At 35.8% G+C, this 72,089-nt stretch overlaps 1 protein-coding gene across 2 annotated transcripts; it reads right to left on the bottom strand.

The window, feature by feature from the left end:
• Positions 1 to 7,716: 7,716 nt before the first annotated feature.
• Positions 7,717 to 54,262, bottom strand: LOC138334664 (fibroblast growth factor 17-like). 2 transcript variants are annotated; one of them, XM_069283309.1, is made up of 5 exons: positions 53,760 to 54,262; positions 25,437 to 25,497; positions 16,760 to 16,937; positions 14,837 to 14,943; positions 7,717 to 10,582 (listed from the first exon to the last, which is right to left on the bottom strand). In XM_069283309.1, the coding sequence occupies exons 1-5, from the start codon at positions 53,783 to 53,785 to the stop codon at positions 10,175 to 10,177; spliced, it is 780 nt and encodes a 259-aa protein (XP_069139410.1). In that variant the 5' UTR covers positions 53,786 to 54,262; the 3' UTR covers positions 7,717 to 10,174. The 2 variants fall into 2 exon arrangements, with proteins under 2 accessions (XP_069139410.1, XP_069139409.1); XM_069283308.1 differs by lacking the exon at positions 53,760 to 54,262 and adding an exon at positions 41,028 to 41,956.
• Between the last annotated feature and the right edge of the window lie 17,827 nt (positions 54,263 to 72,089).

Raw genomic sequence — 72,089 nt, forward strand, 5'->3', positions numbered from 1 at the left:
TTAAATTGTGAATAACAATTTACTCCAGTAGATTTAAGCACCATTTGTTTTATCACTCGTGGCGGTTACACGGCGATCTGTGTAAATTGTAACATGGATATATGTTTTAAACCCAAACATGATACTTTCACAGGTGGATAAACTTCCGGTTGCCTACGCTCACTGCCTATATTGCCATACCATTAATGTTATTTTGTTGCGGGTCATTGTGATATTTAAAACGAGACCGTTGACGAATTAAGAAGAATTTCGATCAATGATAATACCAAGACCTTATGTATATCTAGTTAACTGGATCTCCGCACGGTAACGATAGTCGTTTCATACATCAGATAAAAAAACTTTTACTTGTGGGTCTCATATGTTGTTAAGGCAACATGATAACTGAACAGAAATGATAGAAAATTGCAGTAAATTGAGAATAATATGAGTAGGCACACTGTCTGTAGTTCACATGCATTTCAACTAGGCCCAGGTAAACGCTATCTGTTCATTAGTCTAGGTTCCGTTACAAGACACTAATGGTTTCAGCAACTGTTACAAACATTACATATTACAACTGCAAATTAAAAAGCACAAAGTTGGTCCATGAACAAATTTGTCTCATTCTGCCTTCGTACAAAACGAGCTATTCTTGTAGATTTTGGCAAGGGAAATTCTAGTTAGTTTTGTGAAGGGCTGTGTTCCAAAACAAGAAAGGTTAATATAGCAATCATCAACAGAATATTTTGGAACAATTAATGTGGTTTTGAGCTGAAAGAGTCTGATTCCAATGAAGGATGGGGTCGACAAAGACGCAGTGAGGACAACTGAGTTAAATATAGTACTTTTATTACCCCTCGTAGACAAACGAAACAGAGGTTTAAAGGCGGACTGATGCCTAAATAGAGCTCACTGTTCCTAAATGAAAGGAATTCGAATGGAAAGGATGGCATGCTCAGCCAAAATCGACCGTTACTTCTGGAAAACCGACGAAGGGAAAACGAAAACCAACAGATGTGGCCATTATTTAATCTACTTGGTTTAAACAAAAAAAATGTCCTGCTCTTATATATACAACTTTATGTAACCTTTAGGAAAACATCAATCATATAAAATATAATGAAGTTACTATCAATGAGAATTATGTCAGGATTTCATAAGGAATCATTATTATACATAAATGAATACAAACTATCTTTTTTTTTGCACAAACTATGTACAGTGTATATACATTTCAAAAGCAATGGCAATAGTTTTGAAGTCTGATTTTATAATTGAGACTATCGGGGTATATGATTATCAGAGTTTTTTATTAAATTTAAAATGAGCTATATCTGAGGTGAACATAGACGCTTTGCTTCTCGTAACTATATCTGATTGTTTCACATGTGTCGTCTTTGATATAGCTTGGACATTATTAGGACATTCATAAAATAAAACAATTCTTGGAAATAATTCACCATGCTATACTGGTTCTTGTGAAAGTATGCTAGCATTCCTATGTATATTACGGACATTAAGCGATTTAGTGACACCCTATTACGGGGAAGGTTGCATGTGTTGTACAGCAGCATTATCATTTGAAAGCGTTGAAACATATTTGCATTACTACCATAGTCATAGTGAATAAGGACAATATTAAACTACCTATGGCCTGTTTGGAGACTACAAGCTGTCACATAGTTTCCACGTGTGTTTTTATGTCAAGTGTTTGGTCTACACTATACATGCTGTTCATCTTGAGATAATTAACTGACCCTGAATCCAACGTTTCGACACCGGTCTACAGTTTGATGATCTTATATACGTTATAAAAAGTCTATCTTTGTATCATCATGTACAGAAAATTGTTTTCAAGCATTTTAATGTTATGTACTTGAACATTAAGCTGAAAATATTAAACATTAGACAGTTTTTTTATATGATTAAATCAACAGAACTGCATCGTTTATGTCTGAAAGAACAGGGAATATTTCATTAATGACACTGTATTTTTCTGTTTATGATGATAATTATATACCTTTTTTTTTCTTCATCATGTACTCTGGAATATTTCCTGCGCGACCAACCATTTTAGGTAACTTATATAGGCTATACTTGTTGTTCAATTCTACTTCAGATACATATTAGAAATAATAAAATGCTGAAATTGAAATTGAACCATTCTTTTAACATATGTACTGGGACAGAAATTTGACAAGAGACGTTGGATATAATACAACGACAAAAGTAGAACTTTTATCGATATGATAAAGGATGTCTTACAGATTGGATCCAACTGAGTACAAAAGGGCTTATCAGAAGGTGCATATCTGATCAATTCGCTCATAGTTTAGAGGTAGCTGTGGTTCATTAACGGAATATTGTGGAAGGTCATTTCTTTTTATTTACATTTTCACAGCAGTCCCACTATGTCACCTTACCAATAGCAGTTTGCATTCATATAGTTTATGAACCAAAGTCGCTTATTATGACGTCATAATCATTGTGCCGTCACATTTGATTTGTAGTACCAGCGATCTCGAAAAAATAGCTGTTCAAATGGATGTTCCATGATTGACGATTACGAAAGAGTTATTCAATATAGATGCTAAATCCTATGGGATTTGATTATAAAATTGTAACCAAATGTATATATAAGCATTGAACGTTTTTTGGTTAGCATTCATAACCCATATGAATGACAACTGAACAGAGGCAAATTCAACATGAAGCGCTAGCGATATTCATAGATTTTGCCTCTGTCCAGTTGGCTTTCATATGGGCTATTTTTTATTAATTTAGTTTTAGTATTGTATTGGACTATATATTCATAAACATGTTGTAAGTACTTTTGAGTTAATGTTTGAATAATCATTTTTTCTTTGTTTTCATACTAAATTCGACTGTTTGATTGACCGATTCTTTTTCTTCATAGTATCGTTGCGTCACAATAGAAACATCGACGTTGTATGCCGATTTTGGAAATGATCCCTCGAAAATCAATATAATCGTACATTTAACCCATTTCGGTGTATCAATTAGTCTGAAAATTGTTGTTAAATGCATTGGAGTCCCTATTTTTCTCATTTCATCAGGATATGAACGAAAATTTGTTTTCAGACTATGAGAATTCGCAAAAAATATTAAAATACTTATTTTCATAGAAGTTTTTTTATCTACAGAGTCACAGTAGAAAGCATTCTTGCATACTTCATAATTGTTTATAGGTTCGGAATTACTTTGACGATCATTTACAAATTTTAAAAGCTTTCCGTTTCTAAATGATGTCTGAAGAAAGCTCGATGGCATACGATAATCCTTCACTTTAAATATATTTTATTTACCAAAAGGGCAAAAGGATCTGGCACAAGATATGACAACTTATGAAGCCATCTCATTACAAAGTTACATAGACAACAGATGACAGCATACACTAGTAACATACACTGACATCAAAAACGATAACTTACATTAACATACATATTTATATATACATATATGAAGTAAACATGTTAAAATCTTCCGCTGAATCTTATGAAATATGCATTTTACTAAAACATCACAATTTACTTCCAAAGACATATGTTCATTTCCAAGCAATAATAAATCAAGAGATAATGGTACATGTAAATCTAAATTATGTAAAGATTCACTTAGATCCGTGCGAGCAGTTAACTATGTATGACACTCAAAACAATAGTGATAGGCATTCTCACAATAGTAACCGCAACTTAAACAGTCTGGGGCCAGGTTCGTGTGGTAGAGGTCGTGCTTAAGAGAAATGCATTTATGTCTTAATCTGAAAGCCTAGTCTATTTACACCAACAGAAGTCACTGTGGGTACCCGTACACGGGATATTGGTATCGACGAGGCGGTGGCCTGTCACAGCGAGGGGAAGTTTTGCAATATTTTTACAGTTTTCATGTTATTAATGTATCTGAAACTATTGGTCAGTTCAAGCTAAGTATATATCGCGTCCGTATGCGATCTGTCAACCCCCAGCGTCATATAGTTATTGAGGAATAGACAGGAATCCAGAGTCACATGCAGGGGGGTACCGCAATGAAAACGACTGTGAACTATTCTTCGTGATATTGAATTACTAGATTGTTCCAGGTTATCATTTTAGGGTTGTATAGACGGGTTATGATATGGAAGTGTATGTTTAGGCCAATTTCATATTGTCGTGGCCATGGATGTTTCAACAAGAAGACTGAAAATTTAGCTTTTGTACGGGGGCCTGCTAAACTGGTGTACGGGGACTTGGTTTATGTGATAAAAATGGTGTACGGGGGCTTGGCATAATTAAAAATGACAAACTTCACAATATATTTAAAACAAATAGCGTCTAGTCGTCCAAAAGACAGATGTAAAGTTTTCTTCCGACGTCTATGTCTTCTTAGATCTCATGTAAAGATGTCAATGGAATAGTAGGCCTTCCAGACGAAGATGGTGAATGCAAGATCAGTTTGTTTGTTTGCTGGCAATTTTGTTAAATTCTTTAACGGAGGGGATCATTTTGAGAAAGGAATTCTCGTACTTGTATTACACAACCATATAGCGCCGATTTCGATAAGAAATATATCTTCATCTGGTGGGATTCGAGTAATTTTACTTTTGAATTGTAAATCATGGCTACGAATACATATTTGTCATAGCGTTGTTTTGACATCGCGTTTGTACAAGAAAAACTCCAATCAGGTATTTTCCACAATGCTCCAACACAACGAAGGTGAGTAGTATATTTTAGCATAATTAATTGTAATATGTAATGATATTTACGGTGCGATATTTGACGGAAAGTCTGTGACTCTCAGCAGCTGCAAAACTCGTAATTGTGTACAGTTTTAAATATTGACGATGTATCATGCCAATGGACTCTATAATTCGAGAATACAACACGGAACTTCAGTTTAATGCACACTTGTCCAGATGTCACCCTTTACTGATATGGTTCCGTTTCTTACATTTTCCGTTTTAATTTTGCATCCTATCCTTATATGTCAGATTTATTGTTTATCATTTGCTGTTATTTATTTTTATCTGAAGATAATGTTTTAATACGTTAATACTTTTAGTTGCCCAGACTTTAAAATTAATTGAAAAGAACAGTTTTTGCCTGAATTGATCAAAATAAAAATGATTAATCATTCTACATAGCGTATCGTTTCAATCAGTAATTTGATAATCATATAGAACGCTATATATTGATATCTAGAAAGGAATATTTGGCTTAAAAAGCTGCGTTTCTCAACTCATCAACCAATTCGCCGTACAATCTTCAACCATGCTGCCGTACAATCAACATCCAAGCCACCGTACACTTGATTTTTAACAAGAAGCAAGCCCCCGTACACAACGTGATTTTCACTGATTTATTTCGCAATCTTCATGACCTCAAAATTTGTCATCGGGGCGTGAGTTGCTTTCCTATGTTGTGAATTAGCCATAGAAAATGAATTCCGTTTTCAGAAAAGCATTAAATATTCATATCAGTGATTTATTTTGAACCGTCTTTTTCACTGCGGTACCCCCCTGCATGTGACTCTGGATTCCTGTCTATTCCTCAATAACTATATATATGACGCTGGGGGTTGACAGATCGCATACGGACGCGATAAATACTTAGCTTGAGCTGACCAATAGTTACAGATACATTAATTACATAAAAACTGTGAAAATATTGCAAAACTTCCCCTTGCTGTGACAGGTCACCGCCTCTTCGATACCAATATCCCGTGTACGGGTACCCACAGTGGAAGTAGAAAGTAAGTTAGTTAGAAAATTTGAAGTTGGTGTCTACTCATTTTATGAGTAAACTGTAATTTACGTCATTCTATTCTAGATGAAAGAAATTCAAGACCTGTTTCGTTTTTATATATTATGGATCGTTCCTGGCATATGATGGTATACCTGTAATTATTCTAGATGTCCCACAACAAAAGTAACTTACTTTACACCATCACCACAACTGGAAAGTTTGAGCTTCTATTTTACTTCATGTTAAAATTACCAAATATAAATAATCGCATCCCGAAAACATTCCGTGGTACTATATCCTATATGGAATGAAGTACTAATTGCGCATGCACCAAAAGAAAGATAAATTATTTTATATAATTTTTTGTGCTAATTAGACATTTATATACACGATTAAACACCAATTTTTTGTTCAAGTGATGAATATCATTTATACTCTGTCGGCACTGGAACATCTTTAATAGGGTTAACGCACTACAGTAAAACACGTCTACAACGAACACACTTACAGCGACTTCATATTATAACGTAATAATCTTATTTCATATGTTACACTTATTTTTATTGGTTAAATCTTTGAGATTATTTTTCCACAAAAGACTTGTACGTCGCGTATTATGACGTCATAATATAGAACGTTTTCGCGAGGAATTTTAAAAGCGGAACAGTCATTGGCCAAACTGAATTATTTATCTATTATCATGTACTAATGGATAAGATATCAATGCGCCAAAACTCAATTTGATTTTAAGTAAGTAAAATTACGGAAATTGATGACTAATTAGTGCCTGATTGAGTTATCAGAATTAAATTATAAGCATTATTCTTACTATCTTTCTGGGTTTTGAAGTCATAGACAAAACACGGACGGACGGACTTTAGAATGTCCTTCCGTTTTTTGTCTATGACATCATAACCCCAAAAGATATGAAGGATAATGCTTAATGTTTATACTTAAAATGAAAAGAAATCCGAATTATTAATTGTTGATAAAGATGTTTGTATCAATAAAATATGCAAACTCGCCTGTACCTTTTGATTAATAAAGATACTGTTTATCGGCTGTATAGCCCCTTAAGCTATGGTCATATCTTTGAGCGTTTTATGGAATTGTATTTGTATTGAATGTAGCAACAAATTAAAATTAATTCTTATCTGTCTCTTTAGTTGATGCGTTTGCTTTCAGATATATGTAAATGAAGTCTATAGAATTCTATATATGTCGCTGCATGATCTCGGATGCAATATGCATGACGTGCATAGTGTGTGAGGATGGCAGGCGGATAAACATTGAGTGATATATGGAATCCGGAGTGGACCAAATATATCTGTCTTATATCATGACACCTTTACGTAAATACTCGTAACTTGTAACATCCAAAACCAAACCGGTGACAAAATCCGGCCGGTTGGTTATTGTCATCGTTAAACTGTCATGGTTTTATAATTAATTTTGAAAAGCAGTGAATCATGCGTCAGTCTTAACAAATTCTACTTCAGTAAATCATATATTATATGTGTTTACTCCTTCTTAACCGTAAAGTAAACTTTGATTTACACAGTCATATCCTGGCTTCAGTCAATCCATTATATATATATATAAAAAATAATTTGGATTTTGTTTTAACGAAATATATCATTTCGGAAAACATATATATATTATCAATCATTTTTACTAAATAAAATGTAGTTATGTAGATATTAATAGTATACCACTAGTAGTTGAATAATATATTTCACACATAAATGTATCGACCGAAGTTTCATTAATATTTTTGTCATCAAGTTTCTTGATATGAAATTATGAAGTAGAATAAGTCGATTTTGACGCACTACAACCAATATTATAGGTTGTTCAATTTTGTTCATTGCTGATAAATCCGATGATATGATTGCTGAAACCGAGGCCGCAGTTGATGAATTCGAGGCCATCATTAAAGAAACCGATGTGTAATGACTATTGAGAGAAAAATAAAACAGACACATATAAGTACATTGTTTCTATTGGCTTTAATGCGTTCCTCTTGTGTATCAAACAGTTGTCAATACACAATATTTGACGGGACAAAGTAACATATGTACATAAACAGATATTTCATATGTACATGATTTCTTTAATAAATATGTCTTTGGCGTATGTAACAATTACATTACAACTAGTATTTACATAAAACAACTGTCTGTTAGGCCTGGACTGACAGGCGGATCCCCGCTATAGGGGGGCCCTTACAACACAAAGCATATATAGAGAGCTATACACACCAACTATACACTCATTGGTAATAACGTACTACATTCGTTCGTCATGTAATTATTCCATTAATGTTTATGACTTGACTCAAAAATGTGTGTTTAATTTGAAAAGAAACATTGGTACGTCATAAATATTCTAATAAAATGCATACAATGTTTTGAATAATTACCATAACGAAGACCCCCCATTTAATGTATTATGACAAAACTTTAATTGCATACGTCATTAACTTATACCTGATGACGTCATTCATCACGTGACTACCACTATTACAATGTTAAATAACGATACTGGCCGGAGTATACTTCTCTCGCACAGACATAAGTAACCGATAAAAATGGGGGGAAACAAACTTGAAGAGGGAAGAAGAAAAGAGATTATTCCTCATTTGATCCAATATAACATACTCAATTTCAATCAATCAAAACAAGATCGATTATTTGATAATAATTTGATTAAGTGTAATTTAAATTACATTAATACAATAAATAAGATTTAATAAGTACAGTTTAAGAATTGGAAACATTTTTTGCATTAAATCAGAAACAATTAAAACTTTTAAACATAATATTTTTCTACATAGATACCTGCTTTGTCTTCTACACTTATAGCCCATGGCAGTGAGGTGGCCATGGAAGTGTTACAGTGGGGCGATGGCGGCTTGGGGTGTCCCTGAACAATCGAGATATTACACACAGTGTCTAATGCTTATGAGGATTATTGATATTAGGGCTACTTTCATTTAAGCCTATAGACTAGACGATATACGGTGGGATGAGATGACCATTTTTACACACTTACATGCATCTTTCTTACAGTGTAATATCATTGCATACCTAATGAATCTGATGTACCCCTATAAATATCCTGATCATCGATACAGTATATGTTCAGGACAGACTAAACTGTGAACAGCGTTACAGGAATCTGAGGAAACTTAACAGAATACCGTGGTTAAAGCTATAGGTATATGCATCCGTCCAATTGACTGTTATCGTAAAAAAGAGGTTCAATCATATTCATAACTGCTGTTATATTAAGTAATATTATAACAGATATTCCTATATAGAAAGGTTTTCCGAACACATTTTTATCAGATTTCCGAAACTTTAACTTACTTGCTTCAGACTGGCTACCTATGCACGGTCAGTGAAACAGATAAGGTTATAGTTGATACTGGCATTTGATTAGCTATGTAACAAACATATAGCATGTTTACAATCACTGTAATACAAGGATGGCAAAACCCAGAGAAATGATACAGATGCACGATTGCATATGGAAATGCATTTAAATACCCGTTTAACCGACTTTTTATCAATATTGAAGATAACTAAAAAAGTCAGTGTTCCGCCATCGATGGTCACTCGAACCTCGGGCAGTCGACACTGTGACGCCTTTCCTTCCTCATATGTGCTAGTTAAAGAGACGCAAGTCTGAAATAGGATCAAAAATTCAAAGGTCAATTTAGCCGTTTTCCAAACAATGACGTCATCATCACCGGCACCCGAGGTAGCATTGACTTGAGCGTCTCAAGGATTTGCATTTAAGATGAAAGTTGCCATTGTCGCCGACACAAAGACCTATCCAGTACTGACAAAGACTGGAAGATATATAGATACATATATAGCATTTAAAGTGAATGGTAGATGAATATGTGTTACTGGCATGAATGAAAATGGTATAAAATATCCAATACGAATTGCCATTCACAATATACAATGGAGATGCCAGTCCTGTCTGGTTTGTGACTGGATCAGTCACTACTTCATATCACATGGGTGATAAACACCCCAATTCGTCTGTTTGTTTTCGAAAGACAATACTTTTGTCGCACTGAACTGCTCATTTTACGGCCCTCTTTCGGGCCATTTTTGTTGAGATTTTTTTCAATCACGTGGTCAATATCCTGATGCCATGGTCTGGAACACATTCCTCCATTACTATTGGATTACTTGACCAGAGTGGAAGTCCAAACGATGCAAAACTTGCGTATCATCGCAACGAAACGATAAATGTTATGCGATATTGCCGAAAGATCCCTTTCTCTGTACTGGCCATGCCGCGTGGGCTTAGGATTGCTAAGAACAAGCATACAAAAACAGCGCATGCACATGCGGAATGTTTTCAGCTTTGGTCTAGCTCGCAGTAAGTTACTGGAAATTGGTTAAATCCTAAAGAGAAATAAATAATTTTCATCTATTCACTTTATTCCGATGTTTTCGTCGCCGTCCATTCTTTTTTAAACCATGACCATGGCGGTGTCTATGTTGTTTCCGAATCCTAGACTTATGTTTTTTCGTCCATCGAATGAACGGTCCCTCAGGATCGTAATTAATTAAGTCTGCATCGTCCCAATCAACGGGTGGCTTAGGTTGTTGTGGCCGCGGGTCTAGAGGCGTCACAAGGAATTGATAACACTTTCTCATTTTTACGTTTTGGTAGAGATATCCTAGAAGTGGCTTGCCAAAACCTTTTCGTGAGTTCCTTCTCCTTTTCTTAAAACCAATGTACCAGTTACTATTCACATTCAGCCGGAACTCGTCATGTCGAGTGTTGTCGTTGACGACCCAGTTAAAGGTGCAGTATTCTGAATGCCGTGACTAAAACAAAAGAAAGTAAGACAATTAGATTGATAATGCGTTGATTGAGCAATGCAGCTCAATTTACAACTGTCTGTTATCACCATCTAGGAGAAAATACGAATGGAGCGTATGAAAGTCGTAGTTATACATCGGTACTTCATACTCTAACTGTTTGTCTGAGAGATGTGATGTCACAAAAATTTGTCGTCCTACTTGACTGGTTCAATGTTCCCTAAAGATCTTATCATGTACGAATGTATCAGGTCCGTCCGGGTCATTCCTTCTGTTTGACAGATTTAGATAAAGATATATTTAGTACTTATATACAGTTCCATGACTAAGTCACACCTGCATATGAGCATGATCAATGAAACGTTTGCACCTATTGTTGTCAGAGTGACCTAGACGCTTATCACATTTCAGGTTCGACCACGAATCTTCACATTATTACCAGGAATGCATTGATAGCTGTCCAACGTTCCATAAATCGGTAATTGACAACGACATATTGAATTGTGCTTAAAATATCCTTGATTTATCTTGATTTATTGCTCCAAATATGATCCTAAAATGTACGAGACCACTAACAAAAAGTATTAGACCTATTCATGTTCTTTTAAAATGTCCAACAAGCGAGTATTCCTTGGTTTACCGCTTAATACCTTCAGGTGATCAAAACATAAAAATCAGCGATTGGTCATGAAACGACTGTTTATCCGACCCAGTCCCCCAGAAGGGGATGATAGGGGATTTAGTGCAATATATGAAGGTCCTTGCTATAAAGGGGTTGTGCTATATTCTGTCTCAGTGGTATGGTCTGTTGACTTGGCTACTCGATTGAGACAAGTGGGACGGGATCACTTTAGAGTCAGGCTTGTCTATTATTACAGCGTGTATACAGAACTGTAATTAACAAGGGCGACAGACTCCATTTAGTACTCCAAAGCCACATAACATGTGACAATGTCAGGAGGATAAAAGGTCCTAATGCCTAGCAGCCATTACATAATAAAACAGCTTTAATAACGGTAACAAACCCTTTTAGAAGACAGCGAGATGATACCTATTTGATATTCTTTGAGAAATTATCAAGTTTCAAATGTCTTATTTGATCCATTTTAGCATTTTATTATTTTAGCAAATCGGATGACAAGAGAACTTAGATTGCCCATGTTCCTTAAGTATGAAACTAAGGACAAACAGTTAAATGTGTAGATCACTCTAAATATCTTATGCTTTCGATTTTTTTACATTGAAATTTAATACCGGAATTAATTTGTGTCAAATTAAACATAAATTTATGCCTTCCGATTAATATGATCTACTACCATCCAAAAAATTACCTATATTTATAATATACTTATGTGTGTCCTGCGTGTATCTGTCGTTTTACCACGTCATGATTAATGTTTTTTATCAATTTGGCATTCAGATATGTAATCTACGTGGGGGTATTTTACCAAAGGAAGCTTGCAGTCCTTACGGATATGTCAGTTGTCGCCTTCCGAGTACTATACTGGCAGATGTGCGTTGTCATATTTTAGTTAGAGATCATCGTCCTTTTTGTAAACGTTATTGTAGGTTTTTTTTACTCTCGTGCGCTTCAATTCGCTTCTTGATGAAATTTGTAATGACATGGTTTCTGATTTTTTGTCATTGCTTTACTTAGTTTTGACAGCCTGGTAGGTAGATGACTTTTTAGACTAGAACAAAAACGCACGAAATTAGAGGTGTACATAGGTGATGATTCTTTTGCTTGACTCCTTATTCCTTTAGAATCGAATGACACATTTTCTTGCTTGGTCGAGCAGTTGTACAATTTACGCATACCACTCCATGCCAAGATTGGGCCTGACAGGCGATGTCTGTTTTATCACATTTATGTATAGCACTAAGTCGTGGACAAAACATCCTATCTCATGACTAATTTTGAATGGCTATTGGGTCTGAACTGATCGACACTGTGAAAAAAGCCCAATCAATCTGGGCGCTATAGTATCATCAGGCCATTGTTAACAGTGACACCTATATCAGGATATCACCCGTAATGTTTTGACACACTTCTAACACAGCACTCCAATGTCCCCCAAGACGGACTAGCATTCCTTGACGCTGAGCATATAAGACTTTAAACAACACCACAACGTTGAAAATCTTACCCTTAATATGGATAAATATTGGAATCAAAGTAAAATTATACAATAAATCATATTAAGATGACAAAGATAAGGCTAATGATTTTACACTCAATTTGATCTTTTTTTCGTGTTCTTTTTTTAACACAAAATTCACTATACGGTATAATGAATTTGACTTCTGTTGTCTTGCCTAGCTTTGTCTATGTATTAGTTACAATTCTCGTATCCGCTAACGTAAAGGCGACAGGGGTAAAGACCACGAAACATCATGTAATTACTGTTTATCTCGAGTTGTCGGTACAGTAAATTTGGCAAGGACATGTCTGAAGGAGCGCATATAATTGGCAGTTGGCACATCAGCGATGCACGTTTTTGTTTCATATTTGACCTCAGTGACATCTAGATTGCACTCTTAAGATAACCGAAAGCGCGTGCTGTCGGCACCCTGGGAACGCTGGCAGGTCGCGTGAGGGCGATGTGGCCCTCATCAACGCTACCTAGGCTAAGATGGCGTCTTAAACCATTCAGGGATCAGTAGAGCTTTTTAAACGTTCACTTAATTATTTACATCAATGCTTTCAGGAAATAATTACTTCTTCGCTAACATTTTCAACGCGGTATGTGTTTACCATAATATAATGATTTCAAAAATAAGTTAGAAGTCTATTTTTGACGATCTTCATGATTGTGGTTTTAAATGTTTCACCAGTTCTTTTTTGTTTAACATTAAACGATTGAGCATGCTGCGTTTCGTGTAAGTTTGGCAGTTCTAAAGTTTCTAACGACTCGGTACTGTACTATTTATATACATTTAATGTGAGTTTCGCTTGTTCTTGGTATTTGAGAAAAGACATGGCGATATTAATTCTGCTTTAATTGCCCGAGGTGTTACATAGTAAACCCTCATTGTAAAAAAATTGCCAACGTACGGTGATATAAGCTAAAAAGGTGCACGTACGTTTCAAAATCTATAAATCAGGTGTATAATTAAACATATATAATTTTTGTAGACACATTTTCCCTTTTTTCCGTCATCAGTCAGAATTAGAAAACACAGGTGTTCTCAACATATACCAGCCCAGGTGTAAGGTCTACTTCCAAAAGGAAACAAATATATGAATGTACGATAAATAAGGCCCTGACTACTGTGACTACAACAGTGCTCGGCGTGGAATCCTGAACCACGGCAATAGAGATTTATTACGTAGGCCGGTCAGCCTTCATGTTTCTGAAATTCTTTAGGACATATCAAAGCTAGCTGTCACGGCGTTGATTTTTATTACAGTTTTGATCGTAACTGTCCTCGGTGTTGAAATAAGGCCTGGGAGCCTGGAGTGACTTACGTGCTGTCTTTATAACGATCCCCGGGGTTTGGGGTCCGTCTATCAAACACATCCTATGGATTCATTCATTCAAAAAATTCAAAATGTTAATGTTCCAGGTATGTAGCCTGATTATGCATCTCGAATATGATTAGAATTTAATCAGGTACAGGTATGTGTATATCAGTATAGGCCCCCACATACTAACGATTAACTATTTAATCAAGTTGGACTATAGCACGAACTCGACAGCCATGAAATAAAATTCACAACTATTTAAATAATACGATGCTCTCTTCATTATTTTAAATTCAATGTAGTTCATTAATAATATCTCTGTATTAAAATATCATAAAAATGATGGATGGTACATAAATACATCAGAAAGGAGATCCTAGAGAATGTGCGGTATTGGCGGTCACATCCCGTGTACTGATAGTCATTTGTTTAAAGGAAATAAACAGTCAACGTTTGATGAGTATTTGTCCTGGTAAATAGACACATTAATTAACAGCTGTTCCGTCAAATGTCGGGAGTAGTATTTACAGTCTAATTGTTTACGCATGAACTGAAGAAATTCCAGGTTATTATAAAGATTCGATATTTCCCATTTTGAAATAAAAGAAAAAAGTAAAAGAGACATTCATTATTTAAGTGTTTCCTTCTTTAGTTATTATTTCAAAAATGTCTTTCAATGAAAGACTTCTTTATCATTTAAACTGTTCATGTTTTATATACGTTATTTTTTAGTTTGCTCCTATAATTCCCATTCTTCTGAATACGTTGTAATTATTTTGTATAGCAGTACTTACTTTAGCGCGGAGCTTGCCCCGCCTAGAATAGCACAGGTACAATCCACTGGTATCTCCCTTTATTCTCACCAGACCCGCTTGTCCTATCGACTCAATGATGATAGAGGCTGCAGAATAAAATAAAATATGTTTAAATTTAATTTTTGTTTATATTTTAAATTGATATAGCAATGATGTTCACAATGCGAGGGAACTTAAGATATGACAAGACATGTTAGAGTATACAATGTAGATGCTACAGTGGATTTTTTTTTTACATTTCTCAGTAGTTTATGTGCCATTCTACTTTCAAATTCAAAACGGTATATACAATCATTTAATAAATGTCATTATGATTTTATTACAATGAAATGTTTCTGAAGTATGAGATGGGACGTTGCCATACCATCCACGAGAATACCTCCTAGACAACGAGGAGATACACTGATGGTATTTAGTTATAACTAAACTATGACCATAACAATGGACACGTAATGATACAAGAATAATTTGTAATTGATATACCGTAAAAACATCCCTAGATCTGCTATTCCATAGATTGTTTGACGTATCGGCTTGAGGTATCGCGTGTTTCCTGACGAATATCATCATTTCTGGAATCCCTGCTATGCTCCCCACCCTTGTACGTATCAAATACTGTCTATCTGACCTATCCAGCAGATGCTCTGAGCCTTATTTATAAGTATAATATCAAAACAGTACAGGGGGTTTGTGTCTTTGTGACGGGAATACATCTACGCCATGCCTTATATAGTATTATGACAGTTTATGTAGTTTGCTCACGTGTAGCAATGAAAGGGAAATACGAGAGGTCCGTCAGACACAGACAACAGGTCTTGTGTGAATACAACACAAAGTTTCATGTATATCTAATATCAGTCTTCCTTAAACGAACAGCAAAGAGCCTCTGTCAAACGTAGTGTTAATCCTGATGATATAGACATACCAGCCTATACAAAACAAGCTCATTATATTGAAATATCTTAAATGGTTTTAATACATCACATTTATAGTTCCGAGACACGATTTCACAATGAGTTTCCTCAATTAAGCTAAAGTTGACAAACATTCTGTATATTTTATTCTTTTTTATCTATAATTGGAAGCCTAAGCGCTTATTACGTCGGAAGGGGCAATGTAAATATTGGGTCAGAAGTTAAAGATTTGTGTAATATAAAATCGTGTGTTACAGTGATAGCGTTATATCCTTGATCCTGATCTAAACACTTCGTCCCTTGTCTGATGGAAGACTAGAAATTCTTTACAGGATTTGATTTAATCCGGCCATGATTATAACGACTGTATACCCTCTTTCGAATGAAATTCTATTTAGTTCAAAATCAAATTTAATTGACAATGGTTCGAAATAAGCTGAACGTTTACGTATTGGTATGGGATCATCACTGTGATAAGACATTCCGGCTGGGGCTTTGCAGTATTAAGACCGTAACCACCTATACTCTAGCCTAGAATTCGTGTGCTTCAGATAGACACACATAATATACACATATACATTATCTAGTCTTAATGCAAGTTGGCACATTTCGTACAAAGTCCTCTTATATTTTGTTTCATTCCACAACAGCATACAATGAACCAAATTATCGTTCTATAACATGGTCGGATAGTCTGTATGAATCGGGAAAACAGTTGTATTTATTTGGACAATTGAATTTAAACAATTTCGAGTGTTTTCTTGTAACTCTTTTAAAACATAAAGATGCAATTTCGGCCCAGCGATGCAATATTCATAATGGCTTCTGACATAGTATGTTTACGATATTGTCATCGTCTTTCATACTTCGAAGAGACACGCGATATCTTTAGCAATCAACTTTTGTCAATATCTCTGAAAACGATATCTTATATATATATATGTCATAAACGATATGTGATGCATATAAAATAGCATAGACTACTCACTGTAGTTGCCGAATTTGTCTCCTTTCGCATCGACACCGTTCCTGCCGGGCTTCCGTATACGGAGGTAGCGCCGCGTACACCTATTCCATACACTGTAGCGGTACGAAAGGGAGGTAATTACGTCACCGGGATTGGTTTCTTCGGTATCTAACACTTCAAAATCCTTAAATTGGAAAAACTGTAAACAAAAACAGAAACGTTAGTTAAATTATATATTTGATAGCAGTAATTGGAACGCTGTATTGGAAAAATAAACAGCGGTAAGTGAATCTAGTTGTATCAAACAAACGATGCACAATATCAAGCAGTGAACATGTTACGGGATGTTACAATAAATGGCGTATGGGCACTAGTATCATATTTCTATTTTAAGTTCATATTTTCACAGCATTATGACTGGGTTTGCATTATTACAGTATTTGTTTGTGATTAGTTTACTAAACCTGTAGATAGAACGGTTAGAAGTGTTGCATGTCCAGAATAATGTGTTCATCGATACGGAATGACTGACGTTTGGGAATTATGAATGATGGATGGCATTTATACACGGATCCAACTTCAACTCTTAACCCGGTCGGGTCAGCTGGTTATTTTGAACCGCGATAAAAAACGTGAGTAAAGGAAAGTCACTGAACTGCTACGGGTACTAGCCCGGGTAGACTACTCATGGCGGAAAACTAGGCACGAGGAATGCTACTATCGCTTCGATCTCACAGGTTTTAACCACTAAATGGGCTAGAATGACCCTCGGTGGAGAATAGATTTATTGATGGACCCAGAAAAATGCCAACATTTAATTTCCAACTAAAATTGTAAAGTTCAAATGAGTGTCATAGTAGTCCTTAGGGGTTTCTGTTTAAACGCATTTAAATAAAATAATTCAGAGTAAATGTGTTGAACAAAACCAAGTTAAATAGATTAATGGTTCGTCAGATAGGTTTTAATGTGTTATGCCTCTATGGACATATCAAGTGATATGAACTAGTTTCACTTTATAAAGCAGTGCGATAAAGACGTTTTATAATTCTGTTTGAATATAGTTATGAAATACCTTCGCGAACATGAATGAGGGTAACACAAACATTAATTCGGACAAAGAGTATGTAAAAGACATATAAAACACACAGAAGCCTGACTTATAATTTCGTACATTATACGAAATAAATGGTTACCCCAGCAAGGTAGACGCGATGATGTATTATGCAAAATTCCAGCTTTTCCATCATTTAAGTTGCAGGTAACAATACGACGCTCCATATTGCCGTGTTACCAACATGTATACCGATAAAAGGAAATTTGCATGCATGCTGATACATTTAATATATGCAAGAATGTAGCATGAAAAATGACACATAATGTTATGCTTGTAAGTCACAGACGCACGAAAAGTTGTGAGAAAATCCTCAATTATAATCGCTGACTGCGCCCAAAGTAAAGTCATACAACTGACGTATCGAAAGGGGTGATGAAGAATCATTGGGGACAAATAAAAATGTTTCAACGTCCACATTAAAATGTGTGTTTTGTACACAATCCGCGAGAATTTACTGACAGGTGTACTTAATGACCAGACCACTTCACCACAATCGTTATAAAACTAACAACATAAATAATATTGCCTATAATTTATGTGTCGGACCTGTATCCGTACAGTTACACAGTATTGTTTCATTAAAAATAGATGAAATAAAAAATAATGAATTAATAACGGCACAAAAAAAAAAAAAAAAAAAACAAAAAAACATGGATGACATCAGGTGTAAAAATATCCTTTTCATTTTAATTTGAATAAGGCTAGTCATAGTAAAGGGTTATTGTGAAAGTAAAATACAATGTATTCCGTTTTCTGCTAATATCGTAGAAAATTTTGTCATAGTGTAATTAAAATTTAAACAGTTCTTGAAGGTTCTTTTATAAAATCTAGATGCTTCCGCAAAGTGACTTTGTGGTGATAAAATTTGCGCAAATACGTACTCCCGAAATACCTTAGAGAATTTTAATAGGACTTTACTTATACCAATGGGATAACATTATTAATGAAGGAAAGCGGAATATTTGTACATGTAGCGCCTTGAATTTATTCGACCACATCAACGACATACGAAGATTTAATGAAAGCCTAATTCCCGCATAATTAATAGTTCCAACTTGTACTTTTCTATTTAAAAACATTAATTGCCTGTACTAAAAGATTAAACTTCACAGGTAAATCACACAACAATAGGTGCCTTTGTCTTGATCTAGTGTTTGTTTTCCTGGCGACCATCACCGGCAGGTAGCCCCACACACCTGTCACAGATTCTACTCATTTAAAGTAGAGTTGCTTCCAAACGCCAGCTCTGTAACCCGTGGAGTGACATTTATAACCATAGGTCTATCGCCACTGACCCATCGTAGGCCGAACAACGACATTTGCCCAGATTCATGACCCTTTCCACGTCAGTTGTGTACATTCGAATTATCTAAGATTATATGAGCATTAAATGTCACTACTTTCGGCTTTTCATCTTAGTTTGTTGTTACTTTCATTTTTGGCTGAACCGCTTTGATGGACCCCTCGTCCACAGGTGGTGAGGGTTGAGACTTCCATCACATGGAAACCAGGCATTGTAAGAGGTTCTGGGAGGTGTTGTTTTTTCTTAACAAACACGTTTGTCTGTACTTTTAGACTCGGTGGACATAGCTGGCACACCTTGCATAGCATTATATTATAGATACATAGCATTTCTAAGGTCGATGTACCTACAAATTCAGTCCTACTATGGCAGAGCTCAATTCTTATACATCAACATCAACACCAAATACAACGCAAGTAGAAAACGGCATGATTTAATAGTTAGATATCCATCTTAACAGAAAATTGTGTAACTTTGTTATATATATAAAGATAGCATCCAACCCTACCACACAGTATGACCTAATACTATTGGCTATCAATGACTCGGCATTTCATTTCAAAGTAAGACTTCAATAATCTGGACATCGTTTACATACGCTGTTTGAATATAATTTCCTCCGGAGGAAACCTTTACCAAATGTATTGAATTCCAGCTTGGATTTCAATCGGTCATTATAATATTCGTACATAACTTCCTACAGAATCAGCAGGCACACGCTTTCCGTGATGCTACACGACCTTAAAGGAGCTATTGTAATTTATCAACAAATAAAAAGCCACGTCACCGGCTCCGGTACGTCTTGATCTGTTTTTGCATCAATATTTATACACCACAATTCAAAAGATTTAAAGAGGTCATAAATAATGTAATAATTGCATAAAAATACGCGTTTTTTATATACGAATGAAACGCATAATAAATCGTTTTGATAAAATTCTATAATGAATAGATATAAAACATAAACCACTTTTTAAAGTATATTATAAGAAATTTAATTTTATCATTTCAAGAAATAAATGTTTTCAGTTTGTATATATTAACAATATATAACAACGTTTAAGGCTAGTTTGAAAAGTAAAAAAAAATCCGCTATAACAATTCATTTTTAAAGATATTGACTTTGAAATGTAAATAATTTGTTGAAACTAAGCATAGTATTAATTAGTACTCCATAGTAAACAGTTCTGAAGAGCCGTCTTATGTTCCAAAATTTGAATAATTTATACCATGCGCTGACACATTGGTTCAAAGAGGTCACTTTTGCCTTGTCCTAACGCAATATTTGCATTAGAATTTATTACCGTTGACAAACAGACCGCTTGGTGGCTCTACGATCTAAGATAGTTGAATAATTTATTGGAGGCTTTAAAAGTAAAAACTTAACATAAACGATTCATATTAAACCTGATCTACATACTATTCACAAATACCATTTGAAGCGTTTTTTATTTGATTAAGATTTAATTGAGGGCATTGCTTGCTATTAGTCAGTTTTATATTAGAGAGAGCGGTCGGAACGTTACAGGTGAAATATATTCTGTCACGTTTTTGATGTTATTATAGTTTATCTGCCATTATGAAACATGTGAGTTTTAAGCGATTTGTCTCTTCATCGTCCTTTGCTACGACCATGTTGTACTTTTTTTCGTTTTGACACCTTCCCGTGTGTCGTCTTACTTCGGGTACACATCAAATCGGTGAGTGGTGATGAAGTTGTTCGTTCAATATGTGCACTGATTCACATAAACGGGATTTGAAAATATTCAATGTGTATTCAGCTGCTATTACGGTTGAAAAATGCATCATGTAAAGTATAAAACGTGTAAATAAAGGCTGTTCGTGTCGTCAATGTATTTTAGGAGGTCAAACGGTTTAAAAATGTAATACATCTTATTGAAATGCAAGGCATGTTCTTGTCAAGAACCATAACGCCCCGACACTTTCCAGGCTGGGATGCTGGTCCCCTCGTTCTGCATGGCTTCGCCGAAACGAAAGTAAGGCTATCACAACGATAAATCGCACGCATGATTATATGTACACATATACTTCACAGATATTAATGCATAATGAAATTGAGGTCTGGTAAAAAGCCAAAGTGTTTGAGTGTTTGCTTGGCTAACAACGTACATAACTGTGGTCGATTTAATGCATTAATATGTGGACATATAAAGGAAACTAACTATATAGCGTTTAATAAAACTCATTTAAAAGGTGGTATTGCGTAAGAACAAAAAACGGAGGAAAAGAGCAAACGTATTTAGGCAATAGTGTTACACAGCTAATGTCGCATCATAGTCATTAAAGGGCAATATCATCTTTGGCATATTTCTTTAAAAAATAAATGAATAAATGGTGTTTTCGGAAGTGCTATAATGTTATTAAATAATGCATTTTTTCATGTTCCAGAAAACGTTTTCATAACGTTGCTATACTATTTCATGTGGTTTGGGTATTAGGTATGAGAGTGTTTAGAAGTGAAAGGTCAAGGCCAGATTATGATGTACTCTTCTATGTGTGGGTCAGTTCCGGTCAGTATGTGGTCTGTTCCCTTAATATGATATACATCGATGAAAACATTTTAATATAATATTTACTATCCAATTCAGTTTAAATCGTTAGTCTACACACACTAAACACTGCGTGTTTACTTAGTTCAAATAACAGAGTAAGGCTACGGGAACCGGACTGACCATTAAATGACCAGTCAAAGTATATACAACTTATACGACTAATATCATACCGACAAATAAACATAGCAAACCTAGACGATTTTAAAATGTAGTAAATTACTTGCAAACAGAAATAGATGAAAAGAAAAAAAATATTATTAACTTTAAAGTAATCGACAATTTATATAAATAGCATCGTTGGATTAATGTTGTTATTGCAGTCTCTGAAGTACCCGGATTTAAAAGGGATAACACCGACTGATACCATTTGGCTGAGCGTTTCTCAACAAGGCTATATTGACATTAGTTTCCGTACCACGCGGTTCGAGTTGACGTGTTATGATCAAAATCAAAGAATCGGGATTACAATATGTTTGTATAAATATACTATCAAATACACGTGTGAATTGGAAATTCAATTCCATATTCAACAATCAGAGAAGGGAATATTGACTGACCATATTTTACCGACTATAGTAATTGTAGCCACACAGATTGGTAAGTAAATTTGTTTATATTTGAGTGTGTTCTATATATGATTCCTATATCAGATTTGCTGAGGTGTACAATAAAACAAACCTCAATTGTAGCAATCAGTAAAAGATTTATGTTATTACTGATTGCTAATAAATCACAATACCTTTAAACCAGTGATATGCTTGTATTAAGAACACAGTTACATGATTTATGCATATGTAAACCCCATTTTGAGGATGATTTATTTCCATACGTGTATAATACTTCAATAAAAGATATATTCCACAGGTTGCAACGATGTCAATCATACAATGAAAATAATTTGTATTGATTAAAGTGTAAACGACAATTTTCTGTTTTAATTTGATATTTGATATGACAAGTACTTACATTTCATTATTAATTATCATCTATTGATAATTATACTATGGAGTAATTAAATTCCCATATAACCTAAACATCGATCAATATTTCATTGACAGACCGTCACTTGACATGTCATATTCAAATGGCATGAATTTTTTACCCACTACTAAATTGGCTAATAAAGAAAACTAATTAATTGTTCGATGATTGTTGTAGACTTTTATCTTCACCGCGTGATGAATCGGGCACTCGTTAGTAACCGTCACCTCTTTCATTCGATTGGGTTACGATGGCGTCGGAGATTTGTCCCGTGAACACCAGAAATTACCGAAGATGGATTTGTAGTCACTGTTCTTAATAATACCATGCGATAGCTTAGTAACTATTTATCGTTTACGTGTTAATTACAATACACAGTTTGATGGACTTAATACTATAGTTTTGTTAAATTCGACATGAGAGAATCTGCAGACGTAGACTTTCTCTTAACTTACCCTATGAAACGCGAAAATATGCAAAAGGGAAAACGCAAACTAACTGAACTGTTTCCAAAAGATTGATAAGTTTAATTCATTATATAAGGCGTTATTTGTAATCGGTATGTCACAAGAAAACAATGTCCCAGACGTTCACCTGTAATACAGGCGGGAGATTGGGGACACGGCCTTAGTAAAGGCATGTTAATGTGGGAGTCATCTCAGATATGTTCACGAGGATTTTTATATCTTAATCATTGTAAATTATCCATAGCAAAAACATGGCATTTGCTATTCAATAAATTTTATTTCTTTTTATTCTAAATCAGATTAGAATTTAAAACAGACTGATACCGATTCATCATTTTGATTTCTTTTTCTTTTTCTTTACAGCATGTCGTTATGGACTGTTATATAATACTCTGCGTATGTCATGTTTACCTGTACATAAGCCCGCGCATCACTGTATTTATACAATGGCAGCTGAAATGTGTTTACGGCATATTTCTGCCCCTGATAGCAAGTCTCTTATGGTAAAATGTTACCTTTATTTGCGCTGTGGGACAATATTAAACTGACGATAGCACTTTTTCTTTACACATGTAATAAGCATTTCGCGACCGTGGGACACACTTTAACTAAGCCATACGTTAGCGTCTATTCATTTACTTTTTACATCTAACTTTTTATGGTAAAACTTATCCATCATCTTTTCTTTTGTTTACCTAAATTGATACGAGGAAAGTCAATGATACAAAGTATCGAAAACAAGGTACGTGAAATTTATCATTTTTATTTTCGTTTGAAAAATGACTTTTGATTTTATTTCTTTTCTGTAAACATATCAGTTCATCTCTATATGACATAGTACGCTCAGCAGGACGATTATACGCCCTGAGTATAGTGTGGAACGCAACTTAATATGGAATCTAGATGTTTGCCTGAATAAATGGCAAACAGGGACGCACACAATGAGTATGAAAACGCTCTGTCATTCTTAACAATAAACTCCCCGTTTGAATGAATATGAACCGATTAAAATACACTTTGTAATAATAATCTTCACACATACTCTCTAAATACTCGGCCAGAGTAACAAATGTGAAAATAGGAATTACATTATGAAATATTAAGCATTCCATAAGGAAGAGAAATGGATCCATTCCTTATCGGGTTTACGAAATATTCATCTTCACCGATATGATAGAAAAATATACAGTGAAAGAAGACACCTTCTGAAAGACTTGACAAGGTACTAGATGGTGGTTTTTCTCTTCGACACGTTTTGAACACATTCTTAAATTACCAGATAGCGAAGGTAGTTCCTTTCAATGTCAATATATAACCTTGAATCGAAATAAACATCTCGGTTTTACGACTTGACTAACAATACCATGCATTTTACCTCCCCTCATGTCAGAATGCCCCTCGACCCGGGCTGTTCGCTGACGGGTACCGTTGTGGAGGGTTTCGGGTGAGACAAACCGACGATCACAGCTCTAATTGAAGGCTTAAGTCTCGGTAATTTGTACCTATGTTACTGTATATACTGCATCCATCTACATATTACCTATATTAACTTCATTATCCGGGAATAATATATCGGAATATCTATTTTCTCTCAACAATAGCGACTTTGGAAAGAACATCTGTTCCATCCGAAACCCTACACAACCCTATTCTATTTCAATGAATATGTATCTAATGCTTACAACTCGCTCGACGCTACAATTCAAATTAAACAACCGTCAAAAGGCAGATGATCTCACCAAAACACTAATTACTTTCTTCTACATTATATGAATACTATTTGACGTGGGGAATATGTGTATTTCGTCATCGCAGGGTTTTCGGAAGTGTTTGCAATACACCAGTTAAAATGGGCTGTACTGTGTATAGTTCATTTGCATCAAATTTTTAACCTAATTAAAATTTTCCTGAATTATTCACAACACATAAACACATAAATTATAAGATAAGGATGAACATTGACTTCACCTACCTCAGAGTTTCCTGAAGCGTTCACAACACTGGACATTGACAAAACCTACCTTAGCGTTTCCTGAAACGTTTACCACACTGAACATTGCCTAAGCCTACCTCAGAGTTTCCTGAAGCGTTTACAACACTGAGTATTGACAAAACCTACCTCAGTTTCATGGAGCGTTTACAACACAGAGTATTGACAAAACCTACCTCAGTTTCATGGAGCGTTTACAACACTGAACATTGACAAAACCTACCTCCGTTTCATGGAGCGTTTACAACACAGAGTATTGACAAAACCTACCTCAGAGTTTCCTGAAGCGTTTACAACACACCACGGTAAAATGAGCAGCAGCGTCAACAACCTACAACATAAATGCAAATTACATCAGTAAAGAAACAGGTGCTCAAAAGTAAAATGGTATTTTTCATTTTATATTTTACTAATTATATGAGATAACATTTTTCCAAACAGCTCTTTGATGTGGACTAAAATAAATTGTGAATTCGGTCTAATCTTTCATGTTGTTTTATTGTTTTAATGAAGCAGAACCAGTATCTCCAACAAATATATATATTTAAAACATATAATAAGAATGTAAAACTGTAATTGATAAATCATGAGGAATACGATAGAGAACCTCTGACAATATTGTACTAACGACTGATCGGCCTCTTCTCTTTGTAGGGGGTTATAAGTGTTTTAATGGAGGTGTCGGACATATCACATGTATTTGTCAGAAACATTTACGCCACATAGCTTCCGTCTTAGAGCTGTTTAAATGGTCTATGTCAGGCTCATAAAGCTTTTGCGTTGGTCCAATAGAAGCCATAAGCTTCTGCAGATATGGCATTTGTCGTCTTTAGTAAATCTCATGATTTCATCTATGAAATATTACCTGTTTGCATACCGATAGCAAAACAGAATGGGCAGATATACGTTTAGCCTGGTTGTCTGACCAGACCGTCAGAGATTACAGGTGTCCTGGTAGGACAGATTAAAACCCTTAATACCCAAGATATAGCGACACCTGTGCTCCGCAACATCCACGGAAAACAACTACAGGTAACAATGTAACTAAACGTCCATGAAAGCACTACTGGCGCTGACTCTTCAAGGCTGTCGAATAAAATAGCAAACTTTGTGAGACATTTCCTAATCTCGGAGCAGGTCTACAATAGTATAATACTGATTACTATGTATATGTAGACCTCCAACACATGTTGTTTGTACTTAGGCTCGACATTTTACAACACATTTGTATATTTCTGACAGGCTTGTCATCATTGGAGATAAAATAACAACATAAATTAATATGTTGTTCTTCAATTACTCAACAGAATGGGCTATTATCTTCCAGGTGTTTATGGCCTAGTCATACAAGATACGCCTTACGAGGAACGTTAGCTTGTATCCTGGCCTTGTATTACAAAATTTACAACGAAACGTGTAAAGATGTCTTGAATTTACATTTGATTGAACATATCAAGATGTCGTTTTGGATGATATGCACTTATTTCTATTCTATTTGTATTTAATATTAATCCAAATAAGAAGCTGTCGTCTGTGTCTTCTCCACGAGTACGTGGATCACTAACATATATAGGCCGTGATAGGGGTGTCTATATAGGGGTGTCTAGATCTATATGTGGTTAACATCTGTATAACTAACGCAGGTGGTTCATACTGGAGTATTGACATATGTATATGTAATTATACTATAAACAGGGTTTATCTGAAACCTATGTGCTGTCTCGTTCACAAACCATCGTCTCGTAAAGTATCGTAGTAACTTGAGATCAGCCACGATTAAATGCTGTTTATTAGATGTTACATGCATGATGACGGTTACTTCCACAAATAAATGATATCCACATAGAAACAATTTACTCGCTGTGGCAGTACACAAAAGGACCACGCTTTTGATGAATTACAAATGTGGAAAATTGCACCCATTTTGCGAGAGTTTTGAAATAAACGCTTTCTAGCTGATTGATTTAAAAGTTAAAATTTGTTGTAAATATGTTCGGAATGCTTGCTGTTGACGATTTGGTGCACACAGGTGGGACCTATGTGTTAAGTTATAAGGCCTTGTATCAACACATGTTAATCCCATAAGGAAATCACGAATCTGCGATAACATTTCCACTGAATTCATTCCACAGGATCAATATTACTTCGTGTTATTATATGTATACACAAGCATTATCATTAGTTTGAAAATCGTATTTATTTCGATAAAAGGTCACAGGTTTGAGGGAGAGATATTTGTTTACTACCCTCACTAGCTTTCGATAGCTTTATCACTGTATTAAACACAAAAACACTAAGCTTCTAAAATTATGTCTAATAAAAGTGACTGAAACAAATGTATTACATGCCTCTTAATACTCCGTTAACGTGTTAAATGAAAAAGTAATCATTAAATAAATGAATAAATAAATTGATGAAAAACAAAATCCTTTTTGAAAATTCGAATATTATTTATTTGATTTTTTCGATTTCGACTGTTAAAATGAAAAATGCGCAACCTTATTCTATCTAAATATAAAAAATAGATTAAGTAATTAATAAAGAACATGTGCTAGATTCCTGCATAACAATGCACACTAATGAAGTTTAAATATTTCACGAAAATATCTTCAAAGAATTCGTCTGAAAATATTATCATAATTTCCCATATAAATTCGGGAGCTGTTACAAAGACGGAACACTCGTTTCGCTAATTACAATGTATCTCTATCCAAAGACGTCATAAAGAACGGACATTTACTAGTGCCAAATATTCCACACTTATCTGATGTAAACTTCAGTTTAAAATGCAAGTGTTACACACACAATTTAATGTTTTTTCTCTTGATTCTCCAGTAATAAATTAACGTTTAGCCTCGGTCTGGGAATACATCGCACGGCGACTGATCAAAGCGACTGTGCTGGCATACAGCGCCGAGTAACTGATTACGTATATGCACGATGCTGCACCTGTAGGCCTCGTTCTGACCAAAGAGGCGTGACCTGTTACCTGACGTAAGAATGTGAAAGTGATTAGCTGACCTTAGACTAGAGCAAGGTCAGAGGTCAAAAGAACAAGTTCTCCGAGGTCAAGGAGATAGCGTTTGATCTCGTCTACCTTGGTAGAGTGTAACGGCATTAAACAAATTCTGAGATTGGATAATAACACGTAGTTGTATCACGCAACACTAGTGACCGTCCGTGTAGGGGCAATTATCTTTAACTAGAAAAAAAAACTCGCAACTCGCGCCGCCACCCAGAATCAAGTACCCTGTTACCCGAACACCCGTTTACGATACTCTGTTCTCCTTTAAGCCAACACAGTCGTAGAAATAACTCTGAATCGTATCCCTCTTTAGTGTCTGTTCTGATCCCATCAGCAGTATAAAAAGAATTAAAACGTCAGTTTAAACCGTCTGGGACGGGCTGTTTAAATCGGGTTAAGAGCAAGAAACAAATTAGTTAACACATAACGCCTACATTTAACCTGGCATTTATAAGACAACAAAATTGCAAATGTACTTCAAACGTTACACCAGCCGGGATAGTGGTGTCAGGTAGAGGGATCCGAGTCACCTATGTCATTCCACCCGTAAAAGTACTAAACCAAACAGCGGAAAGTACAATAGTATCACAATGTTATTTTATTATATACATTAGTATTACAATGTAATATTTTCATATCAATGAGGATTCACTTCTTTTGGTATTATAAACGCACACAAAAAGTAGGACTCGATAACAAGAGCAAAATCAATTTATATGGAAAATGTCTTAAGTTAACCACAGAACAACTACATTGTATACAGTCCGTCAATGTCACAGAAACAACAAGGCGCTACACAAACACAAAATGAAGGCATTAAAAAGTTATGTTTATTTTATTTAAAAAATATGATCACAATAAAAAAAAACAAATAAGAAAGAAATTGGCAATACCTTATTGAGATTGACACGACTCCGAAACATAGAACCATCAACTCAGTACCTGCTGACCAGTTTCACACACTTTTCCCACATTCAAGCCCTATACAGGTTTCCAAGTTCCATATTCATAGTAGGAAGAAAGCAACTCGAAAAATAGAGTTTTTGGTTTAGATGAAATTTTAATATTTACAAACAAATGACTAAAATCATTATTTACTGTTAGCGTTATCTACACCAATCGTCGTTAATTTCTTCATGTTGTAACAACACAAGGTCGTGCCTTGAAACTGTCGAAATTGCAACAAGATTCTAATGAATAGTTCTCGGTTTACAAGCCTTGAAGCCGGGCTACGGGCAAGTCCCCCACGTTTTCAAATAGCAGGAGGGACGGAGATTTAAGTGCCGAGTAAATGCCAGACGAGGGCACGCTCTCACTGGGGGATAACCTGGGCCTTGAGTGAATAGCAGTGCAATAAATTATCATGTTATGATATTTAGATGTAAAGTGTGCAATTTTGAAATAGAAAGAGGTGTTACGTTCATTTCCGACACCATATTCTTTGTACTGTGTCATCCCACAACCACAAAGTATACATAACCACAGAACAGTAAGCACCCAATAAACACCTCCCCGTCGGTCATACAAGGATACACAGTTCAACACATCAAAAATCAATTAAAACGTCAATTATTCTGTATAGTGTATTGGCTGTGGTGATATTTTCTGAAAGAGTAGGTAGTTCAGAGAAACTTCAAAATCACAGAAACAACACTTATTATTGAAATGAAAGAATTTATCGCAAGAATGCTCTTTTAAGTGTGAAACATTAGCCTTGTAAACTCCGGGGGAAGTAATAGACAGCATGTAGCATGAGTTGACAATATTTGCCGATATGCTTGAATTGTGAAGAGGTATTAGTGATATCTAGTTTGTGCCTTTCATTTGTAATAAATTGCTCGTCCTAAACATTTGTCGCATCACATAACAACTGAGGAAATCATTTAATTGAAACCCGTTGAAGTACGACCATTTAAGTCATAGTAATATACAAGAACCGGGACTATTTTGCATCGTCAGAGAAAAGATATCGCGATTATTTTGTTCTATCTATGCTATAAAAATACATAAACTGCTCCATGTATGTTAAACGACATTATGAGGAAAGCACTGGATCAACACACTTATGATAGGAACTTCTAATGATACAAATGTATGCTAAATATGTCTTAATCTCTTTATGTAGTTACGATCTGCTTGACAAGCAGGGTGGAGTGGTGTAAAAATCGTGATGAGTTGTAATTGTTATTCAAATACTTAAATCTATGAAATTAAAAACGTCGAATGTGTGGTCTATAAAACTAAAGACGAAGTAATCTTGTTAGGATAAGGTGTATAAATCAATGGAATGTAAATACGAATAAAAGAGTATTTAATTAACAGTTGTTCTTGCCATTTTCACTTTTCGAAAATGCGATACAAAAATTTGCCCCGTATCTATACGCGTAGGCATGCATTTCCACATTTACCATTTAAATGGATAATTTTACACATAGAAATCCCATCGACTTGCTTATAACCATTAAACTACTTCGATAAAACTGCATGACGAGCATTTAAATGCCATTTTCCCACAGGTCGAGTCCGGTGGACTTTCTTGTATCCCCCTAACGCTGTAAGAACGATACAAACAGTTAACTGTCTATTGGTTTTAAGTCGTTTTCAAAAACAAATTTGTCACTCATTTGACAGGGTTACAAACATCAACAATGACAAGGTATTATTTGGAGGAAAGGGAAGTGTCCGATTCCGACAATTTTATCAATGGAGTTATAACAAGGGTGGATTTGTTAGCGACAGGCGGATGGAAACATGGAACAAATCCGAGCTAGAGCATGTATCGGCGGTTATGCCTTAGCGCAGTAATACTATGGCATTGTTGCCGTGTAGCTTTATACAAATGTACTCCGACAGGTGTAATTAAAGAATCACAGCATACCTATCGGATAGCAGGTGGATATAACAAGAGGTGAAGAATTTCTAACCATAAAATATGGAGTGTAAAGAAATCTGGACACATAACACCAAGAAACCAGCTTCTCCAAAAAACAGCGTGTGTTTCTGTCTCCCGCCCGCAAGTTACCTCTCACATACAGTGACATGTGCTGCATTTTTCTGCGTTTATATTTTCGTTTGTACGTGTTTGATACTGCCGATATGGTTACAGAGACTCTAAATCATGGCCACACACTAGGGAAGCCAATGAATATCAACCGTAATTAAGTCCTCATCCAAGGATGTAACTCTGCTTTAAAGTACAGGGTACCGTATTTTGTGGTGTAGACTTCTGACAACCTGGCACTCTTATGGTCCTGGTTTCCATGACATGTTTCAAATCTTCACGGCTCAGGTAGATGTTTGCACACATAAACATAGATATACATGTTTGTAATACGAAGTCTGAGTATGGTGTAACCCAATATAATATATGACATGTTTAATTTCTATGGGACTAACATACAACAGCAGAGAGTTTTAATGGCGATAACAGGTGGAAGGGGGGCGATACCGGGACGAGTGGCCGATAGCCTCAAAACACATGGTCACATATCTATGTACTTTATGTAGTAATTAATCTTACCATGGCAACGCGACACGATTAATCTTAATTCCACGGGCAGTGCAACTCCTCACATTTAGAAGACAGGAAATGTTAATCGCCGGAACATTTACATAATACTTGGGAAATGAATTCAACGAAATATTGCACAGAGCGACAAGTATTTATACACAATTCATGTGAATATAAATGCTGCTTAATTCATTTTAAATCTAATGCGACCGACATATTACGGTTGTCATTAAAATCATAATTGCCAAATTAGTTAGCAGAAACGTGACTTTGAATTAATTAAGTGTTTAATAGCTTGTTGTATAAAGAAATCGCGTTAGCACACTAATGACGATCAATGTAGAACACTGCCCTGGTAGGATCACATCTCGTTAACGTTTTATATCTACGCCTTTTAGATACACAAGCGAATTCTGACGTCATTTGAAATCACCTGTCGTCATTCCGATTGACAAATGTAGTTCTAATTTCAAATTATGAAATGTTGCTATGGGACAAGGCCAAACAAAACGTCAGAGGGTGGAAGTATCCTGGTTCACAATTTTCAGAGTGCCGTTTTTTGTAGCCGTTTCTGAGCATAATTCTAAGAATCCTTTATCTCGACATTGCTGAGCTTAATTCCAAGAATTATTTATCTTTATATTCTTGAGCCTAATTCGAAGAATCGGTTTTCCCGACATTGTTAAGCTTAACCTCATCAATTATGAAATCAAGAGCGTGAAAAAGGAGTATAATGTGAGAGAGGATGTGTATATCGAAGTTAAATCCATGTGATTGGACTGACATACCAATATCATCACTACAACCTAAACAGGAATGCCTTACTGGTGTCTGATGCCAAGATCAACAAACATGACAATAGGGGTGCAGCGACGTGAGACACCATGAGCGTAAGACTGCATCGATACTTGCATTCCTGTCTGTTTATATAACATTACTATGTCTCTAAATTAATCCCAAATTACACTTAGTACATACATATGACACCCATCACATTCCATTCCGAGAAACATGCTTATGTCAACAATCATCACACGACAACGAGTTATAGTTTTACCAGCTGGGTCGACAAAGACCTGTTCTAGAGTGTGTCGATAAAGCTCCTGACCAAACAGCCCCCTCTCGCAGACATACCAAAACAACACAAGGGTACTTATCGGAATAATGAAGACACCTGTCATTTTTTACCTGTATTTACCTGGCATAAAAGTGTCATGATATCTGTATGCATGCACTATACATATTTGATAATAAGATAACAAAATCTCATGTTTCAACCTCTCTTGGCTCGTTACTGTAATTAAGCTGCCGAAAGTGTGACAAATACTTGAAATTTTGGCTTGCATGTCACAACTGCCATAATGCCATGGGGTGCATAGTTTGGAGTCCAACAAAGAAAGAGCTGCAATTTGTAAGTGATAACACCACTATGACAGCATAGACAGAACACTGTATGGACGCAATACACACAACCTTGGTATGACAATTACACAATGTTCATGTACAAGTGGACAAACTATTCCGTTACTTGTCCCAGTCACAAACCCAAATGGTTCAAGGTTGTGCGAGTACATACGGCTACATCAGGATAATGATCATCACAGGTAAGAAGGGCTGGTTCATCAGCACGATTGATGTTGTATCGTAAACGTATAGCAGGGTCAATATTCTACCAGAACGATAACATTGAATATTATATTGATGATATCAAGGGTCTTTGTTAGCATTGGTTCTGAGGTTCCCCTCGCAGGCGAAGGCTGGCCGAGACGGATATTAAGTAAGGACATTCTTGAAGATTACCGGACAGGTACCCTGATTCCGTGCCTGCTGTGGTTCCAATAGTCAATAAGTCTAGGTGTCCTTGACTTGGCCACGACCGTCAAACCACAGGTACGAAATGGTATGCAAACAATCCTTAAGTGCCACACAAACCTAACGGCACGGGACACTTCTAGCATAACTCAGCCGGCTTAGATACCTTACATAAAGGGAACATCTTCGTCATGATACCCGTATAATGTGTTAATCCGAACTCGAACTCAATCCCTACACGTGGTCAGGGCTACCAGGCCAAGTACCGAGGGACCTGGACAGACTCCACAGACTACGGACACACGTGTCAGGAGAGAGGTTCTCAAGGATGGTGTATTACCGCGCACCAGTACCACGTCTACGGAGCATGTGAAAACGTTTCTGGAGACGATACCCTGAGAACCGGAGTCGGCAAAAGCAAGAACCTAGTCACGTGTTTGTATTGTTCAACAGCATAATTTATGTCACTGACGATAAGTGCACCCACATAAATGAGTTAACCATAGGAACTTGTATACGGAGCAACTGCAAAATGTTATTCAAGATTTAAATAAAAATGCACATTCAATTTTCACATCACCGGTTTGAACGAGTTAAATGCTTCGCATACGTCGCTTTTTGATCATGGCTGCATTATCATTTTTCAATTTTTACACATTCTATCTGATCTGCTTTTCAATAAACATACATTAAAGCCAGCAAATGACAATTGACTATGCTACCACATAGGTGGTAGGTAGGGCTAATGCTATGAAAGTGCATGTGGCGTAGACGCATTTTAGGTACTTGACAATATTTTGTCCCTGGGAACCAGACGCGAACACATGAAGCGTACTTCCTACCTCTGTGGGATTTACTATAAGATTTTAAATCATATTAGATTCCGTTGATTTTATGTGATATTATGTAACTGCTCTGTTCAATGTTAAGCTTAGGAGTAGACTAGGGATGGGAAGAAGAGCAAGGAGACAGTCTCATACCCAATACAACATTGGTTGTGCTGCAGTGGAAAGCCTTTCTATGGCTGAGTAGTTTACATATTGCAATTCTCTCTTTAGCTTCATATCATATTTAGGACAATATGCGTGTTACTAATGTTAAACTATGAAATTAAACATAAACGTGTTTTGGTAAGTGTGCAGTTTTTGCAAAAACATCGAAATATCTTTTAAATTCTTCACCTCTGTAATTTTACATAAGACTGGTCAAGTCTTTGATTTAGAAGTTCGCCTAAATGTGACGTCAGGGGAGAATGAGTTTAATGACAACGTCAGTGGTTTATGTTATGCGTTCTATTGTAATATACAAAACTTCACATGAAATCCAAAGTAAAATGAAGATGTTGACTAGGGCATGATATTAAGGCTACCAGACAATCCCGCTATTTTACATTACAAAGACATTTTCAGTGTGGAGCTAGCAGATCGTTGTCAGATTGGCCATATTTAATAAATCATATGTATATCTTCCTTTAGTGTAGCCCGACTTTTTATTTCCTAAAAAACGCCTTTCAGATTTTTTTTATATCTCTTGAATGAGTTTTCTGTACAAAGTTTTATTCATCGTTTTAAAGAGTTGCGCACTTCCAGACTGAAATCTATATAACCTTCTAGACCGCCATTTAGTAAGCATCACAAGAGCAAATGTGGTCTGTTCAATACCTCTCAACAAGGTGTCCCACTTTACATGTCACGTCAATACAGAAGACATCTAGAGAGCTATCAAAGTACATATTCCTCTACTTGTCTTTTTAAAATATAGATAAATCTATTCTTAGACACATGCATAGCCCCTGTCAAACGGAGAGTTGAGTTCTGTGTACCGATCAGAATGCTCCTTCGACATTGCGACATAACTACGGAGAGCTATTTGCCACTTTAAACATACGTCGAATTCCCGGAGGGTGTTCTAAATTGTGTTTTCTGGGGTTTGTATATCAAAAATGCCCTTACAGAATAAAAAAAAAATATTCTTGTTGAATTCTTAACAGTATTTCAGCGCCATAAAATGGTGAACACTAGACATTGACTGGCACTCCAGGACACTTATTCCAAGGGGAGTTTACTTTGTCAGGCTTGGAGTGGTGACAGAGTGTTGCTGAAAGTTAGGTACAGAAAGGAAAGACGTTAATATCATAATGACTTTGCATTAAACCGTCGAGACGGGTCGATTTTTATCTAGGATGTGCAAAAATATACCAATATTTGTGATTGGATCTTCAACCATAGGGATGGTACTTGTTATGGACATATGTCCCGTGTTTATTGAGACTGATGAGATCGTCAGGAAAGGAACTATACGCTGATTTCGGCGTAAATAGTGGTAATAGGGGCAGAATTGACACCGATGTTATCTTAGAAACAATTGTAAAATTAATTGCGGTAACGGTTCCAGAAATAAAACAGATGTATTAGGTAACTATGATCTAACTACATGCGTTACAGACGACATTATAGCTATGCACAGCTAATTATCCGGGACTTAATGCGATAATGATAAGATCGCTAAGTCCAGTTACGTCGTGTCATGAAACAAACATCTCCCTGGCCAGACTAATGTCCGAGGTGACAAATGAGCGCTTTGTGGAATTGCCTTGGAGCTAGTCCATTACCTAGGCGAGAGGTCAATTAGTCAAGCCATTACGAGGTCAGATTATGTGTTTAGAGCCACGTTCAGTCTATAGAATGATGGTGTCACCTTGGTTACGTAATGGACAACACAAAACGGAAGCAGTGTGTCTATAGAATTAGTGATCATCTGCTGTTGGTTTTTACACCTCGGCTGTTAGCAGACTGAGGAAGGGTGGTTAGGGCTGTTACGCCTTACCTACACCACCCGGTAAACTGAATGTCACACCTGTGTGGGGACCTTTGTATCTGCACCACTTAGATGTTCTAACGACAAATACAAATGCATAGAATGCTATGGGTATTATCAGGAAATGTATCTTAAGTAGAGGTACGAACGGAATAGTCCCCCGCGGGACCTTTCACGAGATACTATGCTAAATTATCTAAGGTACAATGTAGATTTCCGTATGTTCTTTCTTAATCGGTAAAGAGTCATTCATGTGAAACCCTCCGCTGTCCTGGTCAGTCAAGACGGAGACGGACATGATCGGACAATTGTGATGGTGAACACCATATAGCTCTCTGGACGCAGTTTTACCCTGTCACAGGGGTGAGATTCACACAATACCTCGTAGATTGAAGTCTAGAATGACATGGTGAGCCCTTTAAATAGACAAGGTACATCAGACATACTTCAACACCAGACTTGTGACTACAGGTGGGACTTCAATGTGTTGGGAAAGCACCAATATCGGGATAACATGGTACAGTTTGGACTATCACAACGAATACAAAACACCTCTAACTTAGTCTTTGACTGACAGTTACGTATAGTCTCCGGAAAAATAACATAAGGCATGAACCCCGTGCACCCTTTATCAAGCTTTGTTAGACATCAAAAATCACCTGGGTTTATTCCAGGTGTCAACTGTCTAAAAACATATTTTCAAACAAATAACAAACACGGACTGACCCACCGCACACAACGTGCCGGACTCATTAAACACAAAAATATGTCGATGAAAAGAAATACTCGGGAGCCGAAGTATTTAAATTATTCCGCTTCTTACACAGAACGACAGTTGTATAAAACAGGCATGGTACAATATCGGTATGGCCAGCACGGAGTTTTAACTTTACAGGAAAGATACAACTACAGATATGTACATTCTGGTGATTATTTCTACACGAGTTTACGGAGAAATCCTCGAACCATTTGCGACATTCGGTGCCGTTTCTGCTGTTTACTTTAAATCATGTTTGTATTAAACTGCATTATATATCTGATATGAATAGAGGTTTACCAGCTAGTTTTAAGCTCCAATGATTTGCAATTGAAAATTAAAATAAAATGAAAAATGAAACGACAGTCGCCATTTGTATGCATGAATCGTTGAACAGAGCACAACACTTTGGCGCGTCCGACCATCCCGATAGATACAGTGTATTCACGTTTCATTTGGTGTCTGTGACCGTCTGTCATTCACGTGTAAATCTTCGGATATCCATCTGCCTGTTTCTTGCTAGTAATAGATATTTCATTATAACATTAATCGCTGATAATCTCGATAACGCACTAACAGGAAGTTGCATTCTCGCTTATAATACTACAGTGAACGCGCTCAGAATACTACCTTAAAACCACATTTTCGCTTAGATTAATTGAGATTTTTCTTTGACCTCAAATGATGTTGAAAAATCGTAAACATGTTTTTCACACTTGAAGAACTGTCAAATCTTAGATAAAATAAATAAATATTCCGAGTTTAAATGCGACAACCTTACAAGACAGGAGAAAGTCAAGGTGAAAAACTCGGAATAAGATGGTTGTATAGTTGATACAAAGGTGTGCCTTGACGGGTATACACACTTACGCAATCCATGTTAGGGAGAATCGGGTAAGTTAATGGCTGTAAATCACTGCAAGGTCAGAGCAAGGCAAACACGGACCTAGACAGGGGCACGTGTGTTATCTGTACCTCACAAGTGTACAACATCTTAAACGCACTATCACTAGTGATGATGAACACGGTTCCAATACCTCTGTTACGCATTGATACGTCATTTTATATGATACGCTTAAAACTGATATCACACGTGCAAATATATCACCAAAATGTAATCCAAACAAATGTACCATAACCTATATCAACACATAAAAATGCAATTAACTTAAAATTTTGACATTCTACTAATTCACGCACGACATTAAGAATAAGAACACATCGACCCCACACCGACTACACTCATATTTTTTTTTTATTTAAGGCTATGATATTATGATATGTGGAAGCTAAAGTTAAAAACCGACATATTTCATACGTATTATGTGTGTTTATGTATTGATGTGTAGTAAATTCGTCCTAGTAAATATTTTATTGATATGTCGGCTTGAAAACCATCACCTGTTTCGGTAATTAAACAGGCTGAGGTTATGATATATATTAAATCTCACACTTGCACTGGTGAGCATCGCAATCTTACGTAACGCTAGTATGTAGATAGTGATATATATCAGGTATTCCTATTGAATTTCATTCTATTTTGGTCATCATGGCTTGAAAAGCAGGTATTGAGCCAAATGAAGGCGGTTAAAACATTAACCGATATACCGATATAGTCTATAGGGAATTTTACCTATTTATGATATGGTATTCAATCTATACGTTATTTAGTTTTAGATACATTTTTTTATAGATGAACATTGTAAGGTTGTCCGCCACTGATGTAAACTCCCCGTGCTATCTATATCGTACACACACTAACATATATGCAATCTTATTTTTTATTTTAACATTTATCTTCCGGGTTATAGAGCTAGGGAATCAATAGAAAATTATAAAAAGAACATGACCAAGATTTTTAAACTATCAGATCTGTCGGGGACACACCATAGGACCACGGACATGTTTATATAAGTTTGAATATTGCATCTCTACCCTTTGATCGTTAGTGGAGCTGCTGTTCATCTGTCGGACTTGATGTTAGAAAGATTAGATAAACATGCTTCGAGATTGGCGAGTCGATTATATGTGCCCCATGTACAGTTATCTGTCGCTCAAACACTTATACGCCGTCATATCACATTCAAATGTTTAACCTGTTCATTAGCCCCGCTGTTGGTGTAATTTCAAATTATGTTTATTTCATTTTTACAGACATTAAGTGTACGAAATGTTTAGATACCTGATCGTTCTGATAGACATTTTTGCTAATTCTTTAAATAATATGTGATAAGCCTTTCTGTAGTGATCTATGTCATTCTATCCTTAATTTCTTAATACAAACTTTGGCTATCAACGGCAAAAAAAAATAACAAAGTTTTCCCTGTAAGCAGGTTCCTGTAAACCCGCTAAAGTCAATATCTGTGTCAACGTTTGCATGCTTTCTGATTTAGAAACAATATGATTTATGGACAGATTTCGCAAGCGAATTGAGGTAGTCAAGATAATAAACATCTATCTATAAATATCGATATTAGTAAAAAGACAAACAATGCCGGTCGTATATCAAAACATCACGGTGTGAAGTCTAACACACACATATATAATAGGTCGATTTCACTTTGAATGGGATGATGTACTTTGTTTGGGATGTAGACATTGAATTTAAAGCAAATTAGACACAACACCTGGGGACTTAGGAGAGTTCAAAAGCTCTATCTCGTGCTCGAGTTCTAGGGCAGGACACGCACGTAACGCACGATGAATGTTAAGTTGGAGAAACGTTGACCGTGCACAAGTGTTTCAGATAAGTCTGTGTTGTAAATCCACGTGTGTTTATCTGGGACAGTGAAAGGCCACCAGAGCCGCAGCCTTTACACACAGCTTTAGCATTAAAGCCTACCTGTACATTGTAGCAGGCAGAAAACAGTTTTTTATAAATATTATATAGCATTGAAAAGGATTGTTACAAGACGGTTCTGTATGCTATCCCGTGTATCAGTCTCGAGTCAAGAGATATCAGAATGAAATTAAACTTTTATTAAAAAGTTCAAAGATTCATAAATCTGTGTTTTATGATTCAATTTTTTGATGACTGAAAGTTTCACATAAAGTTTCAGTCGGTTTGTCAAGCAGTTTACACACGTAGAGCGGCCGGTTGGTGTTGTTAAATAGATCAGGTGCTTATACACTGCACTCATACAACCATAAATACTAAATTAAACTACATATTTCAAATTTACAAGGTATGGTGTATTTTTATTTTTCTGTGACGACAATAGCTGGATAAGGCATAACAAACATGTTGAGAGTTATAGCACGAGTCAAATACATTCGAGTCCACGTGAATATATTTAAAACCCACAAAATAAAGACGCGTTTTTTCCTAAACTGTCTGGATCTAATGTTTAATCTTAAACGAGATTCTAGTATTGACGAGTTTCTGTATGAGCGATCCTTTTAATTAGCGGGGATTTAAATTAAAAATATCAAATCTTAATCAAATTCTAATTAGTAATTTGTTGAAGACATGATTTCATCGTAATTATTTAATTAAATCATACGGGACAAGTAGTGCGCCTGTAATCTGCATTACAGTTTTAAATCGATAGGCACTTCAAAAACATCACTCGGTAAAATTAGACATCTATTAATTAATTAGAATAAAACATAATACGCGCTCCGAATATACATATATAAACATAATTAACAATTATTAAGCAGACTACGCCGACATACCATAGTAAATGTACTTGTTATCATATTTACAACTGCAGGAATGATATTGCAGATCATAGCCACGAAATAAATATATTAAATTAATTACCCTCTTTGGTCAATTAATGTTTAATTGATACAAACGAATCGATTCAATATAAAACCTGGCGAGTTTCTTTCTTGTGTAGTAAGCGATCATCAATCTTACCTGGATAATGCAATACACAAAAACTGATAGATCAATTTACAGGAAGCAGTGGACTTCCTGTGATCATGTCTTACCTGCATTTAAGATCAATGGGCGGGAATGCTCTCCTCATAATGGGCTAACTTTCCGAGCTCTCTTGCTAGTGGCCATGTTAGAAACACTAGCGACTCATCTGGCCGGTGGAGTTCTTGCGTTCGGGCTATCATGGGATCCCCAGTTTATTGGGTAAAATATTGGGAAAAATATAAATCCAGCTTAGGGAGCCTTCCTCGCTAAGTACGAGAAATACTTCCTCTAAATATGGAATACACTTAAAGAGCCCCGCACTGCATCACTATTTCCCACGAACACACACCCGGTAAATAAAGGCATAAATTTCAAATACCGGGGTTAGAATCAAAACTTATATAAAATACGTTATGTAGAATGATCGATTCCCGGCTTTAAATCCAGGTAACGATTTGAAAACACTCCGTTCCGTAAGGGTCCTCACTTTGTCAGCTACATCCCAAAATAGAGTATTAAGGAGCCAATAACAGGGGTTGTATCGCACCTTCAATCGTAATATAACCTTTCAGATCACTGTGCAACATTTTGTATTTCAATACTTGTGTGTTTTGACTACTACCTGCCTGTGACAGGATTCAGACCATCCGTACATCGTCACATCGCATACCTCTCGACAGGTGTAAAGACTTGGGCCACGTGAGAGCTCTGACATGCTTGCTATGCATATCGTACTGTGGTTGTTGAATTTTCATCATTCGAAAACATTCCAAACTTTTTTCGTTGAAAACCACAGTATTAAAACGAAACATCAGCTTTCCTTTTCCATCCGTGTTTAGTGTACGTGGTTTGGAGATGAATAAAATTATTCCAAAAAAATATGAAAAGGTACCACGAAGGTACTTCCGTATAAAAAACACACACCTGTACGATTAAAACACGGGCCTAGCTTCATACCGTCCTCCGGTTAGACGGGCATGTTTTCAACTGATAGCTATATAGCTATACACACACACTCAACAGCCAAAATACACATTATGACAGAGCGACCGAACGCCTAGTGTGACCAGGCCTGTGATTGGCTGACACAAAACAATAGGCACATGAATACACAGATAAGGGTCAGTGAAGGGAGACAGACAAGCCCCTTTAAAGGGTCGTACGGGACAGAGGGAGCAGGTTTCTCTCAGCTGGGGGCACGGGGTGGACTTACAGGGTAAATACAGAGCACTTGGTCACAAACCTATCAGGACTTAATATCCCTTTTGCCGATTAAGGGGAGGGTTAAATACTGGTGCTAGAGGACTGCATCCTCGGGACGGGGCCGCGCTTTCTGTTGATTTACACAGGTAAAAGGGCCAAGTATCAACATTAATAAACGATATTAATCAGCTTTCAAAAACTCTATACCACATAAAGTTTGTAAAAAGTCAATAAAAGCTGATTATAAAATGTAAAATGAAGGCAGTGAAATGTCAGATGGCAGTAAGAAGTCGGCACACGGTTACCTGACGGAGCAGGCACACTGGAGCACTTCAAAGGACTAGAGAAGACGGGGCGAGCTATAGAGTGACAGGGCAGACAGGCTAGATCAAGATGTCACCATTTTGGGGCCTGCAATATTGATCCCGATTAGAAAATAGTGTGAGCAGACGATTAGTGACATTAGAGATGAATGTATGTAACAGAAATACATGCAATAGCTAATGTTAAAACCACAATATATACGCTGGAAACTATACCTACATGAACACTACATACATTTAACCAGGTGGGTTTAAATAACACTTCTACCTGAGGAATACCTAAAATTATTTATATCATAAAAATAAAGTAATTCCGAATAATTCAAAATGTAAATTAAGCGAAATAAGTAAATGTATTTTTCTATTTAAATGTGTATCATTTATATTTATGATTGCATCTAGTGCATTGTGCCGGCTGCCATCCAGTGTAGTCATTTACACACGTTACGCTATGTAGCGTACAAGGCAGTATGAATGGACCTCGCTCGAGGAAAAAATCAATGTGATTAGGAAACATAACCCCGTGCAGTGGCAAATCGGTTCGACTGACGGACTTATTCCCCTTACATCGGCTAAGTAACATCTCAAGATTCGCGCAGGATTGTCAAACGTAGGAGTGCGTAGGTGGTCATGGAGATCCTTCCGCCAAGAAAACATAATACCCTAGGATGGTTAAATCTGGCTCTGAATCACTTTAAATACACCATAATTACCATATTGTTATTTGTATGTATGAATTATATGTAAGTGTAGCTATATCGGGACATGTCAACAAACCTTTCTAAGTAAGTTGTCTGTACCTATCAGTTTACGAAGGAGTGACTCAAAAGGGACTGTATTCCAACAGAGAAGTAATGCTAAATCTGCTATGAAGTTTTCCCAAAGATTTTCCCGAGTAAGCATTGTATGATGTTTAATGTTATAATGTGTTTTGTTGGTGATCACTGGTCGTAAAGCACCCAAAAAATGAAACAATCATCAGACGACAGCATAGGATCGGTTCACTGGGTCCCACACACGTCACAAAAACCACGAACAAATCGTCACACGAAATAAGGTTATTAGTATTTCAAGAAAAAAGTACAAAATGTGTAAAGAAATGAGAAGAGTACTAAGTTCAGAAAATATTTTGTTTTTCTTTAAAACTTAAGGTTGCATAAGACAAGAATAAAACGCATGGTCAAAAAACATATTCCGAGATCATAACTTTTAAAACAATAAATGTTTTAATATACTGTCGCTCTTATCCCGCTGAACTCCATCTATTTGGATAATTTCATTTGGTTATGCTTTAAACAAGTGTTATTGCTGAAATGATTAGCCATCATTTGTTTAAAGAATTTAAGAGTCTAGTATGTACACTGAATTTAAATAGAAAAAAAAACAAATTGAAGAAAACAAAAACACAAAAACATCAAAATGCATTATAATTGTACCATACGTGAACTCTTTGTTGTAGGTTGCTTCCTCTTGCATATTCTAAATTTATATACCAGTGATATCAGTTCAACAGACGCTTCTTGTAATCACCAATTCAGTGTACATTATTTATTTTGGAGTACGACACACAGCACGTCCTAACTGTCATAACAGACACACACGTAGCAGTCAACATACAAAGTTTAGAGAGGACTTATATTCATAACATTTGTTTTAAAATGTTTTGAAAACAATGCAATCTTTCTTAGAAATATCTATTTACCAGGAAATTGCACGAAGAACAGATAATGCAATCAAACATGGTTTTTAAACTGGATATTGACATCAAATAAACAAATAAAATAAAACTGAAAACTGTCAAATAACCAAAAACAAGAGGAGTAAATCGTCTCCATTTCTGGAGTATGAATACAATCGTAGAATCAATGTTTTGGTGGAGAGATACGATGATATCAATGATCACCATCAAGAGGGTCTCGAAAGTTCCGAGACTTTAATTGATGGTGATAATGGAAAGGATACAGAGATGCTAGGTTTGGTCCTCGAAAAAGTTCCTTGTGACAAATTGGGGAGTTAGGGGGGAATGAGATATATTACTGGTAGCTGTTGATATCACAGCCGATGGTAAGAGAAATAACTGATCTCCACCAATGAGTGACTGATTTGTTACTATCGACATGAGACTCAATGACGAAAGTGTTAGCACACTAAATAATGGAACGAAACTGCAATATGATACCTTTGCTATGTTATTGTTTGTTAGGAAGCATCCGATGAGCTTTGTGGTTGTATCTCTTGGTCCTGTATCTTACTATTGTCATGACGACACTTAACGATACTAATGAAATTAACTTTGTACATGATTCCAAAACTAAATGCTGTCCTCTCCGAATTATAAGCTAGCCCAGTTTACAACCTATTTAGTGATGCCCAACTCAGTCGGATGCCAGACGTGAGGTTTCTGTATACAGCCGATGTTTTACATTTGTTTTGTATTGACATGTTTTACAAACGTAGCCCCGATACAATTTAATGCCGAAGCCATGCCCTAGAAAAGCCAAACACACAGAATAACTTTTGACATTTGATTTTCTCTAGCCCATCTTAATTCATATCAAATTAATGGATATTTTTACCAATGAATGATGTAACGTTTTGACATTTTATAAATAAGATACTTTTTCTAATCTATAATTTGGAGTATGATATTAATGTGTAGGATGACATGTATAGAAATACGTAATCCTGCGCTGTTTATGCCTGTTTGTTTAGGTATTAGGGGACTTGGTAGAAGAATAGTCAGCTAACACAGTAATACATGATTGAGCGCTTATTCGTTTGTCACTGCAGACCAACTCGAAGTGTCAACCACCATTTACACACTTTTTAGGTCAAAACATGGTCTATCTGTATTGCACGACTCTCATGCAATCATCTTTTTTACCCCCAGCTTTTTCTATTTCCCACCAGGCTAATCCCTCCATCGTGTTGGCACTCATACGATGTGTCAACCTGTAAGCCGAGATACTCCCGTGTACAGTATACATCTTTTGGTGCACCACCTACTTTTTGCCAGCATCTTATAAGGTTCCCAGGACACAAACTGATAATTTATAATACCATTGGCGCTTTGTGGATCAAGATAAAAATAATTTGTTATGAAATACAGATATTATAAGTTATAAAACGTTATTCTTAACCTATCCATCGCCTATAACAATCACACATATTAAAAAAAAAAATCACTTATTTTATTTCTTTATTTCTTTTCTATGACATTTCATATTTCCTGTCAACTTTTTCTAAATGTTCCATCTTTATATCGAATATATTTCCCGATTACTTGTCCAAAACAATGTCCACTATCGCGTAGTTTTCACTTGATTAAATCTCATTTCGCCCTCCTAATTTTGTGACATGAATTTGCTGAATTCCAGGCAAACATTTTATCCACTTTCCATTTCCATCTCTTGCTGTGTCTACCCGATCCACTACACTCGCCCATTGCACGACTATTTTTCTATCCCCACTCCATCTTTACTTTCCGTCCTATATTGTTAAATACATGGACACTACGTCCTAGATTTATGGGTTATTTTCCCTCTATCCATTGCATCCTAATCGCAATACAATATTTCTTATTCCATCATATCCTTGACGACAAAATATATTTTTATGTAATGAGTCCAAACTGTCTTTACAATATTTCTATGATATAATGTACTATTTCAACATTTTCTTGCGAACAATTGTCCATTATATTACACATGTCTATACGTACTACCAATTTTACGAATAATCACTAACTTTTGATTACTTATGAACTTTCGGGACAAAAACAATAACATGAGGCACGTGCAATATCCCGTGGGTATGCCTACTGACATGCACGTGGCCGTTGTCTAAATGACTGGGTCAATGACCACAACCCCGTTACGTGGTAGTCATGCTGACTAGATTGTTTTAACGTATTTTGTTTAAAACTTTATTTCGACATCTTTATCAGCTGACCAAAAACGCACGGTTCAGTAATGAAACGTGGGTTGAGAAAGCTGTATATTTTGTATGTATATAACGTATTGCTCTCTCTTATCAACGATAACTCTCAATATTCCCCAATAAAATATGGACGTCATAAAGAGTGAAGTTAAGAGGAGGTGGGCTAGCTAGAAAACCCACTCGACAAATAAACAACAACTAACAGGTGTTCACAAGAGGAGACTTATATACTTGTCTACATACGAAAGTAAGTCTAATATTAGTTTGATTGCTCATGCTGCGAATGCAGATTATAGCAAGGTTAAAATATGATAGGACGGACATTAACTGGAGGTGGCCTATATGAGCTGATAATTTTTTTTTGTAAATCTCGGAAACTAATATGTATTTTATACAAATATCATATACTGAATACTCATTATAAACATTGTAACCAAAACATAACCAATAAGCATTGCACACAAATCATGTCTTTATATCTCTTTATATAAGATTTTAACGTATTTTACGTTAAGTAAACATCATGGCTCACAAAATGATTGAATCTTAAGCTTTCTTTAATTCCTTCAAACGCGTTCAGATATTTGTAGTATTAGACACACACACTACCCGTAAAACATCCACACACATATACCACCTGTTCCTATTACAACACAATGCCAATACTAATCTATTTACTGAAATAATTGCCGTCGGGCATTTCCGGACAATTTCGCTAATCTTCGTTATTATTCGTAGCGATTAATAATCAGCCAATGTGCCGATTGTAACCAACACCAATCAGACGAGACCAGAGATATGGTTCTGACCACAGATAAGAATACGTTGTATTCCCGGGTCAATTCACATGACATTTTCCCTCCGGGGCGAGTCTGTCATCGATAGATTCGACTCACTGTCCGTTAATTAGGATATAGCAGATATTGAAGATGTTGACATTTCGGATCCTCTTATCGGAATCATCGTTCAGTCACATCTCCCTAAACTATTCCAATTCAATTGTATCAGTTGTACCGTAATGGTGTTTACATAAGATCCCGGTCTGGTACCCGAGCCCCTTTGTGTTGAATACACAAGTTGATCAAGTATGTGGATAAGAAATACAGACAAGGTCACTCAGTATTATATCAGGAAAAATAATGATGGTATTGATTAATATGTCTCATGTTGTAATATTCATTAGATCTTAATGTCAAGGACATTGCACGATTGCTACCTAGATCTCATTGCGAGATTATATCATTCGGAACACACTTTGTTATTTCGGAACCCACTTTGTTATTAGATAATACGGACAGTCAATATTTGTCATTAGAAAACCGGGTTTTTTCATATCCCCCCTTCAAAGCTGTCAAACTTGCTTTGCCAAAAAAAACCACAATTTGATCGTTTCGCCATCTTATTGAAAATGTGTCAACAAATAAATTCACCTAAGGAGTATATATACATCATTATTTTTCTACTTTAAGTAATATGTGTTATATAAGTATATCTTTTGGTAACTAAAGCTTTGGTAAAATATATTGCAATACAAAGAAGTTTAAAAAAATTTTGCAGTTTATAAAACATCCAACGTATACTGCTATTGTTATGGGTCTACCTATTGTTAGGATGATCCTGCTGGATCGACTTTTCTTTGGAGATAATGAATGGGGCGATGCAGAAAGCGTTGACATTCTAATATGTATAATCATATGATGTCAATTAGTGTTCATGGACGTTCGCATGTCAGCGTAACATTTTTCTAATAGATGCCGGACATAACGCCTGGTATTTTGAAGAGCAGGACTACTCGTTTATAACTAATGATCATATAGTGATAATAAAACAAAAACCAAAAGAGACGGAGTAAGTGGAGATTAATGACCCGGAGGCGAACTGATCCTCAAATTAAAACACAATAAAAAGTTCAATAAATATCTTACGGGTATCATTTTGGAGATTACATCAGAATCCGGAGTAAAACAAATCTTCCGACTTCAACCGAATGGGTAGATAACGTTATCAGAACTGTGAATCCCCTTACTATACAGATAATCTGCATCACAGGTAAGGCTTGGCCTATAGAGCTTTAATGGCTAGAGGTTGTTATACCTCACAGTCAGCTATCATACGATTGGTCAAATCCGATTTCCGTATCGCTAAAATACCATACACGTGTTTGTTTTGCTAAGAGAGCTCGAAATATTTTTGTCCAATAAAAAGAAGGCAAAATACATTAGCGCGTGTGTAGATCTACGGAGAACCCTCATCAAAATTATATAGCAATATTACAACAGATACCTTGCATTAGTTGAAGGCTTACAGGAAGTTAATCATAATTGCACTTATATGATAATACAGGTTTGATTAGTTAACATATTATTAGATGGAAACAACAGTATTAGACAAATCTTTCAGCAGGCGATTATAAAGCATGCTTTGCCACTATGACATCCAAAAACAAGTTTCATTTTATGTAGGTCACATACAAAATAATAGATATGGTTAAAGCCTTATCTTGCCACTATCCCAGGCTTTCTTCGCTCTACCATTGTAATAAGATAACTTATTTACGGGTGATACGCCGGACAGACATGATGCCGTGGCTTCTGTCCAAAATCAACACATATTATGTAAATAAACAATGATAACGATGAACTGTGGTGTGATATTGTATTTTGTCTATGTTTTTCCGATCTTTCCTTCCAACCGTGTTGAAGATAGTTTGTGGAAAAACCCTAACAGCATTACATACATACATGTAGTTCTAGCAGAATTACAGAGGTGTAAAATAATAGCTTACCAAATCAAGGAAAGATAAATACATTCAGTCAACGATGTTCTATTTTATAGTATTGAATTCTCGTAGCCGACACAGCTTCAACTACTATCATCACGTAGCTCAAACAGATCAGCAATGTTACGGCTAAACCTGATCGCTGTACGTGAGGATGGACATGTATTGTAATTTCACTAATTAACTGGAACCTATATGTAAATAAGATCGACATGAAGTACTTCTATAAAACAGTCCACACCCAGCTCATCTACCAAATTATATCTTAATGACTAAAACCAGTCTGCAGTTTCCCGGCATTGTTACTAAATGTTCTGATACTGAGAGTCCCGTAATGTAGATAGAGAATACACAACGAGTGGTAGTTGGAAAGGAATTGATTCCACGCGAGTGAGTTAATTTTTGAAAGTTACAAAGACACTTTAACTTTAGCGAGTATATAATAAATTCTATATCCAATAACAACCAGTCGTGTGACCTGTTTCTGCCACTGTTATATCTGTTTTAGCCGACATAAATACGACGAAGATAAGGTAACGTGTGCTTGCCGAGATATGCAAATAAGATGTAGTGATATTTTCATCAGCGAAAAGGCACTAATTACTATTCAAAAGCCATATTTTGATAAAGAATCAATTCATATAAAAGTTTTCGAATTGGGAACAACTTTATGATGAAATATTTTTCATTTAACGTATTATTAGATTTTTTTTCAATGTTACTTATAATATAACACTCATTGTCGGACTATATAAAAGCATGCGCACGGCAGAGCCGTGCCGTTTACTTTCCGCCAAACAATTATCAAGCCATTGTGATCTAGTTGAAGTCTGTTTTAGACTAGTTTACTCTACTAAACACACCGGTATTAAGTTCCTTTTCCGTCAAACCGAGTTACATAGATTATTATACTTCACATAAAAACGTCACGTATTTGCCACAAAAACCTCGACGCATACTGAATGCTTTCCAACTACAGTTTTAACGTCAGACGTCGATCACAACATACATTGTAGCGTGACGTCACTAGATTATTGATGACGTTGCACTGTGAAATAAGTAGTTCGGTCAAAATTCACCGTGTCAGCCAATCAGAATGCGTACAGAGTTCATACCACGTGTGGTATAAACAAATTGTTATTCCCCGCCCAACGAAGTTGGCGGGGGATATACAAATGGGTTCCGTCCGTCCGTCCGTCCGTACGAATTGTTTCCGGAGCATAACTCTAAAACCAGTAGAGATATTTCCACGAAACTTCATACACACATTGGTCTTATGGTCTAGTAGTGCCTTTTGCTATTTTCAGGTTTTCATGTTTAGCATTTTTTCCGTAACCATGGAAACATTGCTGAAAATATCATATTTTTGTACCAGGTTCGTTTCCGGAGCATAACTCTAAAACCAGAAGAGATATTTCCACGAAACTTCATAGACACATTGATCTTATGGTCTAGTAGTGCCTTTTGCTATTTTAAGGTTTTCACTTTTTGCACTTTTTTCTGTAACCATGGAAACATTGCTGAAAATGGCAGATTTTTGTGTAAGAATCGTTTCCGGAGCACAACTCTAAAACCAGCAGAGATATTTCCGTGAAACTTCATAGACACATTGTTCTTATGGTCTAGTAGTGCCTTTTGCTATTTTTAGGTTTTCACTTTTGTGCTTTTTTCTGTAACCATAGAAACATTGCTGAAAATATCATATTTTTGTAGCAGGTTCATTTCCGGAGCATAACTCTAAAACCAGCAGACATATTTCCACAAAACTTCATAGACACTTTCTGTTTATGGTCTAGTAGTACCTTTTGCTATTTTTAGGTTTTCATTTTTTGCACTTTTTCTGTTACCATGGAAACATTGTTGAAAATATCATGGTAAATGGTAAATGTTACTTTGCAAAGCTCCACCCATCTTTGTGTATATAGTCTAATATAAATGTCAAGGCTGTATACCTGATTCAACAATTGCAGCCCCGCTCTACTTGAATTATACTCCATCTTTCTTTAGCTCAACTTCCTTTTTCCTGTTTTTTTCCCCCATACACATAAGTCTCCACAATCAAACTTACTTTTTCAGCTTTGATATCTCCATTGGCGGGGGATCTGAATGACTATGTCCTTGTTAATCAACAGCTGCATCATTTATCTGATACCCTGAGAGTTGAATAACACCACCTATTGTGGTAGAAACGTGTATATCCTAACAGTTCACTGGTTGATATGTTTGCTCGTAAATGTATTTCGGGAAATTTAATTAATCCGAAACAAACGAATACTTCAGTGCCAGAATGATATGCTTTTACGGTATAAAACTGCGTGAAATATTAAAGATGCTCCACCGCTGACAAATGATATTTTTTCACTATCAAAAACACGAGCAGACGATTTAGTATTTTTCTTCAGTTACAAAAGTTACTTACTTTACACCATTACCATCATTGAAAAGTTTGAGCTACTTATTTTACTTCAAGTTAAACTTACAAAAAATAATTAATTGCATCCCGAAAAAATTCCGTGGCACTATATCCTATATGGAATTAAGTACTGATTGCACATGCACTAAGAGCAAAATAAATAATTTTATATTATTTTTTGTGTTAATTAAACATATAGATACACTATTAAACACCAATTATTGTTCAAGTGATTAATATCATTTATGCTCTGTCGGCGGTGGAGCATCTTTAACAAATACAAATGCATACGTCAAATAAGCAATCCTGAATTAAAAATGCAGTTCACAATTGGAAAATATCATATTACTTTTTTTAAAGATATGGTTTTGATTAGTTTTATATTATATTTCGATGACTACAAGAATAAGTGATAGAATTATGACAAAAACTTGATGTCATTAAAACTACAACTAATAATGAGCCGAATTCCTGTTAGTGTAAGGACATATATGTTTGAAGCCGTGTTGCAGATCATATCAAACCATAATCACTATACTATCAGGTTTTACGAAATGTAAAAATACAACTTTACAACTATAAAACCTAACAGACATCTTAAATTGAATTAGAAACGAATTATTTTTCGACAAATAAAAAAAATATTGAAAGCGTTTGAAGTGAAGATTTATACGCAAAGGCGTTTTACAGCGCACACATAGATACACCAGTAAGTGGAAAGGTAATGGTTGAAGGGACTTTTATCAGGGAATCTTCAAAAAATCGTCAAGATGAAAAGTTTAATCTACAAGAAAAAATAAATATCATTTTTCGTTTGATTAAGCACGATGCACATTACTTATCAACGATGTCTTCTAGCCCGATTATTAGTGTGGGTTTTTGAGAAAAGGATGGTTTCTCCACTTCATGGCTTTTTCCTCAAGCTTGTAGATTCGAAATGCCTGATAAAGTGTATATGAGAAGGGCAACTTTATGTCTTTTATATCGCAGGATTTATAAAGAATGTTTCTTTTTTTCAACATTAGATTCAGATAGCTTCCGGTATGAGCAAACATCTTAAGAGTGTTGGCCATACATACGTACACAGATCCTTGACACGGTAAGTGGCTGGAGGACGGTGTTATTGTGTCCCATTTATGTACAAGGTTACTCCTGTACACCGATGTAGTGTGGAGCGAACGTCAGTACATACACGTCCTCCTTCCTTAAGTCACAACTACAAATGTACTGACATCTTGCTTTTCCATTTCTTTAACTGGCTCTGCCTTTTGGAAGGTGCCAAATAGACTCTGTTATTCAAACGAGCGTCTTTATCAATCGTTCTATATAATACATCCCAAAAGGGTCCTTTGTCTTGTATTTCATTTAAATCTAAATAGGTTCTTCCCTTGCTAAGTCATTCTAATGGTTTATAAATCGTCATAATTATGAGGCTTTCGTTTGTATATATCTTCCGTATAGACACTGTCCATACGATAAAAACCCGGATAGGTTTGGCATTCATATGGAGCGCATTTGTTTTTGCCTTTATACCTGATAGGATTTGTCTCTGTATTAATCAGTTATCTATATTATGTCTTTATATTAAACATCCACGGATTCTCTCCACCGGCATGCATATGATAGCATGACCTCAAGTGAACCTTCAGCAGTGCATTTTAATAACAGATGGACAAACTATTTTATCTGAATAATTTTAGAAGGATCAAACAAACATTGATTGTTTATATATATACTTTAATCTTATCGTGTGGGTCATACCTGTATGAAATGACCTACTTTGTTACATAGATATGTGTATGGCGATGTTCGTATCGTTACATCTCGTAAGCAACACATTACACAGAGTGGCATTCGCAAATATCTCTCTATCATTACTTCCATAACGTTACATGTGATTCACGATTTCGATTTCCTCATTTTAGTACTTGTTGTTGCATCATAGAATCATCACTTGACTTTCCGGCTTTAATGCTATCTCATTTGCTGAATAAATTAAAGATAAAATATTATAATAATTACACATTGCATACAAAGACACGGGATTGTCCCTATCTTCCCCTTTTCGATAGCTATAATGACTGACAAGATAAATTCATTTGTTTTAGATATGGGTTGATTGACATGACGATATAGAACTTACCTGAAATACAAAGTGACCGTGGACATTCAGAGATAGGTACAGCTGATTGATTGACAGCCAGAATCAGATGACTTCTACTTTCCGTTGGTGATGAATAATTCCTATCACTTCAATGTTTCATACAGCACATACAGTATGTTACTGAGATGTTAATAGTGTAATTATAGTACTGCACCTTGTTTTGCTTTCATAAAGTTTTGAGAATTTATCAGTCGCTCCTTTATCACCGATTTCACAAGTAATACTGATAAACTCAATAGTTGTTCGATACAAAGGTACCCCGGTGAGAGGAAACACATTTTATCAAGTTTTACACCCTGGTTGTATCACTGCAAGTCGGTCACTGAGAAGAGATTTGAAGTGTCTCGTCTTATCGTAGTGTCCATGCTTGTAAATACACTAAATTTAGTCAATGAATGAAATACACCGCCCTGATATAGACACTGAACGTCGAATGTGACGTCACAGGAAATACACATTCGTGAATGGAAAATACTCGACTAATTCCGACACTTAGATACTACATAGTTTACATTCCGAGTTAGAGAGAAAAACAAACATTTGGTTCACCAGTTACATTTAACGTCTAATAAATCACAATGCCTCCTCAATAACACATCCACAACCTATTATGGAATAATTTGAAGAATTCAAATTTGAAATATGGTTCAGAAATTAGAGCTTTAGAGTTTTATATGCAGTGAACAGTATATCACTGGCTTAGGTGTTTCATCCAATCCTTCTCTACCTTCTTATCTTCTCACCTCTCCCAACTTTACGCAAGTACAGTTATTAAGATAATATTATCTGTAATCTGTCCTTTTAATGATTTGTAAAGGCAAACAACTTTGGTAAGTACATGGGTACCCGTGTCTCACAGAACCATCGTTGTCTATCCTGTATAAACCTGATGTAGCATATTTTTTTCATTTCATATTTTCGCATTCCTATCGACCCAATCCCTATTCGCCTCAACTACACGCCAATACAGGTCAATAACCACACAGGTCATAATATGTCTTTTGAATTTGAAATATTGAGACAAACTGTTTCATTGCACTATATGAGAAACATTTGGCGCATTTGCAAATACAAGATTATGTCATTTGAGGAATAAGTTGTACCAGTGCTTTCACAATGGAATATAACCAGAAACATGCACTACTTTGTAACTGAATTCAGTTTTATTAAACTAACGATAGGAAACATATAGTCCCCGCTAGGTTTGGTGTAAAATGTATCCAACACAATGTCGTTGGTTTCTGAAGGAATATCAAATGTACATGTTACATATTTAACGTCAGTTCAACGACAAGACTTACTACCACTCCCCCGACTGTTCTTGCAAAGTTAGAATCAACTGCGAAGTTTGTTTTATCTTTTATTAATTAACGTCCTATGTGCAGTTTGTATGTGATTTGAGGTGCGTGTTTTGGGAGACTGTGGTAATTTGGTGTTGTGTCTTCTTGTATATTGGAACTCTTACCCTTTTTATGCTATATCACTGAAGCATACCACCGACGACAACAAGCAACACACCCCACCCGGTCACAAATACTGACAGCGGGAGAACCAGTCGTCCTACTCCCCGTATGCTTAGCGCTACGCAGGAGCAGAAACTACTACTTTTATAGACTTTGGTTTGTCTCGGCCAGGGGACAGAACCCATATCCTAGCTCACAGTGGCTAAAGAACAAAGTTAATTAGGAAGAAGAGAAAAGATTCTAAATTTAGTCGCCATTGACGATTATGCAATAGGGACAGCAGGTACAATTCTAGCATCCTACTTGCAAGGTCTCATCTTGGCAAAGAGAAAATCAGTGAAATTAAAACATCGGACAATTAGTATTATTATCATTTGTATCCCACGCCATGTTATCATGGGGTTCTGTAACAGTTACTACTTACGCGTTACGTTTGAAAGCTGCAGTTTTCCTTCTGGTTTACCTTCGCTTTTTATCATCATAATAAATTATTTGAGAAAAAAATAACACAACTGACATTTTGTGTTTTGATATCCGAAAGAAATAAGATCAGGCCTTTATTGCATTTAATCCGAAACACGGGAATTACTCATCATCTAGCGTATTCCTAGTTTGGACAATTTGAGATAATCAGAGAAGCACAAAAACTTTCAAACAAAGGTCAAACATAATGACGAAAAAAAGTAAAAAAGAAAAAGTAAAAATCATGTTCTACTATTAACTCCAGTCTGTTCCACTTTGGTTTTTATTACTTTTTTGTATTTTCTGGTCCGATGAATACTTCCGGGACAATGTATTATTAATGATTTATAAGATCAGAATTGAAAAATGGTTGAGTTAAACTAGCCGCCTAAGTGATAACTATTGTTCCAGTTGAACATTTCGCTGGTTTACATTATAACTTTGACTAGGTATAGGTAACCTAAATCAATCACCAAACAAGGAAGTTCATTGTTTATGGAATCACATCGGCCGAGTCGATCTTGAGGACTTTACTAGTCTAATCATGCCATGTTTGTGTCTCTTTTTAGACCAGGACAAGTTATTTATGTATATTGTTTATCACCTTGTGTTATATTAGATGGCACCAATGCAAAGCCAGTTATCGTGCTCAAGTCTCGCAGGTTATCGCGGACCCTCGGCGAGAGTAGACCCACACGGAGATGCTCGTCTTGATTCTGTCAAACAGGGTTCATGTCGCCATGTTTGATTTTGGCACGCCGTCAAACGTGGCGGTATCTACCGGAGAGTGAAGCGCCCAGCAGGACTGTCATGGCAGGTCACTCGGATACCCTGAAATCTGTCGTTATCACGCTAAGTAAATACTTCACTGCTAGCTGTATGACATCCGATTACCCCTCTGTCAATTATATCTATATACACACATATTTTCATATTTATTACGTTTGTTTATTGCGTCACAGAGCTGCAAGTCAAAGTCACCGTGTCTACAAATAGCTGTGTAATGATATTCTGTTATCAAACTTGCATTCCTTCGCAATCAAATGTTTACATACATATTTGTAGATCTATATTTTAGCTTTTTTAACTATGGCTTTATATTTATTGTAAAGGATAATTGTGCGGTTCTATATTTAGCTATGAATATATAAGATTTAAATCTGAAAAAAAACCTAATCATAAATAATCTGCTGCCAATGACAAATATAATGATTGATTGACAGCTAATGACATATTTATCTTTTCAGATAGTAAGAAATGATAGAATGGCTTGATAATATTGTTATAAATGGTTTTGGTCGGTCGTAAAAAATAGAGATGACGTGTCTAAATATGCACATCCAAATTAAACTTTTGAAAAAAAATAATCCACAAAAATCCGCTGCTGTGCAATCACCTTCTTCACATGTCCACAAATAAGTAATAGTTTGGGTTCCCACCCTGTGAGGGACCTCGTATCACTGACATGGAAGAGGGAACTTTGCATGATGGTTAGCATCTCGTATGGGTCATGGATAGAAATAACAACCATACATCAGAGTTCAGTTGACTCTCATAATTTCCTCAGATCCTAAGCATAGACATTAATTAACGGGTTATTTTCAGTTTAAACGGTGTGCTTTGCTGTTAACTTATACATTCAATGTTTGGAGGAATATACTATCGTATTTGGATGAAATGCCCTATACATAACTATAATTCTGAAGGAAATTGATTTTATTTCATAGATGTAGTTTTATACGTTCTGTCCCCTTTCTTGATGGAGTTTATTCTAGTTGCTATCCACTTTGCTCTATGACCTGCAAATGCGTCCTTGATATACATATTAGCTGTAATGTGTTACATTAATGATGATCTTGTGTAAGATATCAGTATATGGAAATATTCTATTACATCATGAAGAATTGTTATTCCATGCACGTACAATATAGAATTGAGTGTCTAATTTGTTATGTTGTCCAATATCAACGATCTTTGACACTTTGCATTTCTGTCTTACACTATGTAAAGTCTAATTTACACTTTGCAATTTTTTAGCGACATCACAGGATTTTACCTGACATTGGAATCTCAAGAGATCAAACAACATTTTTGAAGGACATTTGAAGACGACAGTCTGGTATGTTGGTGGAATGAACACTGGCCGTAACTATGACAGGTGGAATCCACCAAGATTCCATATGAAATCATATATACAATAAGTAATTATTTGGTTGCGTTCTGTGTCTTAACTGATTTTCTTTAATAAGTATCTGTTAAATTGTTTTTCAAATTATTCATTAGTTTTTCGAATAATTCCTCCTCTCAGATGAAAGTTTTGAGAGTATTGAGTGTCGATGGTTATGGCATAATGCCTTCAAGCACCGATAGAATAAAACGTAATTAAATAATGTAACACAAATTTGACGTTAATTTTGTAATAACGAAGTTAATTTAGTGAAATATCCAAGTATTCTTAATTATGACAACAATCGCTAAAGGATATAAACTTATTTGCGCAAGAATACTTTAACTCCAATATCCTCCTACAATACTAATAATACAATAACTAAAGACAAAAACAAATAAATTATCAATTTGCTATGGATGTGAATTGATTGCTGATGAGTTGGTATGTTTCAACTAATCGGAGTACCTTTGAACAGACAGACGTCAGCTGTCAACTTATCTATATGTGCTGATGTAAACATTTCTCTAGGACAAGACATTGATAACATCAGCATGTCATTTCTTCCTATTTTTCTCACATTTCTTTATCTACCACTAGCATGTTAAGTGTTAGGAAGTTTGTATAAACCTGTATATATATTAGAATAATCACTGTTACTCCGGCAAACCTCGGCTTACATTCGGGTACTACCGCCACATCCGCTTCTGGTACATGTTGTTTATTTGAATATGGCGTAGTCCGGAATATAACTGTCGTAAAACTATCCTATTAGATAAACCGTATTGATAGGTTTGACATGAAAAGTATGACCAGGTACCTTAACCTGGAAATGTTGGCTTGACATCAGAAGGCATGTCATGCACACGCACATTCCACAGGTGGTAGTTCACGTTTGCTGTCGACAAACTATGGATTCAAATACGAAACATCAAAGGGATTGCTCGGATTGTAAAATGGGAAATAGATTTATAATTAAATTAGCATCCCCACAGGTGTAATGAAGAAGAAAATAAATTCATGCATGCAATATTATTATTTTTTTGTATAATGAAATTTTATCTTGATTTATTTATTTATCATCTGAACTATACACTTAGGTTTCTATTTATATGCTGTGAGTAATATAAATATATAACACATGCATCAAATAAGATGAACTTAAATGACTTCTAACCAAAATGCAAGTCATAATATCGGTGCAAACCTTTGCGAAACTAACACTACTAGAACATATGTCTTCTTTTGGAACATAATCCTACGATGAAATGTATAGGACATTCGAAGCGTTTGATAGCTAACATTATTTATTATATCATTACATGAAATTAGCATGACAAGACGTTTGTAACGTTTTTCGACTAGATCACCGTTTGATCAAAATATTTGTTTTAGTACTTTCAACAAAAAAATCGTGAAAACGGAATGCTAGAACAATGAGAAATGCACTGATGACAGGAAACCAATGTTATGTTGTTTTTTATGTTCAGGTATTTACCTGGGTTAAAGTGTTTACACTTATATACAGTTTGTAACACGGGAGCTAACATGGATCATACTAAACCATACAAATAACCTTGAAACTGCGTACAAGTAGTGTTATAGCAGGAAGTAAGAGCTGTGTAGGAGGAGTGGTAGAACTAGGAGACGCGTTGACGCCATCGGTAGCGGTAAAACGTATTACACAAGCAGTGTACCCCTAATACTACAGTAAACACTAAACAAACATTGGACTGACCAATGGACAAGAGAAATCCTTCGCAAGCCATGTATGTACATTGACAAGTGGATGTAATTTCGTGCCGAGATATTTATTTCTCTATTTAATGCATTTGTTTGTTCAATATTTTCCTGATTATTTATTTTTAAAATGTTGAATATCCATGATGTTTGTGTACTGATGAGCTTGTCAGTCAATGTGACAAACAAATTAAGGTCAGCTGTGACGCTGCGCATTCCAGAACGTCAAACGACATTGCAGCAAAATGCATGCGGATCCTAAAGCCTTACAAGTTTGTGATAAGGAGAGACGCCGTATCTATCGTTAGACTGCCCAACCCGTCGCTGCAGTGTTACCTAGTCCAAAGACTCATAAACAACGACCTCGTCCCTCTATAACCTGGTGCACACCTTCTCAGACATTCGCCCCTATACACAATGGTCAAGTACTGACAAAAACGCTTGTAATACACGCGAACAAATAGACAAACTATTCTAACTGACTCTAGCTTCTATAACAACACGAGATCCTAGTCGCCAGAGCGCTTGAACTGTTTGTTTCCGCCCGACGGAAGTCTGTTGGTATTTTCGGCAGAGTGATGTGCCCAACGAATTTCTATTCATTAACTCACGGTTTGTTTATTGACGAGTATGGACGAGGGTATCATTACATACTTTATCTCGCTTCCTGTGTGGTCATTCACTTAAAGACGAAATTCATTGAAAATTAAACTTATAAACAACCTATATGTGCTCTTATCGTTATAATGTTAGGGCTGAACACAAAATATAGACAGAGAAGACTTACGACATTCAAATACACTCGGCTAGGTTGTTAATCTGCTCACGGGAATTTTAATGAGCGTTAACAAGTGTTTATCGAGGACAACGGTAGCTAACCAGCTTATACTTCAGACAAGTTCTACCAGTTCCTGTATCGTCTGTGTGCAGCAGTATGCACAGGCGATAAATCAGGGGTTGCTTGTACTTCAGACTCCCTTTTATAACCATTTATTTCTCCCGCGACCACTGAGCAAACCGCCCTAGGAAAGTAAATCTAGGGTTAAACTGAAAAGAATGAATCTTTAATTGCTGATTTACCAAACATATGCATGTCTAAGGTCATACACACAACGGAATCTTTACATAATTTTGAAAAAAAAAATATCTTAAACATTAACAGGTAGATAAACGACATTATACATACATAAATATGAAATCAACAGTACACAATGTAGCATTATCTCTATAGCTACGTAAGATTGTGGTGTCAATGACGAATGGGTTTGACCGATATGTGATTATTGACTTATAACTCTGCTTCTCCGTCTTATATTTAAAATGAAAGCGTTCCCCAAAAACACAACATCACTCAATAGCCTTTGTTTCCTGCCTTTTGGATGTTTGATTCAACTGTTTATCCCTTAAGATACAGTTTACGGAGTTTATAAGTTTAACTCGAGAACTGCAGCTGTAAACTTCCGTATTCTGAAGTAGGTAGTGTATGTGAAGGGTGTGACCTGGTCTATTCATTGACACTTGTCCAAGTCGTGTCACTCCGATGGGCAGACGTGATACTCTTTGCCCTATATCCGGTTCTAACTTTGTTATTTTTTTTAGACCGGGCGATTCGTTAACACACCCTTCTCCCTAATTCACTAATATAAAGCTTCATTGCTTCATAATTAACCATGGTAAATTGCACTGAAAAATATATATTTACACTTAAGTGGGTCTTGGAAAATTACATGGAGTTGATGAAATATTTTTATTTTATTTTGGGAAAGCACAATATTGACATTTTATCTACAAATTATTAGACATTTTTTTTATTAAATTGAACAAATATGTCATATTACATTTTTTTGTAATATGTTCTTACCAATGCATTAGGATGCATATATATGGTATTAGAATGGTATATAATGTGCTATTTAAATATTTGAATAAGATATTTTGGTTATAAGTTGTAAATAACAAAGTATAGTTTGTCAAATGCATCAATACAAAAGCATCCAGCGTTTACAGTAACATACGGTGCTGTTGTTTATCTTATAATAACACAATATGTTTGAACTGTTGACCAATTGTTATCGCTTAACTGTTTCTGTTGTTGTTCAAGTATTCGCTTCATACCGATCATTTCTGTAATGAAAATATCTAATAGATTTTCGGATGCGCCCTTATCATAAATCTTAAGATTTGCACCTTACTGGTACTTTTACCTGTGGAGGCCTTGGGCATTCACCTTCGTTATCAGAACTATTTGTGTCGTTTCGGATAATTGAGTGCTCAGGCAGCTAATCAGATACACAGGTATCATATGCTGAAGCTGGATGAGACATTAAGGGAAAGGCAAACTTAATTTCAATGCCTTCTTCTCGTCACGTTGTTGTCAAAATATACATATTTACTAGATGAGTAGATTATTAAATTTTCATAAATTGACATTTGAAGAGCTCAAAATCTAGTTAAAATGATAATGAATCTTATTGTATCAGCCAATCACACAATAATTGACAAAGTCGTTAAGTCGACTATACTTGGAGACAAGTCGAAGATACGAGTGACAGGAACTGTCCTGTGAAGACACTACGCGGGAGGCTGCTGGCATTTAACAATCATAACCATTAATCTTTTTATTGGAAACACAACAGACATTGCGTACACAAGAAATTACAATATCTTTTATCATAAACTACATCTGAGAATGTCACGCATGCGCAACTGGATAGTTTTGTTTTAACAAAAGATACTATTCAGACAAATACACGATTTGTCTAAACTTACATCTTTTTCATACCTGGAAAAGTGAGATTTACAGAACTAGGATTTTCATATGTTACACAGCGTATATCGTAGTTCAATTTTTGAAATTGGAATTAAAACGAGTTAAAGATTTTTTTAAGAGAAGGCAAAAAGGAAATCAATCCCCATAGTTAACAAAGGTTACACAAAGTCCATCGATATGATTTTTTCTTACGTTTGTATTGTTTAAGAGAAACTTACAATTTTTGCTTCGAAAACGTATTTTTTACAATCTCAGTTTTATATAAATTCTGAGTTTAAAGATGCTCCACCGCCGACAGAGCATAAATGACATTCATCATTTGAACAATAATTGGTGTTCAATCGTATATATATATATATGTCTAATTAACACAAAAACTACAATAAAATAATTTATTTTGCCTTTGGTGCATGCGCAATCAGTATTTCATTCCATATAGGGTATAGTGACACGGAATTTTTTCGGGATGCAATTAATTATTTCTGAATATTTTTAACTTAAAGTAAAATTAGAAGCTCAAATTTTTCAATGGTGGTAATGGTGTACAGTAATTAACTTTTGTAACTGAAGAAAAATACTAAATCGTTTGCTTATGTTTTTGATAGTGAAAAAATACCATTTGTTAGCGGTGGAGCATCTTTAAATTACTCATCATGATGTAATTTATCAAGTTGCATTAAAACATTATCTTGAAATTGGAAATTATAAATTTACTGAAATCATCGTTAAGTTTATTATACTACTACAAATGTACTCTATAAATGCGCTGTTAATCTTAGAACAAAGACACTGTAAGTATACCCTTGCCCTTGTGCTGTCAAAAATGATTTAAACAAACTTAATGGCATGATGACAAGGGTCAAAGCGATTCAGATATGAGATATAACACCATATCGTTTTTCTACTACATTTCTTATCAAATAACATAATTATATTCTCCTAGACTGGATCATCCGTGCAGCGAATATGTTCTCTAAGTAATGACTAGGTCTTTTCTTGTCGCCCTATCGTCGATTCCAATCGGAACACGGTCTCTTGTTTCCCAATGACACCTACTCTGTTGGCAGGGAGAACGTGGACCACAATAGCTCTATATAAAACGATCCTTTTACTAGACCTTTATTTGCATACACTAATTATTTTCCAAGTCATTTGAACTAATGACCTCGCGACATCAATTAACAGTGAAACGCCAATCAAAGGTTGGACAAGAATGGAATGTTTCGTGCAACAGTAACGCCAATTATAATAGATATTCAATTTTCGTTATATACGTTTCAACAGATGTACATTTTATATAGGAAATAGAGCCAGTGTTTGGCGTGAATTTACTTTTAATTATATGCAAACAAATGGGTAATATGTGAACCCACCCTTTGGACTATACCTCACAGTACTAACTGCAGATGAATTGTGAATACGTCAGGTCCTAATTAAAGGAGTTTCCCTCGCGTCATGAGAGCGCATATATAACCAGTATTTACGTATGTAGAGTTAAGCCTTTAACTGTGTAAGCGTTTACATTCTCTTTAAGCATGGTGTCTTGATTAACCGTGAAATGTAAGCAATGTCGATTTCACATCAAACTTGATCGTGTGTGGGGGGATACATAAAAATAGATACCGTCACATTCTCTACCCCACGCCTAGGCTAATAAACCAAGGTTATCGCCAAATACACAGATAAGCAAATTTATATTGGACAAGATATTTCCTTATGTCTACGGCCGATGACTTGCATCTTATGTTTCGCCTTGGAGTCCGCCTCGCGCTCGAACAAGCGCATTCATAGGCTTTATATCAAGTCCGTCTTGCGCTCAAACACGCGAAAGGTTTGTATTTGGTTTGATTGCTTTCTTAAGCTTAACGAAATACAAATTGCTTTCTAATAGGAAATAGGTTCGCTTAAGGATAATATTATGATGATTAATATCAATGAAACTACAAACCCAAAAAGATTTATCTAAGAGGTTGGGATACCAGAGCACGAGAGGCACTGATATCACATTTGTATGTAATATAATTTCTATTTCAGATGCCGTCAAGATAGAGATACATCATATATCAAATGAAATAAGGTTGTTCATTATTACTATAAAAAGTACATATTTGCTTTGTATCAATTAATTTATGGTGCTTCACACAATTATCTCTTGATTTTTTCCGCATACAAAAAAAAAACAAGTTGAAGAAATGAAGATGAAGAGAAATTTAAATATATAAGCTAAATAGGAGAGATTGCTTAATTAGAAAAGTGACTTTCAAAAGAAATTATAAAGTAAAAAAAATACAACAGTTTCTCCCAATTTGTATTGATACTTCATATATAAGATACGAAACACAAATAATACAAACGACAAAGCATATATATTTTATGTTAAAATCCACAAATTTAACTTAAGTGTTTGTATTAAATCATGCGTTAAACAAAATCGATTTGATAAGCAATTAATCAAAAATTAAAGCGAGAAAAATAACATTGTTTTTTGTTTTAATTAATATGGTGAATATCTGTGACATAAAAAAAAGAAAATAAAATAATGAAAAAGTATTTTAGAATTTATTATTTTAGTCTGACTTACCTGTCCATAATAATGGTTCTGAGAGACTGCACAAGGAGAGCCATGGCGGACATTGATAAACACATTGGTATTCTGGACACTTGTTGCGTAATACTAAGTAATACCTGCAGAAACCTGCGCGTGATGCGTCCCTCAGGCCAGGTACAGAGAAGGAGGAGAAGTTAGATGCCTGCATCTCGGACACAGGTAGAGAGATAATCAGCCACTATTGATCTAAAACATTAAATATCAGTTTTGATATGATAAGGCGTTTGCACGGTCACATTAGGCTAACCATCTGGAATCTTTAGAGTACCTTTAGAAATTCGAGTTCAGGTGTGAACGTAGGAAACCTGGAGGGTTTATTGAAAATGACATGGTTAAAATATAGATTCTTTAACACAATTGCAAATTGGTGATGATATCTATTGGTAACGCTTTGCTCTGAAAAATACACGTTAATTGCAAAATCAATTTATACCGGTAAAGAGAACGAAGAAATGTTGCAGCGACCCCCCTTGGCCTCATGACCTGGTAAAGTCTGATTGTGGAGATTTATTTCGTCGCATCATTTATTTCTAGTCTGGTTGCTTCTGCAGTGTTGTATCAACTGCCCCGGTTCTCTGGTGATAACTACAGACAATGTAAGGCACTGTGTCACAACCGACAACAATCAGAATCTGTCGGATCTTCTCCAGTCATATCGTCACCTCAGGCGGCTCAATTAGCTTGGTGATTTTATATGAATTTTTATGTTGATGACGTATTCATAGAATAAATATCATAAGAGTAGATTCAGTGTTAAAAAGCATCAGTCATTACAACTAGGTAATACCGATATATTGCAATTAAATATGGGTTATATTTACTTATGTATATGTTGTACTACCTCATCAAGCTTAGCCACTGTTTTCGAGACAATACTTAGATAATGTGATGGACAATTATGTAAAATTACTCTCTTGCCATCGACCGTAATTGAGGGATCGTTTACGAAATAACCATGTATTTGATAATGAGATATTGCTGTTGTCATTATAAGTGCCCGGTCATGTCCATCCTTCAGTCAAATCACACATACAAAACAAAAACTGAAAAAAAAAACAATAAATTTTATGTTTAGGTAATATGCTTTGGAAATATGCACGCAGTCAAGAAACAAGAATACAAATATAAATCGTCAGAAATTTATAACGTAAATTCGATTCTGTGTACCACTATGAATGTTTCCTTGAATTACATGCATATTGCGTATTTAGAAAATAAACAACGGTCTGTCCATCAATGATGATATTAAAGCTATCTCTATCTCTTATTGAATATATGGCATATAGATAAGGTACTAAAGCAAATTAAAATCCTATGATTCTGCTAAACCTATGCCGATGAGTATTGCCTTTGATGGAGGGCAAGCTTTCCTTCTGAATGTTGTAGGCCGTGTTTAAGCGTGAGGGGAGACTGTGTTTACCAGGGAGGAGGTGCGATATCTAATGATTTCCTGTTCACCTAGGTCACGGTTTGCTATGTACGTTAATAGTCCCTTGCACCTCGGAAAAAACCCCGTAGACAAACACAAAATCTGCCTCAAAGTGACAAATTGGTAGATACACAAACATTTCTTAGTTACAACTACTGACATTACAACTGCACTTCAATGTCAGAGCGACGCTTGCTCTTGTGCCTTGGAGGTGCATTCGGGACAAGCGGACACTCGCCGTCTCATGTGGAATCATTAATCAAGGTCTCTTGACTGATTGAATGCCGACCAGGATGTTTCGTTGGCGCGGGAAAAGAATGTGAAGGACAGAAATCAGACAACATGGAAACAACTGCAGGTCCGAGGTCCATCATGGGCGCGTGCGCGTTTCATCACAAAGTTAGTGACACCATGTTCGCCACACGACTCTGCCATGTGATGGACATTATATGCGGGTGGCGCTGAAAGTCCAATAAACTGTGATGAGACACCTACTGTAATTCCTGTTAATCTAGCAATAATGAATCAAACGTGTACTTCAATTCCTGTATCAGTACAAACTTTTATCAAAGACAAATCTAGCGACAAGGAAACAAAAATGTTTCGCTATTGTCAATTGAGAACTCAAAAATAAAGTGGTGTTTTGACATTTACTTTTGGGTTTCAAAAGTGTCGATCAGTCTCAGATACTTAAATATTGTTTGGTAAATATCACATTGCTAAATGAAGGAAGAGAAATATCACTTAAACAAAAAACCTACTTTTTGACGATGTGAAATTTGTCATATCCGGATTTATCGGTTTCGGTGGGACAGCAGAATGGTGATTGTTCATCATTACGTCACCAACACTGTATGTGGTAGTATATATAGACAGAATAAAACTAAATATCTTTAATATATTTTTCAAATTTATATATAATAAAGTTGCAATATTAGTTATCTAGTGTTGAAAACAGAACTGAATATAAAGAAGGTTAGTCCTTGGAACAGCACCTGTGACTGATTATATCTATGATAAACAGACCCCACGCATACAGTGTATCTTATCAAATTTCATCTGGAAGCGGAAATCAGTTACATAACAAATACCGATTAAATAAAACAATGCCACAACGAGCTTTGTCATTTCGTCATGAGTGTGTAACCTTTGGCTTGTCACAGTTAGTCAAAATAGTGTCTATGTGTGCCTCAGTGGGACTCGAAAACAGCATTCCAGCACTAGAGCACTGTTGTGTTAGCCCCCCGTCATGAGTGCTTCTCGGGGAAACGTAGGCTGGGACAACGCATGCGTCAAAACATTGTATTAGTCGGTGCTCTCGAACTATTAACATTGTTATCAGCGTGTTGTAATTTCAACATATCAATGATATGTAGAAATACCTTAGTTAGAGTATGTACCTTTATAACTGTGTAAAACCAGGAATATATAGGTCTTGACTTATTGTACTTATACGTAATGTCGTGAAAGGGCTCTAACGCGAAATCAAATACTCCGCTAATAATTGCGTAATACGATCCCCTGATCGCTATGACAAGGAAAATTATATACACGGAAATAAAGTGATTAACAGTATCAACATACATGCGTATAGTATGATGGAAGTTGCTGACGATACGACACTTCTGCAGACCTGACTAGAACTGGTGCAACAATCGGTGGCATAGTAATACATTGTATGAACCTTGAATCGCCGCCCTATCAGGGGTCACTCGAGGCTCCGATCATCATCAGACTTGACCCTGGGTGATCCCACCCAGGAGGTACACTTCTATCCGCAGGAATTCGCTTTTCAAATACGGATATCATACCAAAGAGTTATCTCCCCGTAGTTAAGATTACTAAACACACGTTATGAAAAGGTTTAATCTTGCTATCTGCGCCAATGGTCATATTAAGACGGCCCAATAGGATAATGACGGCTGGCAGGGGGACGATACCAGATAGGAACAGCTACCTGTAGTACCGCGTGGTATACACATACTATCACCACGTGGAGATAAACATGCCGCATTCATAAAAAACACTGAAAGAATTGACCGATCCAGTTCTCAGGAGACTATTTCTTTCCTCTCATAAGACCATCCTTGTTAGATGCACATCCTAATTTCCCACTATATATATGTTTTTATAGCATTAAGTAAACTATCAATGAGAAGGCTTCATAACAAACACCTGAACCACAAATACGATCACGTAAATATTGTGGAACTCGAACTAATTTATTATACGAAAATAATTGAGTAAAGTTCGGTTCAGCGAGAATTTAAATAGTGGAAATTCCATTTCTGAGTACTATATGTCCGAAGATAAAATTCTTCTGCCTTTCTGTTCACAAGTGTTTGGGGAAACTATGTATAAACGGATTTGAGATTTGCGGTTTAATGATAATTAATAATTGTTCCTACTCTGTCTAGGGTTGTAAAAGGCGACTTAACTCGGGATTTCATCTTCTTCCCGACTGAGGTCTGCTGTCTGATGTCTTTGGGCGGTTTGCTCTAGTGAGACAGCACTACAGACTTATTTATATTATTTGTATGGAAACACAGCACTAACATATCACAGTCACGCACCCATCAAATGTAACCTATTGCAAACAGATTACCTTGATTGGGTTGTTTAATTGATTGACCCAACGTCCTATTAACAGCTGAGGTCATTGAAGGTATGTGTTGAAATGTATGAATGTCTGTATGATACTGCAGTATGTTCCATGTATTTGACTAGCCAATAATGAGCTGTAAAATAATATTTATCAACCATTCAATGATAATGAATGAATAATGGAAAATTGTGCGATTATCACCATGATCTCTTCGTGAAATGAGCATATGCCTTTTTATGATTGTGGATATTTACATGTTTGGTGGTGCCGCTTTTCGTTCCGATTCCATCAGTATGATCAGACTCAGATCTGACCTAGATTTGTGTTCCAGGTGGCACTTATGACGCAACATCAATCGCAGCTTTTGTTTCCGGGCGTCTCTGAAAACATGTTTTAGTTTGTTTTTGCTAAGATAATTTGTATTTCTAGTGAGAATATATCATTATACACTCGTATCTTTTTGGAACCGATTTTTTTGTCGCCTACGTTGTCTCTGTCGAACGCGACAGTAATCAATTATTTCACTGCTTATTTTCTTTTTACCTTTTTAAGATGATATGTAGTAATAACCCAAAATGTTAGCATCCATTACCATATTTTTAGTTTGGTGTTTTAGATTTCTTTAGGATTTCACGTTTTCCGTGAAAACATATTCATCAGTATAATCACCATTTACTCTGAACAGTATCAAGGGCATTTAGCCCCTTATGACACTAACAATTTTATGGACTAATGGGTGTCTGTAAGAGGGGACAGAAACCAGAGCCTTCCTCGCAAGGGCGAGTGATCATAGCAATGCCGACATTGAGGCAGTAGAGCAAGGAAGATGTTAGGAAGATGAAAGTCGGTTAGAGGGAAAAGAAAATATTCTAAATTGTGTTACCCTTTACGATCATGATATTGGGCCGCATGTACAATGTTTACGCCCTACCAGCAAGACAGTCGTTCGAAGACGTTTAAGATTTGCTGTCTAAACAGACAATCTGTATGGCAACTTCGTCTCACCAATGACATATAACTGGAATGATCGTTCCTAAGGTCACGTTATAAAACCATTATCACCAAACGCATTCCACAAAAACTGATTGGATTCATCGCTCATTTAATACATACCACAGCTTTCAATGGACGTAGTCTCAAGGCCACTCTGGTCAGCTTTTTCTGCCACTAATACACTTCATAAATTCTGAACTTCAAAAGCCACAGATACCATATCTACCTAATGGCTGATTATGTTTCCTTTCCGTGCCGAACATCTGTTTTCAAAACGAATTCCAAGTTTAGAAACCGATTGAATATCTGGGTAATTTACTGGTGAAATCAAGATAATTTCAAAGTAAACTTACTAGGTTAATTAACAGATAACACAAGTGGACCGAAGAGCAGAAAGCAGTAAACCAGTCATACTTCACGTAAACTAGGACCATCACTATGCTATCTGTATACATAACGTAGGGTATAAGTCGGTAACTATTCCACTTTTTATATTATGTATTAATTATGTGGATAAACACCAACTTTTATTGGTTTGGATACATCAACGTCTTTATTTAAACGTGGTCAGTTGGCATTTTCATAAGTCTGTTGGCTTTCAACAAGACAAATGGGGTTTGAAGCCGCTATCGAACAAAATATTAAATGGCGTTAGTTCAGTTTCTTTAAAGATGCAGACCCACTAGCGTGCCTATATTAGTTAATATAACATGTTTCACAAATGTAAAATAAAAAGAATATTGTTCTTCAATATTAAGTAGTTGATGTGATAGGTACATCAACACCAATAATCCTTGCAGTGTAACCAATACAATCAAAACGTTAATGAAAGTTGATGATTTTCACCAAACTTGTATGTCGATTCCATGTTGCTGACATTCCACTTCAGGGGATATTTGCGCCTATGTCTCATCCTCTACCTTAATTAACTCTCACGTCAACACGATAACTAATGCCTCTAGCTGGGGAACATATTTAAGTACACACAATCCTTGGTAGAACAGTCCCTGTTCTAACCGCATATGATTGCTTTACAATAAAAAATAACAATATTTAAATGGAACTTCTAGTGCAAGACAAACAATGATAGCCGCCATACCGACGATCTCTAACAGAGTTTTTCTGGGGGGCATTTATTGGAAAACGATTTGTCCGCGGTGAAGTATTATAGACGGCCGGTGATGGACCACTCACAGCTGTTTGGGAGCGCTACTGCTCCTCGCGGTGTATTTGTCAACAAATTTCACACACGCCGATAAATACATTAAATTAAAACGTGTTTAACAAACACTGATCAATGGCTTGTAATGGGGCAGAAATCTACTACGGCCCAAGCGCCTAACGTAAATACACTGATATTATATTTAAAAATCGTTCAATATGTTAGCGGATTAAAGTCAAGCTTTAATTAAAGAAACAACGTGTGTGGTCTTCTGGTTCAATATCAGTGAAGAAGTTTAAGCTTGTCACCCGAACAACTGTTGAGGCTCGAGAGTCGAGCTAAAGGTCAGCGTGTGAGCGTATCCCGGGAACAACTCACACTCGCACGTCCTATTCATCAACTGTAAGTGATCTAATTTAGGAGGAAAATATTTTTTACATATTTTGTTTTTACAAAATGTATGCTACCTAACCGAGACATTAGTACATGTATACACTGACTTATGCTTCGTTGTTTTTAAATCTTTAATTGCATTAAAGTCACAAATATAGCAATTTTACTGATTTTTTTTCATTGCTTTTTTCATTTCATATGTTCATAGAAAGGACCGATATATTTTTTTGGAAAGTGGTCATTTCAACACTGTTAGGCATACAATATACTACTGACGCACAAAATATATGTAGGTTGATAGTTTTACATTGATACAAAATGTTATGGGTGACATTCACTTTGATGCAATAAAAATACACAGAGTGATATCTAGCACGTACTGGCGACCATTCAGTGACAATCACAACCACAGGAAACCCCCATAAACAACACATCGCTTCTGTAACATTACGCAATGCCGTTATACAGTACCAATAAGAAGATTTGAGAGAAATCACAAATGCATGAATCTTTTACC

Source organism: Argopecten irradians, chromosome 11, assembly GCF_041381155.1.
Source record: "Argopecten irradians isolate NY chromosome 11, Ai_NY, whole genome shotgun sequence".
NCBI lineage: Eukaryota > Metazoa > Mollusca > Bivalvia > Pectinida > Pectinidae > Argopecten > Argopecten irradians.

Coding starts and splice junctions, on each gene's coding strand:
- LOC138334664 (XM_069283308.1), bottom strand. CDS start 41,065: ATGAGGAGAGCATTCCCGCCCATTGATCTTAAATGCAG. Junction 25,498..41,027: donor CCCATTGATCTTAAATGCAG/GTAAGACATGAT, acceptor TTTATGTTGTAG/GTTGTTGACGCTGCTGCTCA. Junction 16,938..25,436: donor ACGCTTCAGGAAACTCTGAG/GTAGGTTTTGTC, acceptor TTTTGTTTACAG/TTTTTCCAATTTAAGGATTT.